The 51,010-nt window shown below is 40.9% G+C and overlaps 4 protein-coding genes across 5 annotated transcripts in view; 1 reads left to right on the forward strand and 3 right to left on the reverse strand.

Moving 5' to 3' along the window:
- Nucleotides 1-8,509: 8,509 nt before the first annotated feature.
- On the reverse strand, nt 8,510-15,075 carry gmnn (geminin DNA replication inhibitor). 2 transcript variants are annotated; one of them, XM_060942045.1, is made up of 7 exons: nt 14,986-15,075; nt 13,835-13,900; nt 10,510-10,608; nt 9,786-9,942; nt 9,503-9,585; nt 8,985-9,095; nt 8,510-8,910 (listed from the first exon to the last, which is right to left on the reverse strand). In XM_060942045.1, exons 2-7 carry the CDS (start codon nt 13,886-13,888, stop codon nt 8,722-8,724), a joined length of 693 nt encoding a protein of 230 aa, XP_060798028.1. In that variant the 5' UTR covers nt 13,889-13,900; nt 14,986-15,075; the 3' UTR covers nt 8,510-8,721. The 2 variants fall into 2 exon arrangements, with proteins under 2 accessions (XP_060798028.1, XP_060798027.1); XM_060942044.1 differs by having other exon boundaries at nt 14,955-15,058.
- A 1,176-nt stretch (nt 15,076-16,251) lies between these two features.
- Nucleotides 16,252-24,894, forward strand: c16h6orf62 (chromosome 16 C6orf62 homolog). The gene is made up of 5 exons (XM_060942742.1): nt 16,252-17,784; nt 18,246-18,422; nt 23,214-23,339; nt 23,426-23,560; nt 23,644-24,894. The coding sequence occupies exons 1-5, from the start codon at nt 17,656-17,658 to the stop codon at nt 23,767-23,769; spliced, it is 693 nt and encodes a 230-aa protein (XP_060798725.1). The 5' UTR covers nt 16,252-17,655; the 3' UTR covers nt 23,770-24,894.
- On the reverse strand, nt 24,813-34,244 carry acot13 (acyl-CoA thioesterase 13). The gene is made up of 3 exons (XM_060942743.1): nt 34,085-34,244; nt 27,225-27,409; nt 24,813-25,131 (listed from the first exon to the last, which is right to left on the reverse strand). The coding sequence occupies exons 1-3, from the start codon at nt 34,166-34,168 to the stop codon at nt 24,975-24,977; spliced, it is 426 nt and encodes a 141-aa protein (XP_060798726.1). The 5' UTR covers nt 34,169-34,244; the 3' UTR covers nt 24,813-24,974.
- A 14,910-nt stretch (nt 34,245-49,154) lies between these two features.
- crtc2 (CREB regulated transcription coactivator 2) overlaps nt 49,155-51,010 on the reverse strand; it is a 27,696-nt gene continuing 25,840 nt past the window's right edge. The window contains exons 12-14 of the mRNA XM_060942046.1: nt 50,131-50,187; nt 49,876-50,026; nt 49,155-49,710 (exon numbers count right to left, since the gene is read on the reverse strand). Of these exons, the coding sequence (XP_060798029.1) occupies nt 49,622-49,710; nt 49,876-50,026; nt 50,131-50,187 (297 nt within the window). The 3' untranslated portion in view covers nt 49,155-49,621. The remainder of the gene's footprint in view (nt 49,711-49,875; nt 50,027-50,130; nt 50,188-51,010) is intronic.

Consider the following 51,010-nt stretch of genomic DNA (forward strand, 5'->3'; position numbering starts at 1 on the left):
ATATTTCAATCTCTCAAGCTATTTGGATTTGATCAACCCTTTATTAATATACAGTGGTGCTTGAAAGTTTGTGAACCCTTTAGAATTTTCTCTATTTCTGCATAAATATGACCTAAAACATCATCAGATTTTCACACAAGTCCTAAAAGTAGATAAAGAGAACCCAGTTAAGCAAATGAGACAAAAATATTCTACTTGGTCATTTATTTATTGAGGAAAATGATCCAATATTACATATCTGTGAGTGGCAAAAGTATGTGAACCTCTAGGATTAGCAGTAAATTTAAAGGTGAAATTAGACTCAGGTGTTTTCAATCAATGGGATGACAATCAGGTGTGAGTGGGCACCCTGTTTTATTTAAAGAACAGGGCTCTATCAAAGTCTGATCTTCACAACACATGTTTGTGGAAGTGTATCATGGCACGAACAAAGGAGATTTCTGAGGACCTCAGAAAAAGCGTTGTTGATGCTCATCAGGCTGGAAAAGGTTACAAAACCATCTCTAAAGAGTTTGGACTCCACCAATCTACAGTCAGACAGATTGTGTACAAATGAAGGAAATACAAGACCATTGTTACCCTCCCCAGGAGTGGTCAACCGGCAAAGATCACTCCAAGAGCAAGGCGTGTAATAGTTGGTGAGGTCACAAAAGACCCCAGGGTAACTTCTAAGCAACTGAAGGCCTCTCTCACATTGGCTAATGTTAAGGTTCATGAGTCCACCATCAGGAGAACACTGAACAACAATGGTGCGCATAGCAGGGTTGCAAGGAGAAAGCCACTGCTCTCCAAAAAGAACATTGCTGCTTGTCTGCAGTTTGCAGAAGATCATGTGGACAAGCCAGAAGATTATTGGAAAAATGTTTTGTGGACGGATGAGACCGAAATAGAACTTTTTGGTTTAAATGAGAAGCGTTATGTTTGGAGAAAGGAAAGCACTGCATTCTAGCATCAGAACCTTATCCCATCTGTGAAACATGGTGGTGGTACTATCATGGTTTGGGCCTGTTTTGCTGCATCTGGGCCAGGACGGCTTGCCATCATTGATGGAACAATGAATTCTGAATTATACCAGTGAATTCTAAAGGAAAATGTCATGACATCTGTCCATGAAGTGAATCTCAAGAGAAGGTGGATCATGCAGCAAGACAACAACCCTAAGCACACAAGTCGTTCTACCAAAGAATGGTTAAAGAGGGATAAAGTTAATGTTTTGGAATGGCCAAGTCAAAGTCCTGACCTTAATCCAATGGAAATGTTGTGGGAGGACCTGAAGCGAGCAGTTCATGTGAGGAAACCCACCAACATCCCAGAGTTGAAGCTGTTCTGTACGGAGGAACGGGCTAAAATTCCTCCAAGCTGGTGTGCAGGACTGATCAACAGTTACCGCAAACGTTTAGTTGCAGTTATTGCTGCACAAGGGGGTCACACCAGATACTGAAAGCAAAGGTTCACATACTTTTGCCACTCACAGATGTGTAATATTGGATCATTTTCCTCAATAAATAAATGACCAAGTATAATATTTTTGTCTCATTTGTTTAACTGGGTTCTCTTTATCTACTTTTAGGACTTGTGTGAAAATCTGATGATGTTTTAGGTCATATTTATGCAGAAATATAGAAAATTCTAAAGGGTTCACAAACTTTCAAGCACCACTGTAATTCAGATGCTTTATAATGACATAAACAGTTCAGTAATAGTTAACCATAACACTACCCAAAGATTTAATGTTGAGCGTGGAATAAGGCAAGGGTGTCGTCTTTCTCCCTTTTTATTTCTTCTAGTGACAGAGCTTCTTGCTTTAAATATAGTTAATGACCCTGACTTAAAGGGTCTATCTATTTTTCAGAGGGTAATCAAAATATCGCAACTGGCAGATGACATGATTTTATTTTTGCAAGATAAAGAACAACTTCCCCATGCGCTGGCTCTTGTAGAGCAATTTTCTAATGCATCAGGTCTCAAGTTGAATATTTCAAAATGTGAAATATTACCCCTACATGACTGCAACGACACCATAATGAATAACATCCCAGTAAAGCAAACAGTTAAATATTTAGGAATACAAATAACTAAGGACCCTAAGAATAGAGAGGAGTTGAATTTTGCAGGAAAAATAATTAAAGCCAAGAACATCTTTAACTCCTGGTTACAACGAGATCTAAGTATATATGGAAGAACTTTACTGTCTAAAGCAGATGGTCTTTCTCATTTTGTTTATCCCTCTCTTTCCCTATTTTTGAAAGATAAAACAATAAAACAGATCAACAAAATATTTCTGGATTTCATATGGAGAAATAAACCTCATAAATTGAAGAAGGAAGTGCTGACTGATTGTAAAGCTAATGGAGGTCTAGATTTCTTAGACTTCTCTAACACAATTGATTCCTTCAGGATTGGATGGATTCGAAGATGCCTTTTACAACCTAACTCACTGTGGTTTTTTATCCCTAATCACATATTCAATAAATTAGGTGGTCTTTCTTTTATTCTTAAGTGCAACTTCGTCCCGTCTAAATTACCTATTAAACTTTCTAATTTCCATAGGCAATGCCTACTTGCGGTGGCACGGTGGTGTAGAGGTTAGCGCTGTCGCCTCACAGCAAGAAGGTCCGGGTTCGAGCCCCGTGGCCGGCAAGGGCCTTTCTGTGCGGAGTTTGCATGTTCTCCCCGTGTCTGTGTGGGTTTCCTCCGGGTGCTCCGGTTTCCCCCACAGTCCAAAGACATGCAGGTTAGGTTAACTGGTGACTCTAAATTGACCGTAGGTGTGAATGTGAGTGTGAATGGTTGTCTGTGTCTATGTGTCAGCCCTGTGATGACCTGGCGACTTGTCCAGGGTGTACCCCGCCTTTCGCCCGTAGTCAGCTGGGATAGGCTCCAGCTTGCCTGCGACCCTGTAGAAGGATAAAGCGGCTAGAGATAATGAGATGAGAATGCCTACTTGCCTGGAGAATGTGCTTTGTTCATAACTTCTCCCCCCATAAAGTCGTTATCTGGAACAATTCTGACATTACTGTGAGAAACAAAACTTTATTTTACCCTAAATGGTTTGAACATGGTATATGTGATGTTATTTCTTTGTTTGATAATTCTGGCACTTTGTTGACATATGAGCAATTTTTGTCACGTTATTACTTCCCTATTGAGGTATTTCACCTGACGTCACAGGGTCACGTGACGCCCCGGTGTCCGCCATTTTGGACGGCAAGCTACATACTAACGCTGCAGACAGAGAGGGAGAACCAGCTTGAAAAAAAACGTGTTACAGACACCTAGAATCGATTAATTTGTCAGTAAGCGGTCTATAAATAACTATGGTGTTTGCTTGTTGTGCTGTGGGCTGCCACAACAGACAGGGACAGCGTGCAGGACTCTCCTTTTACCGGTTTCCTACTGACCCAGACAAGAGGGCCAAATGGATTGCAGCTATGAAGAGACAGGATTGGGAGCCAACTTGTGCTTGTCTCAGAGCGCGGATCTTTTTTTTTTATATTGAAAGTATCATTACAAAACAAGTAGATAAAGTGACATCAGACATAAAACGCAATAACAGAGGCTAGAAAGAAACGGGACAGAAATAAACAGGGAAATTACGTAAAAAGAAAGAAAGAGAAAAAAAAAAGAAAAGAAAAAGAGCGCGGATCTCCAAACACATGAGAAGCCTATCTTACGCACATATCACGCGGACTCCACACCTCCACACACGCATCGCGTCTGAAGTCATAACTCATCAGGGGAAATCGTGTCCGCATTGGCATGTTAAAAAAACAACCTCACGTCAACAATGATACCACACGCAAGAAAAAAAACAGTCAGGCTACTCAACAACCAACCTGGCAGCAGCAGTCGTTGTCAAGTAAACACAACACTTCGGATATGCAAATGCTTCCCGTTACGCACAATTGCTATGTAAATAAACATCATTTTGCTAATATTTTAGAGACCCCCCAACATTTCCCAAATCATGTTTTCAAGGGATCTCATGTCTGTTTCAGGGGATCTCGGATCCCCCGAGTAACAAGACAGTGTTGTGAACATAGCCTACCTTGTACCGTTTCAAACTGCTGGGGTCATCCTTCATCAAATTGTTGACTTCTGTCGACAACCTTGGCTCCATACCAAGGCTGGGTAGTGTTTATGATAAAAGACAGATCCAATTTAACACGAATCACAGCTTACTTTCTTGTTAAAACGCGCAAAGGTCTCCACCATCTCATACCGCCTTGCACTGAAGGACTTAAGCGCGCCGTCCAAAATGGCAGCATCACGTGACTTGGTCACGTGAGTGAAATACCTCAATACCCTTTCCTCAATTTAACACAGTAATCAAAGCAATCCCTCAAGGATTAGCTCTTCTTATTAAAAGTCACTTATATCATTTACCTATTAATACTCCTCCTCCTTCTTCAGAAATTGTATTGAACGGCATTAATATATTTGATAAAAAATGTGACAATAAACATGTGCGTCAGTCTCTTCAACTCAGGAACAAAATTTCTCCTAGAGGGAAATTCTTTTGGAACTCTTTAGTTCATAATATCAACTGGAAGAAGGCTTGGCTGCTACCTCACAAATATTGTATCGCTAATAAAATAAAAGAAATTCATTTTAAGATTCTTCACAAGCTTTACCCTACAAATGTAAATATTTCCAAATACACTGACATAAGTTTGAATTGTTCTTTTTGTGATAAAGAAGGTGAAACACTTGTACATTTATTTTTTGACTGTAAGATGGTAAAACAATTTCTAACAGACCTTAGTTTCTATCTTTTTGCGCAGCAGGGTCATTATGTTTTCAATCTTAAAGATATTTTCTTCTACTATGAAAACTCAACTGATTTATTGTTTGAATTTTTAGTTAATTTTTATATTTTACAGGCTAAGTTTTTCATTCATAAACAGAAATGGCAAAAGAATCAGCCTCTCTTTAATATTTTTATTCTACAAATGGGGCTGCACGGTGGTGTAGTGGTTAGCGCTGTCGCCTCACAGCAAGAAGGTCCTGGGTTCGAGCCCCGGGGCCGACAAGGGCCTTTCTGTGCGGAGTTTGCATGTTCTCCCCGTGTCCGTGTGGGTTTCCTCCGGGTGCTCCGGTTTCCCCCACAGTCCAAAGACATGCAGGTTAGGTTAACTGGTGACTCTAAATTGACCGTAGGTGTGAATGTGAGTGTGAATGGTTGTCTGTGTCTATGTGTCAGCCCTGTGATGACCTGGCAACTTGTCCAGGGTGTACCCCGCCTTTCGCCCATAGTCAGCTGGGATAGGCTCCAGCTTGCCTGCGACCCTGTAGAAGGATAAAGCGGCTAGAGATAATGAGATGAGATTCTACAAATGACCTCTCTTCTCAACTCTCTTAAGTTTGTACGTAATAAGAAAAATACAAGACTTCTGAACGTTCTCTAATATATATTCCTCGTTTTTTTCCTTTTAGTTGATTAATGTAATTTACTTTGTCTTTATGTACTTGTTTTAGTCATTTCTTGTTTTACCTTATTGTCACATGTCAATGTCATTGTTTTATTGCAATAAAAAATAAATAAAAAAATAAAATAAAAGTGAGGATCACGGGGATACTGGAAATTTAATAATTCCTTATTAAATGATGAATTCAATGACTGTATTAAAGAACTTGTAAAAAAAAAAAAAAAAAAAGACTTGCGACCACGTGATCAAGATGTTCTACGTCATGAGCGTCCGCCATGATGGTGGATAGACAAGCCACTAGAATTTTTTGTTCATAAAAATGGCAGAAATTACAACCGTCTTTCTCTCTGTTCACCTTAGAAATGGAAACACTAAGTCTTTAAATATAGTTAAGAAAAACTCAAAAAATGACAGACTGTTGTGTCTTATTAGCACAGTATTGAATAGGTGATCTGCTAACTCTTTACATAATTGATTACTTGCATTCATGATGTTAGTTTTTTCTTTTGTTTTTGCTTCTTGTTTTTTTTTTTTTACTTCTTTGTCAATATCTGGTGTCTATGTATTTCCTTTAAATTATTGGCTTGGTTGTATTGTATTGTTCTAATAAAGCGTTCAAAAAAAAAAAAAGCCTTCCGCATAGAATCATACATCATCCTCACCGCCATATTGGATGTGGCAAAGTGGAGAATAAAGATGCCTCATTCATGTGCTGCGTTTAACTGTACCAACAGGTTTACCGTCCAAACGAGATCACATGGGATTACCTTTCACAGGTGAGACTGGAAAAATACTTTTCATTGTATTTGGTCATTATAACGTAATTTTACGAACAGATTTTTCTGACTTTGTGGCTAATATGGAGTCTCGCGCATAATAGCCGCTCAGTGAAACCTGTCTCCAAACAACGAATATAATTTATTTCATAGCCCACCCAACCAATTTCACCACCAGCTGTCAGACGGTGATGGCACACTCAAAAATAGAAGAGATTGGAAGCATGTCAGACTGTGAAGCAATCACATGGAGCAATCCCATTGTAATATAGTTTAATTGAATTTTTTTCCATATAGCACTGTATATTGCAAAAATTGTTTCTGGAGACATTTTATAGCCTATCTGCACGGCCTTTAACGAAAGTGATGCGGAGACAGCACGGCTTCAGCAGCATAAGCACAGCACATTATTCTACACGCTCCCCACTGAGCTCCAAAACATGCCTTGATGTGTAGATATCGTTAGTAGCCTACAATAGTAGCAGCAGAATTTAAAAAAAAAAAAAAAAAAAAAAATCTGATAGCTTGATTCCGGTATGGACCCTTTTCACGTGACGTCACGACAAACGTGGCCGCCATTTTGGACATGTACTACCAGTAGTTTACCACAGCCAGCATTGAGGAACAGCAGCAAAGAAAGTGTTTATTTTCAGCAAGACTTCCATCATGCCACTATATTGTTGTGCACCTGGATGTAGTAACCATCAGCAAACAAGGCAAGGGTTATCATTTTATCGGATCCTGGTAGATGCTGACCGACGGAGAAGATGGATAGCGGCATACCAGCGCTTGTGTAGTGACCACTTTGTTGGAGGTAAGACGAATAAAATTAGCCAGAAAAGGCATTATATTGCTGTTAACATTCCATTCTAGTTTACTGTAATTATGATCTAGCAGCTATTTACACCGGATCCAGTGTAAATAGCCGCCGGAGCCAACGTCCGAGGTTCCGGAGCGCGCTTGCTCCGGTATTGATAGGTATTTCGCACACTATAACCATCACATTAAAAGTTGTTTTGATGCCTGTTTGTTTCCCCAAATGTGTGAATAAAAGGCATCAAGTTAAATATTATTGTAGAAAGGGGCTTTATGAAGTTCAGTCCATTTACTTGCATTGGTTTACAGGGAAGATTTGCCACATCAAATATGGCAGACACTCTGACGTACCCCAGCAACGGGGCCACCAGCTCAATGCAGCATTTGTTTATATAGCCTGGGCCCACCCATCCTAAGTGTGACGCAACACGAGGGCCTGTTGCAAGCTTAGTCTGGCAAGGCAAGCTACCTACAGCTCTTCCAAGCTCCCGAAAAATCGGGGAGGGTGGCGGGCACGATGGACAATAGGGTCGCCTCACTCCCTCGCCATGGTGAGCACCCTCATACTAAATTTTTCTAGAAAAAACCCTGCAGTATTAAATACCTCCCTTTCGAAGATTCCAGTCATCCAAACAAGACATTTTTAGGCCTTGAAAACTGAAAGTTGTATTTAAGGCTTTAAGAGACTCTTTAAGGACCCACAGGAACCGTGTTTGCAGAAGGAGCTCTGGAGCCAAGGAAGTTTCTCAATACTGAACAGCATGCCAAGTGATCTTAGATGATTACAGTCTGGTGTTCTAACCAAACCAGCTTTTATGCTGAAGAGCTACTCTAAATCCTGCAGGTTTTCAGCACACTAAGGCTGCTGGGCCATAGAAGGTTCACGCTGCACGCGTGTAAAGAAAAGTGGACAAACGTAGCATGACTTGCTCTGGGCCACAGAACGGCGTTCACGTTGCACACTTCACGCGTGAAGCAAGAAATGAACATGCACACTTTTTTCTAGGCGTGAAGATGGAAATTCCAGTCAATGCATGCGGTCACCGCCGCGCCAGCCAATCAGAACAGGTCTAGGGAGATAACTATGCTTTCAGGGGAAAACTTCAGAAAAAATATAATTGAATGGTATAATTGAAAAATAGTTCTTCATCGGGATTGTCAAGCAGATTATAGAATGTTCGGTGAAATTCACCACGGGTTTCTCTCAGAAGGAAGTGTTCTCGGCTCCAAATTCTGTTCCTTTTTCTCTTCCTCTGTCTCAGTAAAAGCAGAATGAGGCAATCGTCGTCATCCGAAGAGTCCATATTGTTGGTTACTCGGTCAAAGTAGAACAGACGCAACACGTGAACATCCAAGCATGAAGTTTAATGGCCCAGGGTCCGGTTCTTCACGTGAACGTGTAGCGTGCACCTTCTATGGCCCAGCTGCCTAAAGAGACTGCTAAACTAGTTGAATTTAAAAACTAAGCCAAATTAAACGCACCAAGTGCTGTGAAAGTTTATAAAAATATGGCCGTTTATTCGTGTACGTCAGTTTTACATATATACAAACCTGTTAAAACCACCAAGTTTGAAAATCTTTACAGGAAAGATTAAATAAACCCAAGATAATTGCACATCACTTGTTGAAAGTCAAAAAAACCTAAATCAATCTCCACACCACAGTTCTGAGTTGTCCAAGGCACAAGCTTCGAGCCACTTTCATGCATCTGAGGCAGTGTTATCTTCTGCTTCAGTCACAACCCCTGTATTCTCTGCATCTTTGGTGTTCGTTTCCTCATCCTCCAGATTTAATGCGTCTTCGTTTTTGCACTCAGGATTGTCATCTTCCACATCAAAGGCGATTTCTCGTAGTTCTTCCAAGTTGTCTGGACTTTTACCAGTTAACCGCTGTCACCAGATTAATAAGTTAGTATTCTGAATACTACAGCAACATCAAGCACAAATGAAAACCAAGAGCTTACCTCGATCATGTCAGCCATGTGTTGGACATGCTGTGCCAACTCCTGTAGTTCATCATTCTCACTTCGCAGCTTAGCAATCTGCTCATCTTTGGCTTCTATTTCTTTGTGAAGCTGTTGGGAAAACATTGGTCACTTAAATTGAGAGAGGAGACTAAAGGGGAAAAGAACACTAGATTTACATGCTACACACCTGTCAGGTTAATCTAGTCTTGTAACTGTTCAGGTTTTCATTCAAGGGCATTTAAAAAACCTACAATCCACCCCACACAAGTTTACCATCGCAAGCCAGGTCCAAACAAGGACAAGAGCCATTTAAGTGTGAGCATGCCCACAATACATCTTTGAGGCTGGTTTGTTTACTGTAATATTACCCAAAATGGAAAACAAGCTACAGTAAAACCTTCAAAGGGAACAGCCTTACTACTGGATACTAAATCAGTAAACAAAATCTATGCCATGATGACTCATTCGTACTGAAAAGAGCCAGTAAGGTAGGGCTAAATGCTGAAATCACAGACCTTCTCATTTTCCTGGAGAACATTGAAAAGGGCTTTCTGTCGCTCCTCTGCCAACTGCTTCCAGTAAGAGGAGGTAGGGGTTTCTGAGGTGGGGTTGGCAGGCAAACAAAAACATGTTTTTGACTAGGTTTGACCTTGACCCAACTACACAATACAACTTAAGGGACTGAAAAAAAAAAAACCTGTTTAAGGACACGATACATGTAATTTCCACTATAGTTCTGTTGGTCCTTTATCTAGACACCATGACAAAAAGGAGACTAAAGCCCATACAATTCGTTACCTTTGACCATCAGCTCATAGGCTTCTTTTGAGATTCCTTCAGTTTGGTTTTCATTTTCTAGGTCTGCATGTTTCACTGCCACTTCAGCTTTAACTCTCTTTGAGCCCTTCACCTGGTCAGCACCCCATAGCTTCCTCTTAGGAACTGCCTTGCCAGTCTGGAGGGGAGGAGAGAAAGTTTGTGGTGTGTATCATGGCTGTCAGTTCAAAACCTGCTATGTGACAATTTAGGTCAAATTGGGTTCTCTATGCTGATTGGTCAATTGACCTCATGCTTCCATTTATGCCAATTAGAAAATGGAAGGACCAATGGATAATCCAGAAGAGACTAGAGATTAAATCCCTTTCATGTGATGGGTCCAAATAAGCTATGTGCACCTAGTGGCACACAGATTCTGCACACAATACTCTTAGTCACTCAGATTGCACATGGGAGGTTTTGCATGTCAAACCTCATGTGCAAATATCTGACATGCAGAACCTCGTGTTCTCAAGGATGATTTTTTTTGCAATTTACACTAATATAATGCTGCAATTAGCTATTCTGATGGATATTTAACTGACCAAGCTAATAGAATAAGTAAACTTTTACTGGCTTCTCAGCTTGTTATTTCAGAGTTTTATTCAGTTTACATCTCCTGTAAAAATATCACATAGCAGGTTTTGACCAGACAGTGACAGTATTCAGTTTAACCAGTCTTCATTCCCTCAAAACTCATCTGTACCTCAATCAGCTTCCCAAGAGGCTTATTGACAGCAGATGGCTGGAGGACCTGAAGTGTTTTCCTCCTAGATGTCCCCGATGTTTTTGCTGTAAAAAACATCTAGAAGACATAAAGAGGGCTTTCAGGAGGTGGCATGTGAACATTAATATCTGAATACAAGACAGTTAACAAGTGACCTGAAAAACCTACATTTCATAACATTCCCACAGCTCCTTTGTCTCCACTTGTTAGTCATTGTGAGACATAAGGACTGTAGCTAAGCAGCATCATGTATGCATGCCTAACTAGTGTGGGAAAGGGGCAGGACCATCAGCAACAGGAGGCAAAACACCTCAAATTCCCACAGTCAGACCCTGGTGCTTACATATCTTACTGCATGAACCTTAAACAAGTACCGTGGGAGCTTGCTTTAAAAAGAAGCAACTCATTAACTAACACCTAACTTGTTTTCAGTAATGTTCCCACCCACAAACAGTGGCAGTAGAAACCACACTTAACAGGATTAAACACCAGCATATATTGCACCTGTGTGGGCAATGATTAATTCAACTAGTAAAACAAGGGCTTGTCTAAAGTCAAGACATGTACATAAGTTACAAACTAATGTGAACACTGTTTTAAAGCATTGCTCAGACTAACTTCTAAATGGTTAAGCCCTAGAGGTTGGCCAATTCAGATTGTATAAACTAGCATTGTTTCACATTCCCCCCCCCCCTCCCATAGATCAAGTTTGAGAATTTAACAGGTTTGCCTAACATCTACCCATGACCCTGCAGCTGAGCCCCCCCCCATTTTAACTAGCAGACTACTTTAGTAATAAGACATTTCCAAGTTATACCCAATATTACAGTTGATTTAAAAAAAAAAAGTCCCTAATCTGTCCATTGGGGATTTCTTAGGATATGCAATGCTAAAAGGCAAATGGCTTCCAGGTGCAGTGAAAGCCAAGCAATTGTGCTTGATGGGATAGTATAAAGACCAATTTATATTCATTTATTAGATTACAGGCAGGACCCTTCTGAAAAACACCATGGTGATGAGAGCCTCCTGTATAGACAAATGAGGCAGAATGCAAACTTAATGCAAGGAAAACCCCAAGTTTAAAGGGGAACTGAAGGCAATTTTTATCATCAAATTTCTCTCATTTTATGAAGTGTAGGAATGCATTTCTGACAGCCATTGTCACTGCTATAGCAAGTTGAGTATTTGAAATGCTATGCAATACTAGTCCACATGTCAAAGCAATGGCTGTAAAAGAGATTCACCAAGATCTGTGCAAGACTTTGACAGAAGTAAAACATACAGCAGAAGTCAAAGTGACCAACATCTGCCAACATTGTCGAAAGATGTGCACACCCGCCTCCAAATGCTGACAATCAAGCTGGAAGTTCTGTGTCCAAAATCGCTCCGTAGTCACCATGTAGGACACCATTTTGTAGTGCAGTCCAAAACTTTGGTGAGGATTATGTGGGAAATCTGCTCAGTGTAATATTTATTAAAAAAAAAAAAAAAAAAAAAAAAACACATTTATTTTGAAAACCCCAATGATGTAAACACCAGTGCAACAGACATCCTTATCCGGTCATCTTTCCAACTCTTCTCTACTCCACATTGGTTCAAAGTCATATGGAATAGTCTCCATCAATGAAGCTGGCAAATCTTGAAATTAATCTAAATTGGAATGATATGGTGATATGGACCCTTTTCACGTGACATCACGACAAACGCGGCCGCCATTTTGGACGTGTACTACCAGTAGTTTACCACAACCAACATTGAGGAACGGCAGCAAAGAAAGTTTTTACTTTCAGCAAGACTTCCATCATGCCACTATATTGTTGTGCACCTGGATGTAGTAGCCATCAAACAAGGCAAGGTTTATCATTTTATCGGATCCCGACGGAGAAGATGGATAGCGGCCATAAACAGATTGGCAGCCCTCGGCATACCAACGCTTATGTAGTGACCACTTTGTTGGAGGCAAGACGAATAAAATTAGCCAGAAAAGGCATTACATTGCTGTTAACATTCTGTGGCGGCGAGTGTGTAACCAAATAGGCTAAAATAACCCATTGTAACCTCTTTGTTCTTCTGTAGTAGCTATTGTTGACTAGCTAATGTCAACAAGTAGCTGGTAGGTTACTGTAGCAATGCTTACGTTCAGTCATTTGGATGACTGTTAAAACCTTTCAGTCTCAAGTTTCCTTTACTGTATTTACTAGTTTACTGTAATTATGATCCAGCAGCTATTTACACCGGATCCAGTATAAATAGCTGCCAGAGCCGACGTCCGAGGTTCCGGAGCACGCTCCGGCTTGCTCTCCCTCAAATTAAGCAGCGCGCGCCGGCTTGCTCCCGGAGTGCTCCGGCCGAGGTTCCCCTCAAATTAAGCAGCGCGCGCCGGCTTGCTCCTGGAGTGCTCCGGCTGAGGTTCCCCTCAAATTAAGCAGTGCGCGCCGGCTTGCTCCTGGAGTGCTCCGGCCGAGGTTCCGGAGCACACTCTGGCCGAGGTTGCCCTCAAATTAAGCAGCGCACTCCGGCTTACTCCGGAGCAAGCCGGCGCGCGCTCCGTAACCTCGGCCAGAGCACTCCTGGAGCAAGCCGGAGCGCGCTCCGGAACCTCGGACGTTGGCGTGTATGGCAATGGGTTTTTAACGACATAGGTATACAGATCATGTGGGCCGAAGTCAGGTAAAGACGAGGGCTTCGTGTACTCCCGTACGTCAGTGAGCAATCCTGGTGGAAGCAGGTAAACGTCGTTCTCCAAGCCTGCTAACCTCAATTTTTGCAAATACCTCTCCCTCTGCTCGCCCTGTAAATGCCCTACGTCGCTGGATAGTGAAGGTGTTTTCTGCATCTCGCTCCTTTTTCTTTTATGTCTTTCGTTTGTCGCCTTCCTCACACTCAAACTGATTCGAGCCAAAGTCCACTACATGTCCAAAATGGCGGTCGCGTTTACGAAGGTCACGTGACTGAAAAGGGTCTATAGCCACCGTGTAAACAGCTTTCAAAATGGCAGCGGCGCTGACACTTCATATTTGAAGTCTCGCACAAGTCTCGTGAAGATCGCGCGCATAAGCGACACCTGCTGTGGACCAAACGAACTGCATTCAACATGGCTAAAAACCGAGAAGGCCGATAAGCGTAATATGCCAATACGAGTCACGATATAAGGTTAATAAAACCGAAAAGGTAGTTGAACACCACGTTAAGGAGGGAAAAAAATAAATAAAAATCATAGACGACTTCAGTTCCCCTTTTACCCTCCCAGCACAGCCATTTAGAAGTAAATTACATCCAAACCCACTGAGTAAACTTTACATACCTTTAAGTTTTCATGTGGATTCTCAGCTTGCTTCGTTTTTCTGACAGAATTCATTTCTTCAGTTATCTACAGACAATTGAGAGAGGAGGAAAGATGTATACATGTTAGTTAAATGACAGTTATAAGCCTAGTTTACTGGACAACTGAATAGGATTATCCTAATCTTAAGTAGAAAGATAAAAAACCCTACAGGTTTGTGGCTCTGTGGGTAGAAAACTCGAGTGGGACCAAATAAAATATTTACATATTTGGCAATTATGTCCCAACAACTCATTTTTATCTCCACAGTGGAAGGGAGAGCCAGGCTGTTTAAAAAAAAAAAATATATATATATATATATATATAGAGAGAGAGAGAGAGAGATATGGACATGTTTGGTAAAAGGTAAGACATGCTAATTTACCAAGATAACTAAAGTAACAAGCTGGTCTATTATAACTAAATTTTGCTGAGAGAAAAGAGACACGACTAGCCAACACGCTAACAAACATAGGCGCCAAAACTAGTGATGTGCCTTCCATAAAGGAGTCGGCTCTTTTGGGTGAACACTGAACCGACTCACATGAGGCCTGTTCTATATAGCTTCTTTTTAAACTGGGGGAGGCACACCAAGATACAAGACACCACACCCATAAAGCAATGCCAAGTAATCAAGTCAAACTCAGTAAAATTGAGAAACATTCCAGCCATGATTAGCAAGAGCACGACAAAAATTGTCCAATTTAAGAAAGGAAAAAAAAAAAAGCCACACGCAGTAAGCCATTAGAGAGCTGAAAGAGTCAGTTCTTATCGGTGAGCCGAATCACCCCATTTGGCTCACTGAAGAGCCGAAATTCCCCTCCTTAGCAAAAAGCTAGCTAATCAAACAAAAACACTTTGAAATACAAGCCTTTACACATTTAGCCAACAAGAAGAGTCAAGTTCTCTTGTTAAAGAAATAAAATAAGCGAACTAACAGAGAAAAAAAAAAGACCAGCCATTACAGAACTCCTACACTACAGCTAGCATAAGGTTTGCTAGCCCGCCATAAATACCTTTAAAACAATAGAGTTCCACAACTCTCCAACAGAAAACGGTCCAAGAACAGTTCATTACTAAAAATAAAAGATAAACTAATTACCTCAGTACAAAGTACTAACGTTACTCCTTACCGTCTCCAACACACTCTGTTTAAGTCCGGTACTGAAACGTGAATAGAGAAATGCACGCGCCACAAGCTTTAAGTACCGGCCCCGAGTTTGGTCACGTGACTGTGGGACAAACGAAACCAAATCTTTCTGGTAATTCGAGTCATTTAGTTCAATTCACTGAAGCGATACGAATCTTTTACTCAATTATCAGTCCAGGCAGCGGAGAGCACATAGGTCCTGTAAAGTGCTTAAGATTTTCCTGTCCTAACGAGCTTGTATTTTGCTAATCAGTTAATGTTCGCAGAATCACTAAAACCTACAGGGATATACAGCACCAGAGTCGGGGAGTTACACAGTGATATGCCTCTGCTTGTACCAAAACATAAAATGTACAGAACTGCACAAACATGCGTTACGAACTCCCTTGTCATCTGTCAATCTCCTTCTTAATCATTTGGTAAAGAACTGTTGCATAATACTTAATATAAGAGTTGACAGTGTATTTAGATTCATCTCTGGTGTGAACAATTCAAGCGTGGAACTGGCGATGGGTCGTTCACAAACGAATCGGTTCTTTGAATCGGCTCTTTGATGTCAACTAGAAGAACCGACTCGTTTTTTGTTTTTTTTTAAGATGTAATGTCGAACGAACCTTCTTAATGAAGCTCAGACACAAAAGCATTAGTGCATGGGATTCTTACACATTCAGTTCCTTGCAGATTTAACAATTATTGAAATGGATTTTATGATAATGACGTTATCCTATTATTTAGAATATATATTAAGATTTTAGGAAATGACTGCAACCCTAGCTATGCAAAGAAAAACAATCACTGGTCAAAACATCCCAAAATGCTGTCTGCTAGGGGAGAAAAACCGGCAGTGAACCGTTTGGGAGATGAACGAGTCGACTCTTATTGGTGAACTAAACCAAATGATCCGACTCAATGAAAAGAGCCGAGAAAGAATGGATCCGCACAGCAGCCCATCTATTTTCAGTCACATGTAAACCACGTGACATCTTGAAGAGGTTGCCAGATTTTCTATGACGTTTACGAATTCTGAACAGAGGGGTCTTTTATTTTCAACATACGGATACGCTACCACGATTATTCAACGATGAAAAGTGTCATAAACACGATGTGCTAATTAAAATATGGACTGAAAATAATTAAAACGTATAACTTCTATGATTGGTTAAATATTTTACCAAGGAGATGGATTATTGTTTCATGAGAATCTGGCAACCTGTGAACGACATCAGAACTGGCTGACGTTTCTCGTCAGCCATTTTGTGTTGTTTGTTCAGTGTGGGGCGACGGGTTGTTATTCTTCAGACAAATCGGGATCAAGGCCGAAGTCTCGAAGAATCGCTCGAAAGACGTTTTACACAACTATTTTGTAATTATGGGTCCACCGCGAAGCAAATCTAGTCGTCTATTATCCGAAAGAAGGGAGAGTCTGAATTGGTTTGTCAGTTTATCTTGACATGGCACGAGACGTTTTGTCGGTTGGTTTTGACGACTGAGGAAAAGCTTGAAAACAACGCAGCGGCGGAGAGAAAGAAAGAAGCTCGGCAACAACTAAGCTTTTGCACACGAGAGTTTATTTCTTGAAGTTTGTTATTTGACAGCAGAGTATAAGGTCGTGGTTTCAAATTCCAGTAGTTTCACACAATGTGTTGCGATAGTTAGCTGGTACAGAAGTGAGCTAACTGAAGTAGCCGCGCCACGCACTTTCCATCTCTGTGCTAGCAAAACTAGCTAGTAAAAAGAAGAACCCAGGTAGAAGATGTAACAGTCGGACCGCTAACACACGTTAGCTAGCGAGCTATAATAGAGGAAATTATAATTACTCTGACATGTAGCTGACGGTTAAGTGAACTGTGCTGTGGTTGGCGTGGTGTGTGTAAAGCTTTGCTGGTTAGGTTTCGTTAGCTAGCGGCCACAGAAAAGCCTGACGATGGTGAACTACAACAGCGGGGCCACAACAACAACAACCACCACCCCTGGGTCAGATCTATGGCCATAAAGCCCAACATGTCGAGCAGTCTGTACCTTGTTCTTGTACCTGGTGCCAGCTCCTCCAGGCATCTCCGTTTCTCTGCCATGGTCGGCTTTCTCCCCTGTCATTCAGCTGTGCGTTACTGAGAGTTTAAATGCATCAGTATGAATATGAATACAAATTACATATGTCGTGAAAGAGACTCCAAAATCCACAGTAGTCAGGACTAGAAAGATTTTTTTTTAACTAGAATAAGGTTGTGCAACTTCAGGGTGCAAAAACCAAGGCTATACATCTCCATTTCCAAAACTATACAAAAAGAGCCATTGGCATGGATTTCAGTTGTTTTATCAGCTCTGAAATGCTGGTTTGATATTTGGTGAGCACAGAAGAAATCACATTGCTTTTTCTATTTATGAAAATTTGGCTTTTTTACTTGAAGCATGGTGTGTTCAGATCCAAATTGTTAAGCCCCTGGAGCACTATCTAATATCAATCTCTATAAAAATGACTTGATTTCAATTTGGAATTTTTTTTTCCTTCATTAGTTTTAGTGGAGATTACAGTTAGTGCCGGATATTTTCTTTCTTCAACTGTTAAAACATCATTTGAATAGTATAGCCTGCTCTCTGAAAGCCTTGCAAGCAGAAAAGGGGATTAAAGGAAATAAGTCTTTACTATAAAACAATGGGAGACCCAAACTCTCGACGAAATCAAACCCGAAACCGACTCCGTGCCCAGCTACGGAAGAAACGAGAATCCTTGGCTGACCAGTTTGACTTCAAAATCTACATTGCCTTCGTGTTTAAGGAAAAGGTGCTTGATGCGTTGACCTGAAATACTTCCCTTGACACTTCTTCCAAAATGTTTTAAACCTTTAACACTAATTGTTTACTTATTTATTTTTGAGAGCTCACTTGGCTTTGGTAAATGTTTACAACAGTTTAGTTGTAACCTTGTGATTTGGTTGTCAGTTAAAGGAAAACATGTTGTGGGCTTTAATGTAAACCTTTAAATATCTGCTAGTTTTCTGCATACAGTTCAGTCTGAGCTGTGTTTTACAAAGCCAGATTTATCAATTAACAATATATTTTGAGCCAAAAGTCAATATTGTCCATCAAAATAATTTGAGTTCTTTGCATAGTAGAAATCATTTTCTGGAAAACGCCCACTTATGATAAGCAGCTCATTGAATTAGGACTGTTGGAAAATAAAGCATAATGCTTGTCATTAATTTTTATGTCTTTTTTTTTTTTTTTTTTTTAAACTTTGAGCAGAAAAAGAAGTCTGCACTTTTTGAGGTAGCTGAAGTGGTGCCTGTCATGACCAACAACTATGAAGAAAATATCCTCAAAGGAGTGAAGGATTCAAGCTACTCCTTAGAAAGTTCTTTGGAGCTTCTTCAAAAAGATGTTGTGCAGTTGCATGCCCCTCGCTACCAATCTATGCGCAGGGTAAGAAATTTTAAGCTGATGGGGTGGATCATTTGATTAGTTTGGTTAGAATTGACAACCATGATGTTTTCAAACATGTATAGGACTTCGTCTTTTTACATGGGAGTGTCTGGTCACAATTTTCAAATTAATAAGAATTTGCAGATAATTACTTTTTTTTTACTTCCCCCCCCCCCAAAAAAAAAAAACACCTGGGTAACTTTTATTAAGCATTAGTTTACTTATAGAGCCTCCTATTTTCCGTTTCAAAAAACATTAAATTCCGTTTCAGAGAATGGCTAATTCCGTTTCAGACGATTTGTTTCAGTTATATGCTCAAATGACAACTAAATTGGCATTTTTAGATTTTCAACATATAAAATTTACACACAGCTGAGTGTTGGATTATGGCCTTAGTAAAGTATTACACACGTCAAATAGAAATGTATTATTATTATTATCCTCCTCCTCCTTCACATTATAATGAATCAGAGAGAAATTGATTCGTTGGTTCGTTTGCTGCTCGGTTTGGTTTCACACTGCATGGATTTAAAAATGAGGAAAAAGGAGGGTAAGGAGTAGGGATGGCGAAAACTAAAAAAAATCTTGACCGACCACCGAGCCTTATTAGCCGGTTAAAGTCGGTTAACCTATGAGTTTAAACAGGGATGCAAACGGTGCGCCTTTTGGCGGATGCCGCCTTTTTCACGGCTGAATCGTGCAGATCCGATTTTTTTTGGGGGGGGCGTTGGAGTGTCTGAATAATTTCATCAGAGTAAATTCTGTATTAAAATGACTAAATAAGCAAATGCCATTACAGTCCATGAAACATAGGAAGTATAAGTATGAGAAGAAAACAGTAAATCAGAAAGCTGCGCACGTTTTCGCGGAAGCTGCGCAAATGTGCGCAGCTTTCTGATTTACTGTTTTCTTCTCATACTTATACTTCCTGTTTCATGGACTGTAACGGCATTTGTTTATTTAGTAATTTTAATACAGAATTTACTCTGATGAAATTATTCAGACACTCCAACGCGCCCCCCCCCCCCCCCCCCCCCCCCCAAAAAATCGGATCTGCACGATTCAGCCGTGAAAAAGTCGGCATCTGCGCCTTTAGTTTGTGTGGAGAGATATGATCTGCAGTAACATGCATTGTTGGCTACAGACTGAAACATACTTTCAGAATGCACTGGCCAAGGCAGGACTAAACTCGATGTGCCTTCTAATAATAATTAAAAAAAAAAAACAGAATAGTAATTTGTAAGCTAAAAAGCCTGTGTCTACACTTTTTTTCTTTCGCCGAGTGGCAGCTGTCTTCAACTGGGTCGGGAGGGCGGGACATGACTGAAGGGGTGTTTCTGATTTGTCAGCTGTTGTCCTTACACCACATGGCATGCCCCAAGCGTTTACAACACAGAATTCCAGGTTCTCCGCTCCAAAATCGGCAGCTTCAAAACGATTGATTTTTTTTTTTTTAACCGACAACCAAAAAAAAATTAACCGGTTGACGTTGATTCGGTCAAACGGTCATCGGTTAACATCCCTAGTAAGGAGGGGGGAAATTAAATAAATAAATAAATAACAAACCTATTGCCCGAGGGATGTGTACGACTGAAAACATACTTGTAAACTCATTCGTTTGTCTGAAATGCGTAGACAGAGAAAAAGGTTTAAAAAAAAAAAAAAAACACCCTTCGCAGGTGCACGGACAAATCACAAAACTCACCCGAGCATGGAGAACACAGACCTGGCGCTTAGTAAGTGATTAGGTAACAGTGTTTTCCCCAGAAAAAAATGAAAGCCCTAAATTCTGGCATGATAATACACAGACAGTTGAGTGCCAATGGTGTGAAAGCAAGCACCAGTGGTGTGAAGCGAAACTAGGGGGGTCTGGGGGCATGCTCCCCCGGAAAATTTTTTGAAAATAGATGCTCTCAGGTGCATTTTCAGGGTCTCTGAGAGGTTTTAGATACATGATTATAGGATAGATTTTACCAGTGTTTCAATGATTTCTGACCTAAATAGTATTAATGTATACACATTTGAAATTTCACCTTAAAGTTCAACATGCAAGTTAAACTCATCTCATTATCTGTAGCCGCTTTATCCTGTTCTACAGGGTCGCAGGCAAGCTGGAGCCTATCCCAGCTGACTACGGGCGAAAGGCGGGGTACACCCTGGACAAGTCGCCAGGTCGTCACAGGGCCGACACATAGACACAGACAACCATTCACACCTACGGTCGATTTAGAGTCACCAGTTAACCTAACCTGCATGTCTTTGGACTGTGGGGGAAACCGGAGCACCCGGAGGAAACCCACGCGGACACAGGGAGAACATGCAAACTCCGCACAGAAAGGCCCTCGCTGGCCACGGGGCTCGAACCCGGGCCTTCTCGCTGTGAGGCGACAGCGCTAACCACTACACCACCGTGCCACCGCTGCAAGTTAAACTGTTTTGTTATAGATTACTTAGGTATATGATAGATTGAAAATCTACGGGGATTCCTTAATTACCTATGGTCAAGTAGTGTTGTAACAAAAATGTGCATGAAAATATGACCAGTGGTTTGCTCCATCTTATGCAATCCAATGAAGAGAATCGATCATCATGACCTCCTGTTGATCACAAAGGGATCTGAACCTAAGAACTGCCACCTTAAAATAAGTTGCTGTATTACTATAACTGTAATGATTTAGAATGTTTCGGATGCAATTACCATGATATATGTAGAACTAAGATGCACTGAAAAGAAAAGTAAGGCAATTGCATATTATAAAGTTTAAATTTTGGCACTTTATTAAATGGACTAGATTAAGATTAAAACATATGGGGGCGTCGTGGCTCAGGTGGTTAGGGCGCCATGCCATGAATGTGGGCGACCCGGGTTCGATTCCGGCCCGAGGTCATTTCCCGATCCCTTCCCGTCTCTCTCTCCCGCTCGTTTCCTGTCTCTGCACTGTCCTATCCAATAGAGGTGCAAAAAGCCCAAAAAAATATCTTTTAAAAAAAAAAGATTAAAACATATATTTAAAGGAAAAGAAAACTTAATTTCTACAGTTGAAGTTTGCAGAAAGATTATGTACTTTTAAACACATTTCATGAAGGGAATTTGTTTATAAGTGTCAAATGTAGCATAATTGCGAATAATAATGATAAGCATATTTGGCAGTGTGAGGTCACTGTGAGCCTTTAACACAAGAATAAGCCGGAGGCTTCTTTTGTTAAATGGATCCCAGTGACATCACACTGCCAAAAATGCTTATGATGATTATTTGAAATTATGCTGTATTTGACATATTCGGACAACTTCACTTCGTGAGTGTGTTTATAAGTACATAATCTTTCTGCAAACCCAAACGAATGAATTAAGTTTTCTACTCCTTTAAAGCAGATTAATTCTCCTTGGCTTTTGCTTGGCCCAATGCTGGGCAGCCCTCTCATAGTCCATCTCGCTGTCATCCATGCTGACATGGAGTAATTTGTCCAGCGAGTCTTCTCCTAGCTTATTAAAATCAGTCGGCTTTGTCCTTCTGGCGGGGGTCAACATCGGCAGCCAATGAGCTCGCTTATAATGAATCGGAAAATTCCGGGATGTCTGACATTTTCTTTCGATGTTTTTATTGGATGGTTTGAACACGTGATCTTGACTTAGCCAACAGATTAGTTTGTTTACATCATACCACGCGGACATATTACTTTGACAGGATCAACATAAACATTGGGGAAAAAAGACGGCTTGTTTAACACAAATATCGATCAATATGTAAATGGATCTGTTATTTGCTCTCCTATGTATCTAGTTACTTGTGGGTAGAAAATTTAACGTATCGGTATAAATCTAAGCGTATCGGATTTTAACTAAAGCGACTAAGCGTATCGTCAGGCAGAGCAAGCGTATCGTCAGGCAGAGCAAGCGTATCGGGCCCGATACGCTAAAACGCTTTGGGGAAAACCATGGGTAATTATATAAATAACTAGTTTCAAACATCGTTCATTTCCTTTTTTGTTCGGTAGTCCAAATATCCAGAACACATGGCATTTCTGTAGCATGACAGCTCAGTTTAGTGGCTTATATCCACCAAACCAAAAAACACAGCACGCTCGAGTCGCTTCCTGCACACGAGTCAATTCAGAATCAAATCAATTCGTCACTGCGAGCAAATCACACTGGAGGTTGTTCAGAAGATGAGACCAATGCAGTTGTGTCATGTTCTCACCTGGACAATCAGTCAGTCACACCAAAGGACTAATTGACGGATTTTAATTCCGAAAAAAGTTTTGAAAAAGTCAGAATGTGTAGATTCCGTTTCTGACCCCAATTTCCGCGATTTCCGTCCATTTTCCGCGATCGCGGAAAATCGGAGGCGCTATACTTATCCCTTAAATATCCCTTTAATTTTCATGTGCTAGATTGTCTGTGGTTATTCTGAATAAATGGTAGTATAAAATTAATTAAGCCAATGTGAGTTTCTTTTATAATAAATACTTTGCCATAGTAATTGTCTCTGCAGCAAAACACTAAATGGTCTTTACACATTCACAGACTCAAAAGTGGACAAGACTTGGCAGTTACTTATTGATTTCATTTGTCAGTCACAGTGATTCAGCACAGTAACATGTCTTGCATTTCCTTTTTTGTTTTGTTTATTTTACTGAAATCCAGCAGGGAAATGTTTGAGTGAGGATTGTGTCCTAAACTGAGAATTGATTGTGTTTTGGAGAAAATGATTCAAAGTGGAGTATTAATGACCTTATGAAACATTGTGTTCTCTTGTACACCGATTGTAATTCTGTGCTCTCTTTGTAAAGGACGTAATAGGTTGCACACAGGAGATGGACTTCATCCTTTGGCCCCGCAATGATATTGAGAAGATAGTGTGTCTTCTGTTCTCCAGATGGAAGGGAGCAGACCATGAACCCTTCAGGCCTGTTCAGGTGATGATTTCTTATGTTACATTAGTTTAGAGTGTCATAAAATAAGTGTAGCACTATTAACATCTGTTTTTTTTTTTAATTCAAAGGCCAAGTTTGAATTTCACCATGGGGACTATGAGAACCAGTTTTTACACGCTCTTGGCCGTAAGGACAAGGCCGGGATGGTGATGAACAACCCAAATCAGTCTGTGTTTCTTTTCTTAGACAGACAGCACTTGCAGGTCGGTTGTGTTTGGACACTGACATGGGCTAAGAATATTTAAGTACACCCTCATCATTTTTACTGTCCGTGCTCTTTCTGCAGACTCCAAAAACCAAGGCCACAGTTTTCAAGTTGTGCAGCCTCTGCCTCTACCTGCCACAGGATCAGCTGACCTGTTGGGGGGTCGGAGACATAGAAGACCACCTCCGCCCATACATGCCAGATTAGCAGAGACATAGAAGATTCCTGCCCCAAGGCCACTGAAGCAAGTTGACATCATATCCATCTCAGTTGAATAGAATTGAACTTGTGCGTGGAACTCTCCTTTTTGTTAACCACTCATTTTCATTCTGAAGTTCATTTTAGTTCATTTTTATATCACACCTACCAGACAGTTTTGGTTCGGTTCACCCATTTATCCTACCCTTAACCTGTCTGCCTTTATTTGAACTTGCACGAACATTGTTTTTGAGTGGTTGTTCTCTTGGAGCAGCACTGTCAACACCACCAGTCACAGAAGGAACTCTTTAGTGGGGGAATGTAGCAAAAGCAAACCAATGTCAGGGGTGCCTTAAATATGGGCCTCTTGTGTTGGACTGGTTCTGATATCAGTGTCATGAGTGGATAGATGTCTTTATTTTGGGGGAAAGGATAGTTTTAAGATTAATGACAATCAGTGACTGGATTAAACAGCCTTCATAGTCATAGTGAAAAGGCTAATTTTAGTAGGTGAACAATACTTGGTAAAAATTGATTTGGGGTAGACATTGCTTCACATTCTTTTCAACTGCCTGAGTTTTGCTGGACATTTTATTTTGAGTGTCAATCCTTGCTTATTACATGTTAAGCTCCTTCATATTTTTTGTTGTAATTTCTGGAAGAGTGATGCCTGATGGGGGTTTAGACGTGAATATGGACATTAGAAGAGGGTCTGTCGGGTGAATTCTAACGGGTTTTTATTTTAATTTTTTGGGGTGTGGGTATTCTGAAACCAATGAGCATTTCATGCACTATGCATTCATGCTACTGATACCTGATTTTGTTGGTGGATATTCAGTGGGCAACTAATGCTTAAATCCATGTACCTAACAAAAAATGTATTGTGGAAAAATTCTGTGCACCATTACGTTTTATTTGCTTTTTCCCTTATTTTCAACCCCCCCCTTTTGAGTACTAATGATCATAAGCTAGCTTTGTTGGGTAATAAAACATAAAATCTACCTTTTCCTGCCTGTTTGAATTCTCTTTGAATCATAAGAAAAAAGAGATCGCTGTGTTCATGATTTATTCATGTTCGTATTGATTTAATGCCACACTGCTGAAGATATCCCAATACAGTACAAGCTTTGAAAATCTCTTGTGGTGTTTTATTACATGTTTACTTACATATAAAAGACATTTATGGTTTCCATGTTTCTCAACCATATTAAGAATCAGCTGCCAAGGTGTTTTGTGTGTCTTCCTTGAGCAATCAGTTTCCCATTAGCTTTGTTTGTTAAATCAACAGTAGCGAATGCCAAAGTTCTGCCCTGTTTTAAAACCTGTGCAGTTATCAAGATGTCTTCTCCAACCTTGGCTGCATTCATGTACCTGTCAACAGCAGAGGGAAATGCTTAGCTGAGAAAATTCAACTCTCTGTTTATCATGAATATGTGTCAGACTAGAAGTACAAAGTGGACTACTAGCTGGCATAGAATTTTTACATTTTATTTAAAACAGTAGTATGTATGCAGTTCTGGAAACACCGGTCTTGTCTTAACCTTTTATGTTTTGTTCACAGTAATCAATCAGTGTCATGTTGAATTTATAGTAAAGTTCAATTATTAGTAATACTCACCCAGTGGCCACTTTCTTAGATTGTAGCTCCACTTATTGGCCATTTAATCAAGTAAATCTACCATGCAGGTGTACAAATGCTGACCCTAACCTATATGTTTCTATTCACAATTTATCATCTTCCCTCTACTCCCATCTATCTGTGCAAAGAAACCAGCACTGTCCAGAAGTTTGCTTGGTGGATTATTCTCAGCACAGCAGTGGCACTGACCCTGTCTTGTGTGATTAATGATTTGAATTAATCAGATTCAGCAGCATTCCTGGAATTTTGTAACACCTCAACAATACAGTTTGTAAACAGTACGCCAACCAAAAATGTCTGGCAGTGCTATGGTCAGAAACTAGAGGACAATTATCAGTTTGTGCAATGAGTAACTATGAGGTTCACCAACAAGGTAAATGTGTACAACAGTGCTGGTTCCTTTACACTAATGCATAGGGTACACCGAGCTGACAAACTGCATAGTAGCCTAACCGATGGGTTATAGTCAGCCGTTATACTGAATGTACAGAATAAAAAAAAAAAAATTGGGGACATGCTGTTATAGGAGAATAGTCAATGACAGGGTAGTGTGACGTGGCCTGAGATTAAGACTATCATGTCAGAAAACTTAAACAAGCAACTGTACATCTGACTGTTACAAAGCATTGACACTGGAGACTCATTCCAAAAATGTCAAATAATTGACTTTTTACATAAAACTTCGTGTCAATAATTACACATTTTTCTACATTACAAAAGTCCCTGTGTCAACTGTTACTATGGAAACAAGTAAGTATTAGGAGGAGGGCATGATTATAACTGTTGATTTGAATTACAGCTGGCAATACTGTCAGAGGTGTAGATGCCAGACAGTTGTACCCCATAAACTGTGCGCATTAAACTCACAAAACTCTCACATCTCATCTCATCTCATCTCTAGCCGCTTTATCCTGTTCTACAGGGTCGCAGGCAAGCTGGAACCTATCCCAGCTGACTACGGGCGAAAGGCGGGGTACACCCTGGACAAGTCGCCAGGTCATCACAGGGCTGACACATAGACACAAACAACCATTCACACTCACATTCACACCTACGGTCAATTTAGAGTCACCAGTTAACCTAACCTGCATGTCTTTGGACTGTGGGGGAAACCGGAGCACCCAGAGGAAACCCACGCGGACACGGGGAGAACATGCAAACTCCGCACAGAAAGGCCCTCGCCGGCCACGAGGCTCGAACCCAGGACCTTCTTGCTGTGAGGCGACAGCGCTAACCACTACACCACCGTGCCGCCACAAACTCTCACATATCTTGGTAATATTTTGTTGGCAATAGTGACCAGAACCTAATCTCTGTAATATAAATATATTTCAGGCGGCACGGTGGTGTAGTGGTTAGCACTGTCGCCTCACAGCAAGAAGGTTCGAGCCTCGTGGCCGGCAAGGGCCTTTCTGTGTGGAGTTTGCATGTTCTCCCCGTGTCCGTTTCCTCCGGGTGCTCCGGTTTCCCCCACAGTCCAAAGACATGCAGGTTAGGTTAACTGGTGACTCTAAATTGAGCGTAGGTGTGAATGTGAGTGTGAATGGTTGTCTGTGTCTATGTGTCAGCCCTGTGATGACCTGGCGACTTGTCCAGGGTGTACCCCGCCTTTCGCCCGTAGTCAGCTGGGATAGGCTCCAGCTCACCTGCGACCCTGTAGAACAGGATAAAGCGGCTAGAGAGAATGAGATGAGATAAATATATATCAAAATCGGAACAGTTTTATGTAATTATCTAATCAGTAAGAGTTTAAGATGGGTTATTTTGACCCAGACAGAACATAAAGGTTAAGCCTGATGATCTTTTTTAGTCATAAACACTTTACGTGATGTTCATGTCGATGCTGACTCCAGGCAATCCTCTCTCCGTGTACAAGAGTGCAGTAGTGGAAATCACATCAACCAGAGTGGCAGTCAGCCCGCCATGTAGGGTCCCTCCTCGGTTAGTGTGCTCCTCTTCCACTTTCATCTGGCACACCACTTTACCTGGACTGGCTGAAACCAACTCTACCTGTTTTCACAGTAACCACATGCTCATAAGCTCTCTGTATCACAACACACAGCAAAAAGCAACAACCAGACACTTTATACAGAAGAATAAATTTAGCTAAATTGCTCCCAAATGTAAAAATTTGATGGTAGAAACTAATTATAAGCTTAACTCTCAATTTAAATCAATAATACAAAAAAATAACATTATTGAAGTTATGTTTGTAATTTTGTTTATTTAGTAATATTGAAATATCACCATTTTGTAGGTAACCCTTGAATTGTGGTTATTTTTTCTCTCTTTTTCAACAATTATTATGACTGTTATTATTACTATTATCTGTATATTTTTTCTAATCTTTGAAGATGTCTTTATACAACCCCACTTCCAAAAAAGTTGGGACGCTGTGTAAACTGTAAATAAAAACAGAATGCGATAACTTGCAAATCATGGAAACCCGATATTTCATTGAAAATAGTACAAATACAACATATCAAATGTTGAAACTGAGAAATTTTATTGGTTTTTGAAAAATATAGGCTCATTTTGAATTTGAGGTCAGCAACACGTTTCAGAAAAGTTGGGACAGGGGTGTGTTTACTACTGTGTCGCATCACCTCTGTTTTTAACAACACTCTGTAAACATTTGGGAAATGACGAGACAGATTGCTGTAGTTTTGAAAGAGAAATGTTGCCCCATTCTTGCCTGATATACAATTTTAGTTGTTCAACAGTTTGGGGTCTCCTTTGTCATATTTTATGCTTCATAATGCACCAAATGTTTCAAATGGGAGACAGGTCTGGACTGCAGGCAGGCCAGTTTAGCACTTGGACTCTTTTACTACGGAGCCATGCAGTTTTAATATGTGTAGAAAGCAGTTTTGGCATTGTCTTGCTGAAAGAAGGAAGGCCTTCCCTGAAAAAGATTTTGTCTGGATGGCAGCATATCGCTCTGAGACATGTTTATAATCATTCAGCATTAATGATGCCTTCCCAGATGTACAAGCTACCCATGTCATGTGCACTAATGCACCCTCATACTATCACAGATGCTGGCTTTTGAACTGTGCACTGATAACAAGCCAGATGGTCCCTCTCCTCTTTAGCCTGGAGGATGTGGGGTCCATGATTTCTAGAAAGAATTTCTACTTTTGATTCGTCAGACCTCGGGACAGTTTTCCACTTCACCTCAGTCCATCGTAAAAGAGCTCAGGCCCAGAGAAGGTGGCGGTGTTTCTGGATATTGTTTATATCTGGTTTTAACTTGCATTTGTGGATGCAGTAATGAACTATTTTCACAGACAATGGGTTTCTGAAGTGTTCCCGAGCCCGTACGGTGATTTCCACTACAGACACGTGTCTGCTTTTAATGCAGTGTCTCCTGAGGGCCTGAAGACCACAGGCATCTAATGTCAGTTTTCAGCCTTGTCTCTTGCATACAGAGATTTCTCCAGATTCTCTGAATATTTTAATGATATTATGTACCACAGATGATGTGATCCACAAATTCTTTACAGTTTTACATTGAGGAACATTATTCTTAAATTGTTGCACTGTTTGCCCACGCAGTCTTTTACAGAGCAGTGAACCCCGCCCCATCTTTACTTCTGAGAGACTCCGCCTCTCTGGGATGCTCTTTTTATACCCAATCGTTGCCAATTAAACAAATTAGGTTTTTTTTAAGCATTACACAACTTTTTCAGTCTTTTCTTGCCCCTGTCCCAACTTTCTGAAACGTGTTGCTGACATCAAATTTAAAATGAGCCTATATTTTTCAAAAACCAATAAAATTTCTCAGTTTCAACATTTGATATGTTGTCTTTGTACTATTTTCAATGAAATATTGGGTTTCCATGATTTGCAAGTTATCGCATTCTGTTTTTATTTACGATTTACAGTGTCCCAACTTTTTTGGAATTGGGGTTGTAATTGTTTGTTTAATGTTTCCCTTTTTCCTTCCATGCAGCAATATGATGGTTGCAATAAAAGAAGGGGAGAACAACTGCAAAAATCAAGAAGCTGGGAAAGGCAGGACACTAGGGGTAAATTTTTTTTTTTAATTTACTGACTGACACTTTTATTTACTTTCTTACTTTACTTACAACTAGAGACTTCTAGGTGTCTAGAAGACTTCCTGAATTTGCTTGGGGCAAATTCCGGGAACTGCTGCCTATATTGTCTTTGTCTTGTCTCAAGCCAAGAGCTTGTCATTTCAAACATGGGGTAGGGTGTATGGTAGCTGTGTTAGGGGTGCCATGCTGTATGCCAGTGAGTGCTGGGCCCCTAGGAAGAGCGACATGGCAAGGCTGGAGAGAAACGAGCGGGTGATGCTAAGGTGGATGTGTGGTGTCAAACCTGATGATGTTACCAGCGCGAGTGACTTACACACAAGGCTCGAGATGGTTGACCTCGTGACTGCTATCAGATGTAAGCGGCTGCGATGGTTTGGACATGTAGAAAGGGCTGAGAGCTGTATTAACACCAATAAGGAACATCCAGGTTGATGGATGGGGTTGGCCACGCAAAACATGGTGTGAAGTGGTCACAAATGACCTAAAGGTGACCAGCCTCACTGCAAATGACACAAGGGACCAAACAGCATGGAAAATGAGGGTGAAAGCCTATCATGCAACGTCACACCCGCCGGCTGGTGGAAACTGACGTTAATGGATAGTGAGTGAGTGAGTGAGTGAGTGAGAGAGAGAGAGAGAGAGAGAGAGACTAAACCTAAAATCTACCGGGCAATTCCACGAAATGGTCAACCCAAGGGGTGAAAATTCATTTTGTATATATGGTAAATTTGATTGGGCTATTATTAGTAATGATTGGTTCATTCACGGGGCGGCACGGTGGTGTAGTGGTTAGCACTGTCGCCTCACAGCAAGAAGGTCCTGGGTTCAAGCCCAGCAGCTGATGAGGGCCTTTCTGTGTGGAGTTTGCATGCTCTCCCCGTGTCCGTGTGGGTTTCCTCCGGGTGCTCCGGTTTCCCCTCACAGTCCAAAGACATGCAGGTTAGGTTAATTGGTGGCTCTAAATTGACCGTAGGTGTGAATGTGAGTGTGAATGGTTGTTTGTCTGTATGTGTCAGCCCTGCGATGACCTGGCGACTTGTCCAGGGTGTACCCCGCCTCTCGCCCATAGTTACCTGGGATAGGCTCCAGCTTGCCTGCGACCCTGTAGGACAGGATAAAGCGGCTAGAGATAATGGATGAATGGATGGATGGTTCATTCACGGCAGTCAATATTTTTGTGCTGAACTCATGTCACATGACTGGTGGCCATTTTGAAATTGGCAGATCCAAGCACATACTTTAAACCCAAGACTAACAGACACAAAGAAGCACTCAAACTGCTGTCTAAAGTCCTCACCAGGTAAGTTAAACTGTGTTTCATATCAAATGGACCTCATTCTTTACATTTCCATGAAAAAAAATGATTCCATTGAGTAATTATCACAGCTTTGGGGCCATTTAGATCTAACAAGTAGCTTTGTTTACTGATTGATATTATGACCAAGAAAGAGAAAATTACCACATGTCCGTCCTCTCTGTACATCAAATCATGTAAATTTGGAAAGTGTTGCGTCAGTTACTGTACATTCCATGATCTCAGCCGTCCGTTCTAAACATTTTTCATAGTTTATTTCTTTCATTGTATACAATGGCATGTTAAAAGCAGAGTTGGAAAAAATGTGAGTAAAATTTCAACAAGTTTCACAGAAATTGGCGTTTGTACTTGTGTGTTCACAGTTGTTGAATTCTCCAAGTTGTGTCAGTTACCAATGTTATCTGCATGCCACTAAATAAATTATTCATATCTGGGAAAAACTCCGTGTTGTCCAAGATGACCTTTGGGCCTTAAGTCATCATACATTTGTTTGAGTTTGCTCTTTCTATAATAGCCACACAGTTTAATTTTAAACCCTCTGAATGTTGCATCAGTTACCCGTGGAATTGCCCTACCATAAATCCAACTCTTAACCAAAATTTTGAGAAGTTCCTCTGTACTAAGCTTCTAAATCTAACCCTAAATCTAAAACTAAATCTAATTCTAAACCTAATTCTAGATCAGGGCAGAAATGCATGTGTAAAGCTTCATGAATGTAGATTTGTTATGATGAAAGCCAGTTTTCACCACCTGAGCAAAAAAGTCACATAGTACGTCATAATAATGAGAACACAGCTCAGAATTATGACTTATAATGTTACAATAATGACTGTCAATAATTTCTCGAAATTATGACCTAATATATCATTATTATGAGACAGTCAGAATTATGAGAAAATGATCTAATTATTCTCAGAACTTGTGTCAGACCCCAGGTACAACATGCCCAGGACTGTCTGCAGTTTGCGTACCGGGCAGGTGTCGGTGTGGAAGACGCCATCCTCTACCTGCTACACCGAGCCCACTCGCATCTGGATAAGGGAAATGGCACAGTGAGGATCCTCTTCTTGGACTTCTCGAGTGCCTTCAACACCATCCAGCCCCTATTGCTTCAGGACAAACTGAACAGGATGCGAGTGGACCCCTGCCTGGTCACCTGGATCTCCAACTACCTCACTGACAGGCCACAGTATGTCAGGCTGAAGGACATCACGTCTGACACTGTAATTAGCAGCACTGGAGCACCCCAGGGCACGGTGCTGGCCCCTCTTCTCTTCACCCTGTACACCGCGGACTTCTGCTACAACTCGGAGCTGTGTCACATTCAGACGTTTGCCGATGACACAGCCATCGTTGGGTGTATCAGTGACGACAAAGAGGAGGAGTATAGGAGCCTGGTGAGGGACTTTGCTGTGTGGTGCAACAGGAACCATTTGCAGCTCAACACCTCGAAGACCCAGGAGCTGGTCATTGACTTTGGGAGGTCCAGACCAAGGTCACGACCAGTTCTGATCAAGTGAGTCGAGGTGGAGGCTGTGGATTCCTACAAGTACCTCAGGCTGTGGCTGGACAGCAAGCTGGACTGGACTTGCAACACCAAACACTTATACAGGAAGGGACAGAGCAGGCTATACTTCCTTAGGAGGCTGCGGTCCTTTAACATCTGCAGGAAACTCCTGTGGATGTTCTATCAGTCTGTGGTCGCCAGTGTCCTGTTTTACACCGTGGCATGCTGGGGGGGCAGCACATCCAAGGAGGACACATCCAGGCTGGACAAACTGATCAGGTGGGCCGGCTCTGTGGTCGGCATGAAGCTGGACTCTCTGGTGACGGTGGCAGAGAAGAGGATTATGGACAAACTATCGAACATCATGGACGATGCCAGTCACCCTCTGCACACCGTCATCAGCAACCAGAGGAGCCTGTTCAGTGACAGAATGCTCCTTCCCAAATGCAGGACTAACGGACTCAAAAACTCCTTTGTCCCTCACGCCATCAGACTGTACAACTCCTCTCTGGGGGGGAGGAGGGGTAACAGGAGGACAGAGGATGGGAAGGAGCAGTAGCCTAGCCTAACAATAAGCAATACTGGACAATGTGCAATATAAAGTGCAATATCTCTCCTGCTGCTGCCCCCCTCCCCTTTCTCCCTCCTTCCCCATAGCTTATTCTTTTTATGGGTTGTTTTACAATCAGGGTACAAAGTTTGTGTCACAGGGATCCAAAATTCAAATTTAAAAAAAACAAAAAAAAAAACCTATCAAATCTGCACTTTTGGAAATTAATACACATATGAACATAGGCATGTGTAATAGTTTGTATTATAACAAGATTAAGTGTAGCTTTAAGCAGGGCTGGGAGAAACAAATGAAGTGATTCTCGGAGAGGACATTTTTTTGACAATTCAGAATCCACTACTTCCATAGTGCTTTTAAATATAAGGCTGTAAGCTTTGTGTTAGTTGTCTCTAATATTTATGTCCCAATATCTTGACCACATTTTAGGATGAAAATAATCATTTTAGATATGTTATTTTATATTGAAAAATTAGCTGTCTCAGAGAGGACTTTTTTTTGACACAATTACATACTAATTTGATCAAACTAGTCTGAAAACTTACTGGCATTCAACATTAAAACTTAACTATGTTTCCAATGATATGGAACCAAATATGTGTTTTATGGTATAAAGAATGATTTAAGTGCATCCCTTTTGGAGCTACCTGTGGTCAAAAAAGCACTTTTTCTAAATGACACGAGTAATTTTGCTAAATATGACATATATTGCCATACATTCACCCAAAATAACGTTATCACCAAATGTTTTTTGCATGGTAAATAGAGCTATCACAGGGCTACAATAAACAACCAAGTTTATTTAGTCAAGCCTTTTGATATTGAAGATAATAAGTGTTAAATGTGATTTTTAGCTTGCGTACCCTGATTGTAAAACAACCCGTATATTTGTATAGGTAAATAATTTATTTTAATTTATCGAGAAGTTTTTCTCTATTTATTTTCTCTGTTTATCTGTAATGATGCTGCTGGAATCTTAATCTCCCTGAGGGAACCCTCCCAAAGGGATCAATAAAGTTTTATCTAATCTAATCTAATCTAATAATTATGGGAAACATTATTATTATTATTATTATTATTATGGTGGCGGAAACAGGCTTAAGTTTCACGTGTTATTCATAAATGTATCATTTCTACCTGTAGTAGTGTCCTGCCTAGAATTCTGGTTTAGTGTGGGGTTGGAAAATGAGTCTCCTCAAGGTTACCGGCTTAAAGTTGAGAAAGACTCGCTCACCTTCCTTAAAACACGATCAAATCCAGGAGAATCGAGCATGGCCCGCATCACCTGCCTCAGTGAATTTACAGATAACGAAACCATTTCTCACTAAATTAGATATCAAACAAACTGCAGAGCGGAAGTCGGAGAGAGAGGACAATAACAATCTCTACATAAAAATCTGGAGCGCTCATTGGCCAATCCGCGCTGTCTAGACGAGTGACGCTTCCAAGCGGCCATATTACCACACCCATAGCGTGTATTTGGCTTTTATATTAAACCGTCATATCCGATCAAATTTGCTCCAAGAAAAGTATTTCCTGACTTTTTTCCTTTCATTACCTCCTCTTATTTTCTCAACTTTACCCACATTCCTTACTTATCATTATAGCACTCCCCTTCATTGTTATTGTTTATTTTTCTTTTCCAGTTGTCTCTGAGCATTTTTTTGAACGACTCTTTTACTATCTACTATAAAAAAAAATCCTACGGAAATTATTTATTTTTCTCTCATACAGTGTATCTTTATCTTTCGTATATTTCTTCTTCCTTTTTCACTTCATTCTCACATAATTCACATCACACATGAATCGATCCTGATGGAGTTCAATAACTTATAAATTATTCCTCAGCGCTCATACTAATATCTAACATCTCTTTTTCTTTAATACACATTGGCTTTTTTATACTATTGAATTGTTATATTGATCTTATTTTTTGTTTGGTATAATTATAAATATATATTTCTTGGTGTTATTTGGGTTTTCTTGAAATTTATGTCAAATGCTTTGGAAATATTGATTGGTATGGAAATATTTTCTAATAAATGGAGTGTTAGAATAATTTATTATTTTGTTATAATTATGTAGTAAATTGCATTTAGGACTTGTTTAATTTTTTTATTATTATTAGATGATTCATCCATCTATCCATCTTATCCTGTGTAGAGTTGCAGGGAAGCTGGCGCCCATCCCAGCTAACTACAGGCAAGAGGCGGGGTACACCCTGGACAAGTCGCCAGGTTATCGCAGGACTGACACAGAGACAAACAACCACTCACATTCACACCTACGGTCAATTTAGAGCCACCAATCAGCCTAACCTGCATGTCTTTAGACTGTGGAGGAAACCAGAACACCCAGAGGAAACCCACGCAGACACAGAGATAACATGCAAACTCCACACGGAAAGCCCCTCACCAGCTGCTGGGCTCGAACCCAGGACTGTGGGGCAACAGTGCTAACCACTACACCACCATGCTGCCCTATTAAATGATTGATTATACATAATTTGTATCGCTATGGATTGTCATCAATCTGTTTCTAAAGAGTTAATTTGTAATATCTCCATATAACTCTCTGTCCCATTCATTATTTGCACGATTAGTTTCATTTCATTTTTCATTATGTGCAATGGAATGTATTTGTTTATTTTTTATTGCTAATCTGGAACAGTATATGAGGGTTCACAGCCTCCGGGCAACAGGAAATAACGTTACTTTTGTGGACCCTGACCCACATGCTGTCTCCATGTCTGTGTAAACCAGAATTGTTCTGTCATATTGCAATGTACACTTTATCTTCTCTTATGCATGTGTAAAAGGTTAAAATGTATACAGGAATAAAGAATGGTATTAAAAGACATTACAGTTGATTATGGGACTATGGCACAGTTCGTGACTAAAATAAGTTAAGTATGTTTAAAAACAGACATATCTATCTATCTATATAATTTTTTAAAATTGTATCCTATGCAGTAACTAAAGGCCCAGGTACCCCTAGGCCTGAGGCCGGCAATACATGTATTGTCTATGTATTTTCTATTTGGTATAATAATAATAATAATAATAATAATAATAATAATAATATGCTGCAGTAATCTTCCTGAATGTATCCATGATGATAAAATGTGTTGAATACTGTACATTTTGACACACACACACACACACACACACACACACACACACACACACACACGTACATGTATATAAATAACATCTCCAGCTTTTTTTTTTCCTTTTCTCAACAATTAGATGAACAGCATGTCCAGTTTTGTGTAGCTTCCTCGGCAGAGATGCGTGGTAAGATGGCGGCCAGATCGCTTCACTCTGACTGGCCAATGAGCTCTTGAGATATTTTACGTAGAGATCAGTGATAACAGCCGGAGGACCGTCTCTCCTCTACACCATTTATCAAAATAAATGTTTCGGTCTTTCGACGTTGTTTTGATGCACCATATTTTTATATACACTCATATAATGTTTAATGCTGACATATAAAGTAAATTTTCAATAAACGTATATATTTTAGGTAAAATTGTGCTCTTTATTGTAAAGTATTTAATTAAATAATCTTGTGAACGTGGAAGCAATTATTTTGAAATGCGTAGCGAAATAGAAAGGCTAACTTCCGTTCCGCCAAATACATTTGCTCGAGTAGAAACATAGGCTACTGCACCATAGGGCCGGATACCGGAGTATTATTGTATTTCGACATAGTGCATTATATCATATATACCAGGGCTTTTCAAAGTGTAGGGCGCGCCTCCCCTAGGGGGCGCCAGAGTTTTTCGGGGGGGGGGGGGGGGGGGGGGGGGGGGGGGCGCAACGTGAGGAACAATAAACCAGAATAAGTTATGGAATCAATTTTGTGCCAAAATGTTCATACAATACTTTTGAAATATCAAACAAAAACGACAAATCAAAATACAAAAAAAAAAGTCAATCTTTTTAGACTGGCAAACAAATTATTCGTGTAATCGTGCAAAATATCAGTCTATTACTCTTCAGAAAGCTTTTATTTTTGTTCCGCGTCTTTCTCAGTTTTGTTTGACGTAATTTATTTTGGTTGCGATTCCAGCTTTCTCGTTTGCGCTCCCTGACTTTTTGCTTGCAGTTTTGGCACAAACTTCACGTGTGGGTGGCAGTGTTGCCAGATGCTGCTGACGTTTTCCTGCCCAAAATATGTTCAAAACCCACCAAAATGCACTTAAATCTGCCCAATCTGGCAACACTGGTGGGTGGGCTGTCCAGGAATGCATTCCCATTGGCTAACTTGTGTTTGACTGACAGCTACGCTCAGCCATTCCCCGGAGGCTGTTGCGGCCATTTCCTACTCGGATTCTGGCGGACTGTTTGACGAGTGACCGATCCATTGACGGTAAACAAGGATCGAGTGGCGTGTTTAACGTTATCAAGACAGCTATTATATTGGGTAGTGGAGCTCAGTCTAACATTTGACTTGCCACGAAACACCTGCATAATGCGTACTACTGCAACACATACAACACATTTGTCCCGCACTTACACTTTGTTGAATTAATTCAGTATCATAGTCGCCACTGAAGTCCACTCGATCCTTGTTTACCGTCAATGGATCGGTCACTCGTCAAACAGTCCGCCAGAATCTCATCTCATCTCATCTCATTATCTCTATAGCCACTTTATCCTGTTCTACAGGGTTGCAGGCAAGCTGGAGCCTATCCCAGCTGACTACGGGCGAAAGGCGGGGTACACCCTGGACAAGTCGCCAGGTCATCACAGGGCTGACACATAGACACAGACAACCATTCACACTCACATTCACACCTACGGTCAATTTAGAGTCACCAGTTAACCTAACCTGCATGTCTTTGGATTGTGGGGGAAACCGGAGCACCCGGAGGAAACCCACGCGGACACGGGGAGAACATGCAAACTCCACACAGAAAGGCCCTCGCCGGCCACTGGGCTCGAACCCAGAACCTTCTTGCTGTGAGGCGACAGCGCTAACCACTACACCACCGTGCTGCCCTCCGCCAAAATCCAAGGAGGAAATGGCCGCAACAGCCTCCGGGGAATGGCTGAGCGTAGCTGTCAGTCAAACACAAGTTAGCCAATGGGAATGCATTCCTGGACAGCCCACCCACACGTGAAGTTTGTGCCAAAACTGCAAGCAAAAAGTCAGGGAGCGCAAACGAGAAAGCTGGAATCGCAACCAAAATAAATTACGTCAAACTAAACTGAGAAAGACGCGGAACAAAAATAAAAGGTCTCTGAAGAGTAATAGACTGATATTTTGGACGATTACACGAATAATTTGTTTGCCAGTCTAAAAAAATTGACCTTTTTTTTGTATTTTGATTTGTCGTTTTTGTTTGATATTTCAAAAGTATTGTATGAACATTTTGGCACAAAATTGATTCCATATGAAGATGCTCCACTGCTACAGTGTGCTGTCTGCCAAGAGGTGCTAGCTAATGATGCTATGAGATGTTTAAAATGTATAAAACAAGATGTTTTTTAAAAAAAAGCACAGATGTTTAAAATGTGTAAAAAAAAAAAGATGTTTTAAAAGGCACAGATGTTTAAAATGTGTAAAAAAAAAGGATGTTTTCAAAAAGCACAGATGTTTAAAATGTATAAAAGAAAAAAATAAAAATGTGTACAACAACCATTTTTTTTTAATACGAATGGAACATTAAGTATAGCAACAACAAAAATTGTAAGGGGGGGCGCTGTTGTTTATTTGCTCTCTGGGGGGGCTGACTCTCCCACACTTTGAAAACCCCTGATATATGTCATTTTATCTTGTTACAGACTTTTAAAAAACTAATGAATGGCAGAATTTAGTGGGGGGGGGGGGGGGGGGGGTGCACAATGTGTGTCAACAACGAAATAAACACTGCAGCCAAAAGTCTGTGGACACCTGACCATCACACCCAGCGGAAAAGGATCTTCAGCAAGCACACCTGGTTGTGATGGTCAGGTGTCCACATACATTTGGCTATATAGTGTATCACTGTACTATTTTTAAAATGTTATCCATTATAAATATAGTACAGTGGGGCAAAAAAGTATTTAGTCAGCCACCAATTGTGCAAGTTCTCCCACTTAAAAAGATGAGAGAGGCCTGTAATTTTCATCATAGGTATACCTCAACTATGAGAGACAGAATGGGGGGAAAGAATCCAGGAAATCACATTGTAGGATTTTTAATGAATTAATTGGTAAATTCCTCGGTAAAATAAGTATTTGGTCACCTACAAACAAGCAAGATTTCTGGCTCTCACAGACCTGTAACTTCTTCTTTAAGAGGCTCCTCTGTCCTCCACTCATTACCTGTATTAATGGCACCTGTTTGAACTCGTTATCAGTATAAAAGACACCTGTCCACAACCTCAAACAGTCACACTCCAAACTCCACTATGGCCAAGACCAAAGAGCTGTCAAAGGACACCAGAAACAAAATTGTAGACCTGCACCAGGCTGAGAAGACTGAATCTGCAATAGGTAAGCAGCTTGATGTGAAGAAATCAACTGTGGGAGCAATCATTAGAAAATGGAAGACATACAAGACCACTGATAATCTCCCTCGATCTGGGGCTCCACGCAAGATCTCACCCCGTGGGGTCAAAATGATCACAAGAACGGTGAGCAAAAATCCCAGAACCACACAGGGGGACCTAGTGAATGACCTGCAGAGAGCTGGGACCAAAGTAACAAACGCTACCATCAGTAACACACTACGCCGCCAGGGACTCAAATCCTGCAGTGCCAGACATGTCCCCCTGCTTAAGCCAGTACATGTCCAGGCCCATCTGAAGTTTGCTAGAGAGCATTTGGATGATCCAGAAGAGGATTGGGAGAATGTCATATGGTCAGATGAAACCAAAATAGAACTTTTTGGTAAAAACTCAACAACTTGTCGTGTTTGGAGGAGAAAGAATGCTGAGTTGCATCCAAAGAACACCATACCTACTGTGAAGCATGGGGGTGGAAACATCATGCTTTGGGACTGTTTTTCTGCAAAGGGACCAGGACGACTGATCCGTGTAAAGGAAAGAATGAATGGGGCCATGTATCGTGAGATTTTGAGTGAAAACCTCCTTCCATCAGCAAGGGCATTGAAGATGAAACGTGGCTGGGTCTTTCAGCATGACAATGATCCCAAACACACTGCCCGGACAACGAAAGAGTGGCTTCGTAAGAAGCATTTCAAGGTCCTGGAGTGGCCTAGCCAGTCTCCAGATCTCAACCCCATAGAAAATCTTTGGAGGGAGCTGAAAGTCCGTGTTGCCCAGCGACAGCCCCAAAACATCACTGCTCTAGAGGAGATCTGCATGGAGGAATGGGCCAAAATACTAGCAACAGTGTGTGAAAACTTTGTGAAGACTTACAGAAAATGTTTGACCTCTGTCATTGCCAACAAAGGGTATATAACAAAGTATTGAGATGAACTTTTATTATTGACCAAATACTTATTTTCCACCATAATTTGCAAATAAATTCTTTAAAAATCAGACAATGTGATTTTCTGGATTTTTTTTTCTCAGTTTGTGTCTCATAGTTGAGGTATACCTATGATGAAAATTACAGGCCTCTCTCATCTTTTTAAGTGGGAGAACTTGCACAATTGGTGACTGACTAAATACTTTTTTGCCCCACTGTATGTATGTATGTATGTATGTATGTATGTATGTATGTATGTATGTATGTATATGTACAGTGGTGCTTGAAAGTTTGTGAACCCTTTAGAATTTTCTATATTTCTGCATAAATATGACCTAAAACAATCAGATTTTCACACACGTCCTAAAAGTAGACAAAGAGAACCCAGTTAAACAAATGAGACAAAAATATTATACTTAGTCATTTATTTATTGAGGAAAATGATCCAATATTACATATCTGTGAGTGGCAAAAGTAGGTGAACCTCTAGGATTAGCAGTTAATTTGAAGGTGAAATTAGAGTCAGGTGTTTTCAATCAATGGGATGACAATCAGGTGTGAGTGGGCACCCTGTTTTATTTAAAGAACAGGGATCTATCAAAGTCTGATCTTCACAACACATGTTTGTGGAAGTGTATCATGGGACGAACAAAGGAGATTTCTGAGGACCTCAGAAAAAGCGTTGTTGATGCTCATCAGGCTGGAAAAGGCTACAAAACCATCTCTAAAGAGTTTGGACTCCAACAATCCACAGTCAGACAGATTGTGTACAAATGGAGGAAATTCAAGACAATTGTTACCCTCCCCAGGAGTGGTCGACCAGTAAAGATCACTCCAAGAGCAAGGCGTGTAATAGTCGGCGAGGCCACAAAGGACCCCAGGGTAACTTCTAAGCAACTGAAGGACTTTCTCAAATTGGCTAATGTTAATGTTCATGAGTCCACCATCAGGAGAACACTGAACAACAATGGTGTGCATGGCAGGGTTGCAAGGAGATAGCCCCTGCTCTCCAAAAAGAACATTGCTGCTTGTCTGCAGTTTGCTAAAGATCATGTGAACAAGCCAGAAGGCTATTGGAAAAATGTTTTGTGGACGGATGAGACCAAAACAGAACTTTTTGGTTTAAATGAGAAGCGTTATGTTTGGAAAAAGGAAAACACTGCATTCCAGCATAAGAACCTTATCCCATCTGTGAAACATGGTAGTAGTAGTATCATGCTTTGGGCCTGTTCTGCTGCATCTGGGCCAGGACGGCTTGCCATCATTGATGGAACAATGAATTCTGAATTATACCAGCAAATTCTAAAGGAAAATGTCAGGACATCTGTCCATGAACTGAATCTCAAGAGAAGGTGGGTCATGCAGCAAGACAACGACCCTAAGCACACAAGTCGTTCTACCAAAGAATGGCTAAAGAAGAATAAAGTTAATGTTTTGGAATGGCCAAGTCAAAGTCCTGACCTTAATCCAATCGAAATGTTGTGGAAGGACCTGAAGCAAACATTTCATGTGAGGAAACCCACTGACATCCCAGAGTTGAAGCTGTTCTGTATGGAGGAATGGGCTAAAATTCCTCCAAGCTGGTGTGCAGGACTGATCAACAGTTACCGGAAACGTTTAGTTACAGTTATTGCTGCACAAGGGGGTCACACCAGATACTGAAAGCAAAGGTTCACATACTTTTGCCACTCACAGATATGTAATATTGGATCATTTTCCTCAATAAATAAATGACCAAGTATAATATTTTTGTGTCATTTGTTTAAACTGGGTTCTCTTTATCTACTTTTAGGACTTGTGTGAAAATCTGATGATGTTTTAGGTCATATTTATGCAGAAATATAGAAAATTCTAAAGGGTTCACAAACTTTCAAGCACCACTATATATATATATATATATATATATATATATATATATAAAAGCTGGATAGTACAGTGGTAATGCTCACTGACTACGACATGGGAGATCAGGGTTCAAATCCCGGTTGGGGCAAAACATCATCCAGTAAGGGTCCTTAGGCAAGACCCCTCATGATATATTAGCCTACCTCAGGAATGAGTGAAGACATAACTGATAGAGTCCTACCGGCTCAGACGTCAACAAGGTCTGCGTCAGTTGCTAGGGAACCAGGGCAAACTGATGAGAAATGGGCTACTGGAACAAGACATCGATGGACGAGGACAGAAAATATGGATTTGCTGGAATGCTACTATACATGCAGCGATGTATACTATGATACTTCGAAACCACCCATGTAAGTCACATGCTTACTCATGCTTACCCACCCGGATCTACAGCGATGACATAGGGATTGGACAAGTGTGGCTGGATGGTCTCAAAGAGAGCCCTGATATGATCCATACGTACTGGATGAAGAAGCTAACTGCACTCCATGAAGCACATGAAGCAGCACAGATGAACCAGCTGGTGAGGGATGAGACCCACCCAGAATGGCTAACCAAAGGCAGAACAGTCCTAATCATGAAGGACCCCCAGAAGGGACCCATCCCATCCAACTACCGGCCAATTACCTGTCTCTGCACAACATGGACATCATTGCGGCAAAAATGAGTAAGCATGTGGCTCAATACATGAGCGAGGCACAGAAAGGGATTGGCAGTAACACCAGAGGAGCCAAGCACCAGCTACTGGTTGATAGAACAGTCGCCTGAGACTGTAAGAAGAGACAGACCAACCTGTGCACTGCCTGGATTAACTACAAGAAAGCCTACGACTCAATGCCACACACATGGATACTGGAATGTCTGGAACTGTATAAGATCAACAGGAACCTAAGGACCTTCATCCAGAACTCAATGGAAATGTGGAAGACAACCCTAGAGGCCAACTCAAAACCCATTGCCCAAGTCAACATCAAGTGCAGCATATACCAAGGAAATGCGCTATTGCCACTGCTGTTCTGCATAGGCCTGAACCCCCTCAGTCGGATCATCACGAAGCTACGGGCTACGGGTACCGATTCCGTAGTGGGGCAACAATCAGCCACCTGCTCTACATGGATGACATCAAGCTGTATGCCAGGAATGAGCGAGAAATAGACTCGCTGATCCACACCACCCGGATCTACAGCGATGACATAGGGATGTCATTCGGATTGGACAAGTGTGGCCGGATGGTCTCAAAGAGAGGCAAGATGATCCGGACTGAGGGGATTGACCTACCAGAGGGCAACATAGGTGATATCCAAGACAGCTACAAGTACCTTGGCATCCCACAGGCTAATGGAAACCATGAAGAGGCCACAAGGAAGTCAACCACAGCCAAGTACCTCCAGAGAGTAAGGCAGGTCCTGAAAAGTCAGCTGAATGGTAAGAACAAGGTCTGAGCCATCAACATGTACGCACTACCAGTCATCAGATACCCCGCTGGTATCATAAACTGGCCAAAGGAGGAGATAGAAGCCACAGATATCAAGACTAGAAAGCTCCTCACCATGCATGGAGGGTTCCACCCCAAGTCCAGCACCCAGAGACTATACACTAAGCGGAAAGAGGGAGGCCGGGGGCTAGTGAGCATCAAGACCACGGTCCAGGATGAAACATCGAAAATCCGAGAATACATCAGAAAGATGGCCCCAAAGGATGAACTGCTAAGTGAATGTCTCAGGCAGCAGAACCCTGATGAGAGCGCAGAGGAGGAGGAGGAACAGACAACCTGGAGGGACAAACCCCTACATGGCATGTACCACCGTCAGATAGAGGAAGTGGCTGATATCAAGAAATCCTACCAGTGGCTGGATAATGCAGGACTGACAGACAGCACAGAGGCACTAATCATGGCAGCACAAGAACAGGCCATAAGCACAAGAGCCATAGAGGCCAGGATCTACCAGAGTAGATCAGACCCAAGATGCAGACTGTGCAAAGAAGCCCCTGAAATAGTCCAGCACATAGTAGCAGGGTGTAAGATGCTAGCTGGATCAGCGTACATGGAGAGGCACAACCAAGTGGCTGGGATAGTATACAGGAACATCTGCAACCAGTATGGAATAGAAGTACCCAAGTCCCAATGGGCCATACCACAGAAGGTGGCTGAGAACAACAGGGCCAAGGTTCTGTGGGACTTCAGCTTCCAGACTGACAAACAGATCCTGGCTAACCAACCAGACATAGTGGCGGTGGACAAAGAGCAGAAGAGGGTGGTGGTGATAGATGTGGCGATCCCAGCTGACGCCAACATCAGGAAGAAGGAACATGAGAAACTTGAGAAGTATCAAGGGTTGAAAGAGCAGCTGGAACGGATGTGGAAGGTCAAGGGTTGCGTGGTCCCCGTGGTAGTGGGGGCACTTGGGGCAGTAACTCCCAAACTGGGAGAGTGGCTCCAGCAAATCCCAGGAACAACATCTGAAGCCTCAGTCCAGAAGAGCGCAGTCCTAGGAACATCGAAGATACTGCGCAGAACCCTCAAACTCCCAGGCCTCTGGTAGAGGACCCGAGCTTGAGGATGACATGGATACCACCCCCCTGCCGGGCGTGAGAAGGAGATTTATATATATATATATATATATATATATATATATATATTTTTTTTTTTTTTTTAAGTTTAATATAATTTGAGACTAGCAGTAATGTATGAAGAGATTAGTCAAGGGCTCATATTCATTTTTTGCATTTTCTCTCTTTCATACTTCATGTTGTCAGTCTTGCCAGCAATGTATGTTGATAAATCAATTATCTATCTATATTGATTTTTAACCTAATCACTAGGCAATGATACAACCCCGATTCCAAAAAAGTTGGGACAAAGTACAAATTGTAAATAAAAACGGAATGCAATGATGTGGAAGTTTCAAAATTCCATATTTTATTCAGAATAGAACATAGATGACATATCAAATGTTTAAACTGAGAAAATGTATCATTTAAAGAGAAAAATTAGGTGATTTTAAATTTCATGACAACAACACATCTCAAAAAAGTTGGGACAAGGCCATGTTTACCACTGTGAGACATCCCCTTTTCTCTTTACAACAGTCTGTAAACCTCTGGGGACTGAGGAGACAAGTTGCTCAAGTTTAGGGATAGGAATGTTAACCCTTTCTTGTCTAATGTAGGATTCTAGTTGCTCAACTGTCTTAGGTCTTTTTTGTCGTATCTTCCGTTTTATGATGCGCCAAATGTTTTCTATGGGTGAAAATCTGGACTGCAGGCTGGCCAGTTCAGTACCCGGACCCTTCTTCTATGCAGCCATGATGCTGTAATTGATGCAGTATGTGGTTTGGCATTGTCATGTTGGAAAATGCAAGGTCTTCCCTGAAAGATACGTCGTCTGGATGGGAGCATATGTTGCTCTAGAACCTGGATATACCTTTCAGCATTGATGGTGTCTTTCAAGATGTGTAAGCTGCCCATGCCACACGCACTAATGCAACCCCATACCATCAGAGATGCAGGCTTCTGAACTGAGCGCTGATAACAACTTGGGTCGTCCTTCTCCTCTTTAGTCCGAATGACACGGCATCCCTGATTTCCATAAAGAACTTCAAATTTTGATTCATCTGACCACAGAACAGTTTTCCACTTTGCCACAGTCCATTTTAAATGAGCCTTGGCCCGGAGAAGACATCTGCGCTTCTGGATCATGTTTAGATACGGCTTCTTCTTTGAACTATAGAGTTTTAGCTGGCAACAGCGGATGGCACGGTGAATTGTGTTCACAGATAATGTTCTCTGGAAATATTCCTGAGCCCATTTTGTGATTTCCAATACAGAAGCATGCCTGTATGTGATGCAGTGCCGTCTAAGGGCCCGAAGATCACGGGCACCCAGTATGGTTTTCCGGCCTTGACCCTTACGCACAGAGATTCTTCCAGATTCTCTGAATCTTTTGATGATATTATGCACTGATGATATGTTCAAACTCTTTGCAATTTTACACTATCGAACTCCTTTCTGATATTGCTCCACTATTTGTCGGCGCAGAATTAGGGGGATTGGTGATCCTCTTCCCATCTTTACTTCTGAGAGCCGCTGCCACTCCAAGATGCTCTTTTTATACCCAGTCATGTTAATGACCTATTGCCAATTGACCTAATGAGTTGCAATTTGGTCCTCCAGCTGTTCCTTTTTTGTACCTTTAACTTTTCCAGCCTCTTATTGCCCCTGTCCCAACTTTTTTGAGATGTGTTGCTGTCATGAAAGTTCAAATGAGCCAATATTTGGCATGAAATTTCAAAATGTCTCACTTTCGACATTTGATATGTTGTCTATGTTCTATTATGAATACAATATCAGTTTTTGAGATTTGTAAATTATTGCATTCTGTTTTTATTTACAATTTGTACTTTGTCCCAACTTTTTTGGAATCGGGGTTGTATTTAAAGTATCATTTCGATCCACATTTAATGCTAATGAAATGCTACATTACAGCAAAAACATTTTCCATAGCAAAAAATAAAATTTAAATTTAAAAAAAAATTATTAGATGTATCCATTATTACCTGGTCAGTTACTAGATAATTAACAGTTATTCCATGAAATCGAGTCATACATGAGCTGAGAGCCGGCAAGTTGTCGATACACCATGTACAATGAGATTGAGTGGAATAACCGTTTTATTCTGTCCACATTCACTGGCTTTTGAGAAACAGAGCATTTTTATTTTTTGCAAAGTTGATAAATAAAAACTTTATACAAAACTTCAGAGAAAATTATTTCTGCTTAGAATGTAAACAAACCGGGGAAATGACAGTGAAAAATGCTATAATAATAATTCTTGGGGGAAAAATACATTCTTACTATCAAATAGTTTTATTCCATATTTTATTTATTTATTTATTTGGGGGGGGGGGGGGGAGTTGAGTAGAGTTTTTATTTTGTCCTCGGTTGGTTTAGCAAAAGGCTCCATTTTGTTCTTCTCTACTCACAGTATATGAACTGATAGCCTAGTAATAGAGTAGCTAATCAGAGCGCACAATTGCTCATATCCAATGAATGTGGCTAGAATAGCAAGTATTAGGAAATATGGACAACTTTTTGAATTGAAATGGAAAGGTAAATGCTGTTTATCATATAAAACACTCACAGAGTAAGTCTCACATTAAATGAAGCAGATTCTTGTTTGACTGAACCGCATCCTCAGTAGATCTCTCTGGCTTGATGTTAATCTACAGTATTTACACTGAAGTATGTTTTGTCCGTCTATAATTAGTGTAGCATCTGGTTGATGTGATTGGTTATATGGGTGTACAGTGCAGTAGTGTTGACCCTTCAGTGCTGTGAGATATCCAGAATTTAAGAGTGTAAGCTGTTTAACATATCAACTTCAATGCAGGAGCACAGCTTGAGATTTTAAAGTCCAACACATCTATAATTTCTAAAACCATATTTGTGTTGGAAAAGGCAAAGCCAATGGAATCAGGGTTAATATTGACCTGAAGTCTGAGTTCCCATGTACTAATGTCACAAGAATGTTTATGTTCTATATAAAATTACACTTTAAAATGTTTCACTCACAACTGGAAAACCAGCATTTCATCTTGTTATACCAGAAAGAGATATAATTTGATCGTTAAACTTCTTTTCCTGTTACAACCGTCCAGATACAGTTGTATTGTACGTCGCTCTGGATAAGAGCATCTGCTAAACGCCTGTAATGCAATGTGTTCTTCGGCAAATCAAAAGTGATTATACATGTTTTCTTACACAAGATGTGTTGTTGTAATCCATTTATAATACTTAGATTATATAGTTTAGAATAACTACATGGGTATTAGAAACACTTCATATAAAGTTGGGCAGAAAAAGTCACTAGGGATCCAGTGAGATCCTGACGCTTCGTTTCTCCCGGGCGCCTGGCCCCTCCTTCTCTCTGCTCCTGCCCAAGACTGTTGTCCATCCTGGCTCCTTGTTGGTGAAATGACCTTCCTATTGAAGTCAGAACTACTGACTCCAGGACCACTTTCAAGCACAGATTGAAGACTCACCTTTTCAGGCTGCACCTCTCCCTTGCCTACTCTGTAACTGCGTATCGGTCTAGACTAACCCAGGCTGTGTACTGTCTAGCCTGGGGTTAGCCGTTGGAGTTTTATTTTTCTCTATTTAGTTGTACTTTCAGTTCATTTGTATGGTCGGTTTGTTCCCTTGGCTGTTTGCTGAGTGTTGGTTACTTCAACAGAATCCTACACGAAGTGTTATTCTGTCACTTGTTCAGTTGGCACTAGGATTTTCTTGTCTAGAAGTTCAGCACTTCATGTCCCTGACTTTTGCACTTCTTGTACGTCGCTCTGGATAACAGCGTCTACTAAATACCATGTAATGTAATCTAAGGAAATAATTCATTCGCTCATTTGCAGTAACTGGGGAAAGCCATTGCCTTGAGATTAGAGAAGTAGCTTTGGGAATAAAAGGTTGCCAGTTCGATTCCCTGGACCAGCAGGAATGGATGAAGTGCCCTTGAGCGAGGTACCTAATCCCCAACTGCTCCCTAGGTGGGGTGTGTCAGGGTCCTGTTGTATGTCACTCTGGATAAGAGCGTCTGCTAAAAGCCTGTAATGTAGCGTATTGTTAGGCAATCATTCATTTGCTCATCTGCAGTAACTGCTTTATCCTGGTCAGTGTTATAGTGGATCCAGAGTTTATCCCAGGAACACTGGATAGAAGATGGGAAGACATCCTTGATGGGACACCAATTCATCCCAGGGCACTATGTACACATACATTCACACCTAAGGAGAATTTAGCATTGCCAATCCACCTACAGGGAACTGGAAGGAAACTGAAGATGGAGAAACCCTACACGGACACAGGAAGAACATGTGAAACTTCATCCAGACATTAATGTGAAGCAGCAATGTTACCTGCTACGCCATGTCAGCGATTTATGAAAGTACTGTATATAGCAAAATTAAACATAAAACATAGTTTTATTTTTAATATTCACTTTAACATTAAATAGTTTACATTAATGTGGTTTTATAGTGCAAAGCATTTATATAAACATCTTCATTCAGTAGGCACCACAAAGAAAGTGGTGCTGTTCTATTAGTTAGACGAAGCTGCGGTTACTTCTAAAGCTGGTTAAGACCAATTCAAACTTAAAATCTAACTTCGAAGTTGAAGTTTTTAAGTAAGACTGAACATTAAATGGTTTTAAAAACTACACTCTGAAATATTAATAAAGGTTTGTAGACATTCTAAACTATTTCATATTCTGTACATAAGGTCCATTTTCTCTAATGCAAGTTACATTGTGGGCCACGTTTTATGGCCACTGGTTAAAATATTTACTCTTCCTCCTCCTTTAGTACATTTTATCCTGATTAATAATGCTTGTGTGTAATATTTGACTTTTGCACATAGCTAAAATCCTCCATATTTCAGGTGATTCAGTCTGCCAGGACAAAGGGGTCCAGGTCAAATTCTGGAACTGAGAATGGCAGATCTGAAATCACATCGTCCAAGCAGGCAGATGGCACTGTAAAAAGAAGAGATAAATCAGTACAAAAATAAAAATTCAGCAGTTGATGACCCAGGAAGTTGAAATATTATGCCAGGAAAAATGATTGAGAAAAAAAAAAATCATGTACAGGATAATGACTTGAATATTAACTGCCAAAATAGATTACAAATTATGCCTGACCTGCACAGCTGATGCTAGGGAAACTACATGACACATCACTGTAACTCTGGGTTGGCGAGTTCCTGAAGTGCTCGACATCACGCAGGTGTTTCCCGTCTACATCCTGACATTTGGGGTCAGAATTTCTGGTGACCTTTTGGAGTTGGCCAAGCTGTACAACAAATGAGAGTAATGAGGTACAACACTAAGGGTTCAGCAGAGTCTAAGCAGTAGTTACTAAGCTGCAGATATACAGAACATTTTGCTCAAGTCTACCTTCTGGGAAAGAGCTTCTGTCTGGCTCGGTGTCAGATGAAGGCCGATGTAGGATTTCTGTAAAAATAAAATGAACATTAAATCAGCAAGACAGTGATCTTGGCAAGGATCTTACTTTTTCCTGGGTATCAAATTTCCTGCTAAATGAAGTACTGAAAAAAAAAACACTTAGTTAGAGAATTTTAATGTGAAAAAAAGAGAAAATTACATTTTAAATCATCCCAGTCAGAGGAAAAACCAAAAAGCGTTTGCCCTATTGTTCAAATACGAATCCAGATAATGCCACAGGTATCAGTGACTGGGAGTCTGGGGTAAAACTGGCCATAGGAAGGACGGCATTACACTCCAATCAGAGTGACACTAATCAGTGATGGGCATCTGTGAGCAAAACATGGAGTATCTCGGAGGGAGTTTGTGCTAACCTTTACCCTCCCTAGTTGATAATTGTCGTGCACTAGAAGGCAGGAATCGGCAAATAACTGAGGGGGAAAAAAAACGGGAGATAAAAATAAAAAAGGTTTCAATCAGACTCCAATAAAAGGCACCAACACACTAACTTTCTAAAAGTAACTGCTATTTATTGAGTTCACTGACATTTAATATCTCATCTCATCTCATTATCTCTAGCCGCTTTATCCTTCTACAGGGTCGCAGGCGAGCTGGAGCCTATCCCAGCTGACTACGGGTGAAAGGCGGGGTACACCCTGGACAAGTCGCCAGGTCATCACAGGGCTGACACATAGACACAGACAACCATTCACACTCACATTCACACCTACGGTCAATTTAGAGTCACCAGTTAACCTAACCTGCATGTCTTTGGACTGTGGGGGAAACCAGAGCACCCGGAGGAAACCCACGCGGACACGGGGAGAACATG

Source organism: Neoarius graeffei, chromosome 16 (assembly GCF_027579695.1).
Source record: "Neoarius graeffei isolate fNeoGra1 chromosome 16, fNeoGra1.pri, whole genome shotgun sequence".
NCBI classification, from domain to species: domain Eukaryota; kingdom Metazoa; phylum Chordata; class Actinopteri; order Siluriformes; family Ariidae; genus Neoarius; species Neoarius graeffei.

What these genes read in the sequence shown, in the direction of transcription:
- c16h6orf62 (XM_060942742.1), top strand. Translation starts at nt 17,656, where the DNA reads ATGGGAGACCCAAACTCTCGACGAAATCAAACCCGAAACCGACTCCGT. An exon ending in CCTTCGTGTTTAAGGAAAAG is followed by an intron (nt 17,785 to 18,245) that starts GTGCTTGATGCG and finishes AACTTTGAGCAG; the next exon opens with AAAAAGAAGTCTGCACTTTT. An exon ending in AACCCTTCAGGCCTGTTCAG is followed by an intron (nt 23,340 to 23,425) that starts GTGATGATTTCT and finishes TTTAATTCAAAG; the next exon opens with GCCAAGTTTGAATTTCACCA.
- gmnn (XM_060942045.1), bottom strand. Translation starts at nt 13,888, where the DNA reads ATGAATTCTGTCAGAAAAACGAAGCAAGCTGAGAATCCACATGAAAAC. An exon ending in ATCCACATGAAAACTTAAAG is followed by an intron (nt 10,609 to 13,834) that starts GTATGTAAAGTT and finishes TATGTCTTCTAG; the next exon opens with ATGTTTTTTACAGCAAAAAC. An exon ending in ACATGGCTGACATGATCGAG is followed by an intron (nt 8,911 to 8,984) that starts GTAAGCTCTTGG and finishes ATCTGGTGACAG; the next exon opens with CGGTTAACTGGTAAAAGTCC.
- acot13 (XM_060942743.1), bottom strand. Translation starts at nt 34,168, where the DNA reads ATGGTTTCGTTATCTGTAAATTCACTGAGGCAGGTGATGCGGGCCATG. An exon ending in TTGATCGTGTTTTAAGGAAG is followed by an intron (nt 27,410 to 34,084) that starts GTGAGCGAGTCT and finishes CTGTGAAAACAG; the next exon opens with GTAGAGTTGGTTTCAGCCAG. An exon ending in AGCATCGACATGAACATCAC is followed by an intron (nt 25,132 to 27,224) that starts GTAAAGTGTTTA and finishes TGCTGTTGACAG; the next exon opens with GTACATGAATGCAGCCAAGG.